Source organism: Dioscorea cayenensis, chromosome 16 (assembly GCF_009730915.1).
Source record: "Dioscorea cayenensis subsp. rotundata cultivar TDr96_F1 chromosome 16, TDr96_F1_v2_PseudoChromosome.rev07_lg8_w22 25.fasta, whole genome shotgun sequence".
Classification (NCBI taxonomy): Eukaryota; Viridiplantae; Streptophyta; class Magnoliopsida; order Dioscoreales; family Dioscoreaceae; genus Dioscorea; species Dioscorea cayenensis.
The window spans coordinates 18,910,512-18,971,871 of record NC_052486.1 but is presented as its reverse complement, the minus strand read 5'-3'; the positions used below and the strand labels follow the sequence as shown (position 1 = coordinate 18,971,871).

The 61,360-nt window shown below is 34.2% G+C and overlaps 3 protein-coding genes, 2 long non-coding RNA genes and 2 pseudogenes across 7 annotated transcripts; 5 read left to right on the top strand and 2 right to left on the bottom strand.

Annotated features, from left to right (window-relative positions):
* The first annotated feature begins 885 nt into the window (after nucleotides 1-885).
* LOC120279223 (receptor-like serine/threonine-protein kinase At2g45590) lies at nucleotides 886-4,982 on the top strand. The gene is given in 2 exon segments (XM_039286094.1): nucleotides 886-2,372; nucleotides 2,374-4,982. Coding segments are annotated over 2 exon segments (2,145 nt in total). The 5' UTR covers nucleotides 886-1,065; the 3' UTR covers nucleotides 3,212-4,982.
* Nucleotides 4,983-5,655: 673 nt separating this feature from the next.
* Nucleotides 5,656-7,127, bottom strand: LOC120279545 (PTI1-like tyrosine-protein kinase At3g15890). The gene is made up of 4 exons (XM_039286468.1): nucleotides 7,041-7,127; nucleotides 6,807-6,951; nucleotides 6,433-6,695; nucleotides 5,656-6,325 (listed from the first exon to the last, which is right to left on the bottom strand). Exons 1-4 carry the CDS (start codon nucleotides 7,097-7,099, stop codon nucleotides 5,689-5,691), a joined length of 1,104 nt encoding a protein of 367 aa, XP_039142402.1. The 5' UTR covers nucleotides 7,100-7,127; the 3' UTR covers nucleotides 5,656-5,688.
* Nucleotides 7,128-12,022: 4,895 nt separating this feature from the next.
* LOC120278857 lies at nucleotides 12,023-14,148 on the top strand (annotated as a pseudogene).
* An 8,338-nt stretch (nucleotides 14,149-22,486) lies between these two features.
* LOC120278797 lies at nucleotides 22,487-23,924 on the top strand. Its single transcript, XR_005541768.1, has 3 exons — nucleotides 22,487-22,561; nucleotides 22,969-23,041; nucleotides 23,692-23,924. It is a non-coding gene; the product is annotated as an uncharacterized LOC120278797 (long non-coding RNA).
* Nucleotides 23,925-32,561: 8,637 nt separating this feature from the next.
* Nucleotides 32,562-35,925, top strand: LOC120279373 (glyoxylate/hydroxypyruvate reductase HPR3-like). 2 transcript variants are annotated; one of them, XM_039286299.1, is made up of 2 exons: nucleotides 32,562-33,175; nucleotides 35,301-35,925. In XM_039286299.1, the coding sequence occupies exons 1-2, from the start codon at nucleotides 32,618-32,620 to the stop codon at nucleotides 35,820-35,822; spliced, it is 1,080 nt and encodes a 359-aa protein (XP_039142233.1). In that variant the 5' UTR covers nucleotides 32,562-32,617; the 3' UTR covers nucleotides 35,823-35,925. The 2 variants fall into 2 exon arrangements, 1 of the variants encoding a protein (XP_039142233.1); XR_005541886.1 differs by lacking the exon at nucleotides 32,562-33,175 and adding an exon at nucleotides 33,182-34,611 and having other exon boundaries at nucleotides 35,301-35,422.
* A 2,929-nt stretch (nucleotides 35,926-38,854) lies between these two features.
* LOC120279212 lies at nucleotides 38,855-44,205 on the top strand (annotated as a pseudogene).
* A 12,040-nt stretch (nucleotides 44,206-56,245) lies between these two features.
* On the bottom strand, nucleotides 56,246-61,212 carry LOC120278755. 2 transcript variants are annotated; one of them, XR_005541757.1, is made up of 4 exons: nucleotides 60,867-61,212; nucleotides 60,511-60,581; nucleotides 56,803-56,908; nucleotides 56,246-56,637 (listed from the first exon to the last, which is right to left on the bottom strand). It is a non-coding gene; the product is annotated as an uncharacterized LOC120278755 (long non-coding RNA). The 2 variants fall into 2 exon arrangements; XR_005541758.1 differs by lacking the exon at nucleotides 60,511-60,581 and having other exon boundaries at nucleotides 60,867-61,201.
* Between the last annotated feature and the right edge of the window lie 148 nt (nucleotides 61,213-61,360).

Below are 61,360 nucleotides of genomic sequence, written 5' to 3'. Positions count from 1 at the left end.
GCGTAAGTGTGGTGAGAATTTACAAATTCTTTTGATTTATAACTAAAATTTATTTTGTTGTTAAATACTAGTTTGAACTTCTGGGTTGTTTCATTGGTGAGTTAATAACATTCTCAGTCCAACATGCCCAATTTATTCCACTAATTTATTTTTATAAAATTTAATTATGTAAATAAATATATTTATAGAATAAAATCTTTATAAATATTAATATTAATAAATATCTACTATTAATTAGAAAGCAAAAAATACCATTTTAGTTAATATTGGCAAGGCAAAATATAATTCACATAAAAAAAAAAATTTCCTTCCAAAACCAATTAGCTTTTGGTTCATTGACAATGAGCCTTTACTTAAGATAATTTTTTATGAAAAAAATGAATTATAATATCAATTTATTGAGAGTACAAATATATTCAGATATTAGTTTTATAAATATACATATTTTTGACATATTTAATATAATTTATCTATTCTGTAAATTTTTTTTTTTTTATTTTTTTTTCAAACAGACAACTTTTAATTTTATTTTTTCAACTCGCAAGGCCACGTACGAAGCAGAGCAGTGAGTGTTGTTTTTACATTAAACATAGTAGTCTGTCGATTAGATCTCTATTAGAATTCAGATGCTAATGGTAACAAACCGGATCAAACCACGAATTCCAACAAATAATAATAATAATAATAATAATAATAATAATAATAAAAAAATCAGGTCGTTGGGATTCCATATGTAACAGCACAAACACACCAGCCTCCTACGGCCAAGTGTCCACTCTCCCGTGCTTCTCTCCCCAATAAAAACCAAGTCACACCCACACCATACCATACAATACCACACCACCACTGAACACTGATCCCACACTCCTCACGCACACTTCCTCAAACATTTATAACACATTAAAAGCACATTACCCTACTCATCTCTTCTTTTATCCGTTGTGTTGTGTGCACCTCAAACCCAACTCACTCTCTTTCTCTCTTTCTTTCTCAATCATCAGCTTTCTTGTTCTCACCATCTCTCATGAAAACCATTTTACAACCCTTTACCTTTCATACATAATAATGCCTTCCCGGCCACAGCCGCCGCCACAGCCGCCTCCGGCGGCGATCGTGCGGCACCGACTGATGCTCGGCCCATTGATGGCCTGCGCTGCTGTGGGTGTTGTCATCGCTGCCGCTACCGTGCTCATCTTCGTCCTCTGCCGCCGACGAGCGTCCCGCCGACGAACGAAGCCGGTGGAGCCGAAGGCTTCTCCGCCTCCAACTCTCCAGATGATGACGACGACGACCGCGCTGATGCGGTTTAGCTACTCGCAGCTGCGCCGAGCCACTGGGTCGTTCTCGCCGTCGCATCGGCTCGGGCAGGGAGGGTTTGGCCCGGTGTTTCGCGGCGAGCTCTCGTCTGGGCAGGAGGTTGCTGTGAAGGTCATGGACGCGGGGTCTCTTCAGGGTGAGCGTGAGTTCCAGAACGAGCTCTCTCTCGCTGAGAAGATGATGGCCATGTCTGATCGGTGCTGGATTGTTCCTCCTCTGGGTTACTGCTATTCCGAGGAAAAGCAGTCTCTATGGCGGCGATTCAAGAGAAAGGATGACAACGACGACGATGAAGAGCCGGCGCCGGTGCGCCGGATCCTTTTGGTCTACGATTTGATGCATAATGGCAGCCTCCAGGACGCGTTGCTTGACAGGCGGTGCCCGGAGCTTGCCGATTGGCACCGCCGTTTCTCCGTCGCCGTCGACATCGCTCGTGGCCTTCAGTTTCTTCACTCCATTTGTGACCCCCCTGTGATCCATGGAGACATCAAGCCCAGCAACATCCTCCTTGATTCCAACCTCTCTGCTCGGATCGCCGACTTCGGTCTCGCCCGATTCAAGAACTCCGTCACCGACGAGCCTGCTGCTGTTGCTCCGCAGCTTGATGAAGAGGACGTTGTTGAGATTGAGGTTGATGATGATGATGATGATGATGATGATGATGTTGATGATGAGGGGGAGATTGGATCCAAGGCGGAGAAGAGCAAGAGGATTGATGATGATACGTCGGTGATTACCATCACGACGATTAGCGTCGATAAGTCGCCGGAGGAGTCGCCGGTGGAGACGACGGGATTGGAAGCGGCGTCGACGTCGGAAGTAACGGGATTTGATCGGATGAGCGTCGATAGCGGAAGCCGGAGGAGTGGTCGGAAGAAGACCGGCAGCGTTCTCTCTGGCAAAGACTGGTGGTGGCGCCAGGACACCGGCGGCGCAAGTTCAGACGCCGGAAGCAGCAGCGTCAAGGACTATGTCATGGAGTGGATCCGTACAGAGATCAAGAAAGAACGCCCCAAAAGCGATTGGATAGCCGCCACGCCCACTGCCTCTTCAGAGGGCTCCAAAGCCGAAACCGCTGGAGAAGAAGAAGCATTCCAAGAGATTAGAATGGTGGGCTTCTCTCGACGAGGAGAGGATCAAGAAGAAGGAGAAGAACCGGCCTGCTAGGGAATGGTGGCGCGAGGAGTTCTGTGAGGAGCTCACTAACAAGCACAAGCGCAAGATGCTTGCCAAATCCTTCAGCAATGTGGAAGCTGGTGAGCACCAATGGTGGCAAAAGGATGAAGAAACTACAACTAGAAAGAAGAAGAAGAAGAAAAAGAATAAGAAGAAGAGCTGGAGCAGGTCAAGCATGGATGGTTGGATTGAAGGCAACAATGGTGAGGTGAGAATTGCCGGGAGACGGAGCAGCAGAGATTGGGCAAGTGTAGACATTCCTCGGAGCGGCACAATCAGTAGCACGCCAAGTATGCGTGGTACTGTCTGCTATGTTGCTCCGGAGTATGGTGGTGGCGGTCCTCTGTCCGAAAAATGCGACATTTATAGCTTTGGAGTTCTTTTACTTGTGCTCATCTCTGGCCGGAGGCCATTGCAAGTGACAGCCTCACCAATGTCGGAGTTTGAGAGAGCTAATCTTATATCATGGGCTCGACACCTTGCTCATTTAGGTAGACTTTTTGATCTAGTTGATCCATTGCTTAGAGCTGTTGACAGGGACCAGGTGCTCGTTTGCATTACCGTTGCACTTCTTTGCATTCAAAGGTCTCCTGTTCGCCGGCCTTCTAGCAAGGAGATTGTTGCCATGCTTTCCGGCCAATCAGAGCCTCCCAATCTTCCATTAGAGTTCTCACCATCACCGCCTGGTGGGTTTACTTTCAACTTGCGGAAGCAGTAAACCAAGTGAGTTTTTTTCTTTAACTGTTTTCATTTGTAGTCATTTTAATTAGTTCTTGTACATCAATTTTAACTTACATTGCTTTCTGAATGATTGATGTATAAAGTTTTTCAGTTATGTTCAATTCAGCAGTAGGAGTTTCATGAGTAATGAGAATTTAATTTAGTCACAGCAGGAAAGTTCATGTGTTTTTACTGGATTTTCTGCTGGGTAGAAAAAGGCACATTGCTTTTGTATGCTCATGTAGTAGACTTGCTCTCTCAACCTCATTCTGATAATTGAAACTTTTCTAACGCTAGTTTGATTATGGCCCCCATTTCTCCTATTACTTTTTGTGTGAATATATATATATATATATATATGTAATGTTGAAAATTAGAAAAGGCTCAGAGATCCTGGCACTTAACTCCTTTTGGGAACATTGGTGCCTTGTCCTGATTCCATGCAAGTGTTGCCACTGTCTTTTGGATGATATCTTTATGATCTCATAGCGTGGTGTTCAAACGAGAGATAATTGCTGGTTTTAGTCTAACTTTCATAAGGGCATGATCTTGTCCCTATTCTAGCTCAGCCTATTGAAAATATTATTTGTGTCATGGTCCTGATACCCTTTGTCACAGAATCTTTGTCAAGTGGTGGGACTTGACATTATTTGAAACATGTAAAGGTTGTGTACTGTACTCAATAACAAAAGTTAGTTTGTTTTATATTGTTCACATCCCGAGTCACTATTTGAATCTGTGCTTTATTAGTTTTAGTCATGTTATGTCAGTGATGTTTTTTCCTCAATCTATTGAACGAATTGAAGCCTGTTTCTGGCGAAATTTCTTCTGCTGACTTTGGTATGTAGAAGATATACTCTTCAGGGTTGATTTTACTTCTTGAGAACATATATAAGAACTCTGTTAGGTCTGTTTGGGCGATGTATTCTTGAGGACGACTTCAGATTGGAGGTAAGTTCAGGCATAATTTTGTCTTAACATCTCATATGATGATGATTTTACACAGCATGATTTACATTCTATTCTATATTTCTTTTCTTTCTTCGTTGAATCAATCTATATTCTGTTATTTGATATCTCAGTCAAAAGTTAAATTCAAATTCTAACATTCTTCTAATGGCAAATCTGGTCGGTGATTTTCGACTAAGACGTTGCTTTCCTGAGAAAGCATTCTTGTTGATGCCTCTCTTATCCTTCTTTCGGTGAGTCTTTTGTCGATTCATTTAGTTGAAGCATACCTTCTAGTTGGACCTCATTACATTCTCAAAGAAAGATCAGAAAGCTATGACAATTAAATGATTGTGTTTCGATGTTTCCTCAGTCTCTACAAATATTTCTTGGATTTGTCAGTGTTTTTCCTGCTTAGTTGTTTGACCATTGTGAACCCAACATCATTCTATTGGTTTATAATTCTTATATTAGTCAATGCTCATGAACATCTGACTGATAATTTTATTATGTTTCTTCAATTGAAAGTTAAAAACTTAAATTAGGAAATGTTAAATGTCTAGCAAGTTGCAGGTTCTTTTTTCTCCCACCAGCCAACCAACCATTCAAAAGGAATTAAGGAAAAGGGACAGGTGGCTAAATTAACTATCAAATTGGACTTTTTATGATCCTATGTCATTTTCCAATTTATAGGTTGTGAATGCAATTTACTTAAATAGTTGAAGAATAGTGAAATTGAAAGGAATTGGTTCTGGTTCTTTTGATTGAACATGTGAACAACCTAGCTTTTGTTTTGATTCACACAGAAGGAACTTTCATCTTTTTTATAATTTATACTAGTTATTCACATGCATTGTATCATGTGGGGTGCCTTTTCTTCTTTTACTCTGTGAACTACAGTGTTATTTTAGTTTTGGTTTTTAAACTCAATATATATTAATTTTTCTTGAATTTTTTTTTAAAACTACAGTGTCATATATATATATATATATTTAAAAATATGAGTTAAGCACTTATTTTTATAAGTGAATTTAAATGGCTCTAAGTTTTGCCTATATCTTTTGCTGATGAATTAAATAAATTGCAAAGTTAAATATGGCTTGATTGTGCAAAGGAAGAGTACATGACCTGGCTTGGTTTGAAACTTCATTATTTCTTATTGGGGATCCTTAGTTATTTCCAGTGAAAATGATCATGCTGTTACTAATCAAACACTATAAATTTTGTTATAATCAACTTAAATGTTTCTAATTGTAAAAAATAAAAAATAAAAATATTTTTTTAAGAAATTATTAACATAAATAGAAATCAATCATAACATAAATTTTCAAATTCATATAACTCCAAATAGATAACTCAAAATCTAGAATGTTTTCAATCTTTGAGCAAACACACCCAAAGTTTCAATCCAAAAATAAATTATACTCCAAACTTAAAATCTCTCCCATTCTCATAATTCACAATTAAAAAAAAAAAAATCTTTTATTTCCAAGTCAAAAAAATAAATAAAAGCAAAACTAAACCCAATTACCTCTTCTTCATTTCCATCTTAATAGGGGTAGAATCAGCTGAAGAGAGTCTAACCTTTTTCTTTTCTCCTACATTATTCTCCTGATCCTCTTCTCCATCACTGTCATTGTTCCATAAGATCTCTTTCAGCCTCTTCTCCTCCCACCCATACATAAGCACTTTTATTACTTGCTTCATTGTAGGCCTTTTCTCCCTGTTATTATTAATACATTCCATGGCCACATTCAATACAACCTTGAGTTGAGCAAATTCAAACTTACCACTAGCAATGTTATGGTCCACTAGATCTTCAATGTTGCCTTGCTCCAAAAATGGTGTCACCCACTGTACAATGTCCCTTTTCTTCCCATCTTCAAGCTTTTCTACTGGTTTCTTTCCTGTGATAAGCTCAAGAACAAGTATTCCGTAGCTATAAACATCGCAACTCTTCGAAACCTTCCCCCACATGGCATATTCGGGAGCCAAGTACCCCAGTGTTCCTTTAACTTTCGTCGTCATATGGCTCACATCCTCCGATATTAGCTTCGCAAAGCCAAAATCGGCCACTCGGGGATTGAACTTAGAGTCGAGAAGCACATTGCTCGCTTTGATGTCTCTATGGATTATATGTGGTTTTGCTACGTGATGCAAATAGCTTAAGAAAGATTACAGATACTACGTTAAATATTGTAACATAAGAATAATGGTTACCCTTTAATTTTCTCTTAAATTAACGAGGAGGAGGTGATGATTAATACTTACACAAGTCCCTCCGCGGCACCAATAGCAATTGTCATTCTCCGGGGCCAATCAAGCAACGCATAGGTTGCTAGATTGCCGTGGAGATGGCTTTCGATGCTGTGATTGGGCATGTAATCATAGACAATGAGTCTTTCATCTCCTCCGGCGTAGAATCCTCTAAGTCCTAGCAAATTTTTGTGCCGCACCCTACCTAGTATCTCTACCTCCACCGCGAAGTCCATCTCGGCCTTTGCTGTTGTACCTTTTAATTTTTTCACTGCAATCTACATATTCATTCACACACAATTAATATTTCTTTTGTGTTAAAAGAAAATGCTCTAATCATATATATCAGAAGAGTCAAAATGATATCATTATGGATATTAATTACATGCCTGTTTTCCTTTGTTGGTATGTCCCAAGTATACAGTCCCAAACCCTCCCTCACCAAGTTTATTTTTCTCACTGAAATGGTTGGTGGCATGAAGAAGTTCTTTCAATGAATAAGTCTCCCATGAACAATCTAGCTCTTTCACTGTCCTATAATTCAATCAAAGATCAATTAATCAAAACTACAACACAATCACTGCAATCAAAGAAAAATATCTATCAAAAAGAATCAAGTTTACTTTTGAGCAACCACGGCTCCCTTGTCTACCAGACAACACCCACTCATGCGCGGCGCCATTGTTAAGTTGTTGCTCTAGAGGTAGAGGTTGAAGATGATCTCTTGTGTTCATGAAGTTTTGAACTAAGGTATTATAGAGACTGAAGTGATGAATTTTTTATAAGCATGATTGATGACTAGTTATCACATTGTGAACATTGTAATTGAAGTGAGTCCATGCATGATTATAAACACTTTTGTCTTTAATTATATGGAACTAGTTCATAGGTCCATGCACAAAAAGATAGTTATGTATAGCCAGAATACATAGAAGAAAATATGGATGGAGTTATCCTTGTCAAGTTGTCATGCATTCTTTTAATCATGAGATGGATTTGACAAAGGCTTCATGCTTAGCCGGCTGTACTAGAGAACACCAATTGGAAAGAGATGCAAAGATTTAGTGGGAACTTTCCAATTTTTTATGATTTTAGTAAATATAAAACTTCTCACATAGAAGTATTTAATTTATTTTTCTCTAATTTAAAGAATTTCAAAAGGGTAATTCCAATAATGCCTTTTTGGCTGTCAATTTGTTTCCTAATAATGATTGGAATAAGATTATTTATTTATTTATTTATTATTTTTCATCTTCTAATATCTTTCTATATTGTTTCTAGCTTTTTATTAATATTTTATTTAAAAATACCAAAAACAAGAAAAAAAAAGTCAAACAAGAACATACAAATTTATATATAAAACCCACAATCAGAAAAATTAAACCTCGACAGGAAAGGAAAAAAATGATTTAACTGCTTCAGTTTGCCAAAATTATCAAAATAAAAATCTAAAAATTTGTTTAAATAGGTTTTAAGTTGATTACAAGTCTGGTTGACCTATATTCGTTTTGGGCTATAGTGTGGCTCTATTGCTTTTGAGATGTGATCTGATCACCAAAAATTCATCATAATTCAAAAAATCTCATGAGTTGTAATAGAAGTTTTCAGGTATGGTCAAACAACTATAAACTCTAATATTTTATAACAGGCTTCTTTGAAAACTATATAATTAAAATTTGATGAACCCAATCATATTAAGTACATGGGATCAACCTATTGATAATTTTTTAGTATAAGCAATATGTTATCTTTTAATCTATAACCAAAAAAAAATAAAAAATAAAATAAATACCCATAATTATTATGAAGTTGATAACACTAAATTCAAGTTAGTAATCTTTAATTTAGATATAAATTGATGTAATGAATATTTATAATATATTTTTTATTGCAAAAAATTTAAACTAAGCTAATAAGACTAATCTAAACTCAAGCTAATTGAGATTGTTTTGCCATGTAAAATTGACATGAGTTGCTTTTTATACTGATTAGATCAAATTCAATTTGATTCCTAAGAATGTTTAAACAAAATGATTGGTTTGTGAATAATTTAATTCAAATTTGACAAGCATTTTATTTCACTTTAAAATATTTGGTATACACAAGTGTTGGATGGAATATAATTGCTGTACTATAAAACCAAATTCTTAAGCTACCTTTTATGTTAATAATGCATGAAATATTAAGCTTTTACCATTAAAGAAAGGTCAAATCTGGGAAAAAAAATTCTGTAATCTTTTATATAATTATCAAATATTCACATAATATTAAAATATGTCAAATATATGTTTCATCAAGACATAAGAAAATATGTCAAAGGGTATTTTGAAATAAAAACATGTTTAAACTTTTCAATTAAATAGGAATGTGACATCACACAAAAATTAGTAAAAAACTAGTGGACCATCAATAGCGGATCCATATGGATTGAAGTGGGGTCCAAGGACCCATTTTTTTTTTAATATATAATATAATATAAAGAAACGGAACCATTCAACATAAAATAGTGATCCATTCTCTATGTATACATGGAAAATATTGACCTATGATGACTTTTAAATAAAGTGTGCCCTTTTTTTTAATCAATGTAGTAACTTGTTGACCAACTCAAACTTTTTTAATTAAATAAATAAACTAATGAGAAGTTTAAAATAACTACTATCTTTTTAGATTTCATTTTTGCTATAATTTTTCAAGCTTTTCCAAGGCAGCTCTGTTGCTCATCAGCTCTGTTGTTCAATTAAGAGTGCACTTATAATGTTAAATCGTAATAAAATTTGTTGGATGATTGAAAATGAGACTAATCTTTTAGTCTTGTATGCTTGTTATTTTGTTTAATCTTGATCATGTTCCCACGTCTATAGGACACATCATTTCTACCAATTATTTTTCATAGATGAACTATTTATCCAAGGCAGCTTGTTGATTCTTTCCTCTTTGTTGCAATCTTATATTCTTGATGTAAAAAGTTGGCTAAATACTCATCTTGTCAATTCTAACCATACCTCTTTTCTTTGAATAGGATGATTATAACTAGTAATGAGGGCATGAAACATTTTGCATGCATGAGTGGGTTAAAAAGCCATTTATGCAGGTTCATAATGAGAACTAATTTTCAAAGCTTAAGTTGGACAAGCATCATTCTAAACATGGCTTGGGATTTCATTTTTGGTTGACTAGTTTTGTGAGCAAGCCCAATTAAGATTGAGTTTATGTAATAGGCTAAGAAGATTTTGGACAAAATCTTACAATGATATAATAAGCATATAGACTACTTTTGTTTTCATATATCCCAGATATTATTGGTCTATTGTGATTTTAAATGATTTTAAATCTCGATTCATAATCTGAAGATCATGCGTTGTTCTTTGTCACAAATGCTTTACATCACATTCATATCATTTCTTTTTTCCAATACTTGTTATTTATGATTAAGTGTTATGTTTTTTGGTTTTTTAAGATTAAGTGTTTTATTTTTTTTCCCCATACTTGTTATTTATATCATTTCTCTCCAAGAAAGGAGAAGGACAAAGAGAGAAATAGTTAAGGCATTAATACTTCAACAAAGCACTCATTTATCTCTTGAGTTTTTGGGCAACTTTTTACATCAAGAAGATAAAATTCCATGTTTTTACTCTTGAGTGCACTTGGATAGAAATAAATAGCATTATTTAATTATCTTCTCTATGTAGGCTCCTTTTTTTTACCCGGTCTTTAATGAGGATTAGACTAGTTAAAAATAATGGATCACAAACCAAATTTTAATTTTTTATGACTTCAAGAGATTATAGGTTATGACTTCCATTAAGGGCAAGCTCCTAGTATAAATTACCCTAGACATTGTTGCAGGAACCGCCGATTAAGAAGTAAGTGTGAACAAGGAAAACAAGTTATGACAATCAATTTCATTCATTTCAATAAATATGAATTCATAGACTTCATTGAAAGTACTAGGAATTTAAATCATCTTGATGCCACTTAGGCTTATGGGCCTAAGTAAACAATGATTGTAACATATTATCTCCTGTCGATTATTTTGTCGAAAAAAACGTGCTTTGACTTTTGTTGACATTTGGTCTTTGTCAAATTTTGAGAATTTGAATCTTGGACATGATTAAAAAAAAAGTTATGAACTTGTGTCTGAACTTGTGTCTTGGATTTGATTTGCATCTTGAATTTGATTTGAATTTCAAGTTATGAATTCTCTATGTTGATGAATTATGAACTTGATTTTGACTTTCCGTAAGCTTCAGCTTTTATGCTCGTGGAGCTTTCTTCAAGTCTTGACTTGTGAAATTCTTTGGCTTTTTTTTTTGACTTCTGATGTCTTGAAATTGTTGAATTCAATTGTAGATTTGTATGAATTTTCAAATCTTGACTCTTTTCATATCTTGAAACTTGACTTGATTGCTTTGGCTTTGATTGTATGTCACTGTATGTGCTTCGTTATCACATTGCACGCCTTGTTTCCGTCTTGAGATATTTATCTTATTACTGCCTTAAAATTTGTGTATTTTCTAAAGCATATATAAGTAGCCAATTAAAGATTACATAAAGGTTAAGGCACCAAGATATTTTTGTAGCGTTCTCTTCGTTATCACTGTATGTGTCTTTAAGATTGACAATAAGACGAAAGGATATATAAGTAGAAAACATATAAAAATCGGGTCATGGGTTCTTTATTTGTTTGGCATAATCTGTGATAAGGATGTGCATGATGATTTCCTATGATAGAAGGCTTAAACAAATGACATCAATTCAAATTGATGGACAAAGATAATAATAATACAAATCCATAATAATGACAACAACTCAAAATAATGGAGTAAGATTATAAAAATTAAAATTATATGGCAAGAACCGTAAATCATATATTATACGCCTTCCATTTGTATGACAAAATGTGAAATAAAATACTATTCGGAATCAACTCTCCAATCAAGGTACGAGTTAGAAATACTATTCAGAATCAACTCTCCAATCAAAGTACGAGCTAGAAACACTATTCGGATTCAACTCTCCAATTAAAGGTATGAGTTGATTTTGGAATGTTTGTAAAAATGTTGTTATGGCTATTGTGAGTTTTAAAAAACCATTTGTATTATGTTATTAATTGTTGTATTGGTTGTTGTAGTTCTTAGAGCATATTAATAATATTGTTGTTATTATAGTAAAATATGCAATCTACTTGTAAGATGTTAATGTGATTTTTATTGTACTACTAATTAACAATATTGTTCCTCCATTGTAGAAAATATTAATTGAATATTTATTATCATAATGTATTAAACATAATAATACCCTCAATAATAACGACAATAATAAAAAGAAGAAGAAGAAGAACAACAATAATAATAATAATAACACATTTAATTACAATAATAACAATAGTGACAAATATTATTTATTTGTTAAGTGAGACATGTGAGTAATGTATCATAATTGAAGTATTATTATAATTCAGTAAAAGACATTTAATAATTTTTTACAATAAAAGTACTTTTAAAATAAACATCCAAACATTTTCACAATAACTGTAGAAGTGCTTCTGAATCTAATATATATAAAAAAAAAATTACATAATCACTTAACTTACTCTAAAAAAATATTTTTTCCAAAATACTTCTGCATCCTTTCAAAAAAAACAATTTAAAAAAAACTTCCAAACACCCCATGAGCTTTGCCATTGCCGGAGCTTCAAAGCTCTTCAATGGCGGCATCTCAAACCCTAGAAACCCCTGATCTCCATCCTCAGACCATCCTCATCCTCAACCCCGTCGCTCCGGCAGTCATCGCCGCCGTCTCTCACCGCTTCAACCTTCTCAAGCTCTGGGAATCCTCTCTCTCCAAACCCCAGTTCCTCGCCGCCCACGCTGACTCTACCCGCGCTCTTATCGTTAACGGAAGCACCCTTGTCGACGCCGAGATCCTTGACGCTCTTCCCAGGTTGCAACTCATCTTCAGCACCAGCGCGGGCCTTAATCACATCGATCTCCCTGAGTGCGCCCGCAGGGGTGTCTCCATTGCAAATGCCCCGGAGATTTTCTCGGCGGATGTTGCTGATTACGCTGTTGGCCTCTTGATTGATGTTCTCCGCCGCGTTTCCTCCTCCGATCGATATGTTCGCAAGGGTTTGTGGCCGGTTAATGGGGATTTCCCTCTTGGTTTCAAGGTCCTCTCTTCTCTTTTTCTTTGATTGATTGCTTGTACATTGGTGATGTTTTGTCTTGAATTAGTTGATAATTTTGTGATTATGAGACGAAATGGGACTGGAAACAGGACATTTTTTTCAAATTTTTCAGGAAAAAGATGATTTTTTTTTTCCTTGGTAAATAAATGGTGATGCTTGATTGAGAACTGAGAACTAGGGTTTTGATTTTTTCCATTATAATTTTCGTTTGGAATTCTCATGCAATTAGAGTACTAGTTGGTCTCAAAACAAACTGTTCATCATAAAAAAAGTTTTTTCTTGTTTGAATGTTTCATGACTTGTTTTCTTATCATTATTGCATTATATTTTCAATAACTTGTATAATTTGTGTTTGGTTTTGAGAGAAAGGGAAAATGCAAACTGTAGAAAACACTATATTATTGCAATAACTATGAAAGTTTTGAACTAGTAGGATACATATCTAATGGAAATGATTATCTTGTATTTTAATGGAATCACATTCATAAATACATTCCTGAATATTTGTATGTATGGCATGCTCGATTCTTGATTTCAACTTGGTGGCAAAAGAGTTGGAATAGCAGGAATTGGAAGTATTAGTGCAATAATAATGAATATTTCGAACTAGTAGAACACATATCTTACGGAAATGGTTATCTTATACTTTAACAAAATCACATCCCTAAATATATTTCCTAACATTTGTATGTATTTCATGTTCTGCTCTTGATTTTAGTTTCTGGCAAAAGAGTTGGGATAGTAGGGCTTCGAAGCATTATTGCAGTAATGATGAATATTCTACATATTTTATGGATATGATTATCTTATGGTTTAATGAAATCATGTTCCTAAATATATTTCTAAACATTTGTATGTATGTCATGTTCCGCTCTTGATTTCAGCTTGGTGGCAAAAGAGTTGGGATAATAGGACTTGGAAGTATCGGCTCTAAGATTGCGAAAAGGCTAGATGCTTTTGGTTGCATCATATCCTACAATTCAAGGACAAAGAAGCCTTCAGTCCCTTACACTTTTTAGTTTTTATGCAAATATAATCGATCTGGCCTCCGACAATGATGTGCTGGTTGTGTCCTGTGCGCTGACCTCTGAAACATATCACATTATCGACAAGGATGTAATGGAAGCGATAGGGAAGAAGGGAATAATTATCAATGTTGGTCGTGGACGGCAAGTGGATGAGAAAGAACTAGTCAGGAGACTGATGGAAGGGGAGATTGGAGGTGCTGGTTTAGATGTTTTTGAGAATGGAACTGAAGTACCTAAAGAGTTGTTTTTGATGGAAAATGTGGTTTTATCCCCACATAAAGCAGTACATACTACTGAATCCATAACAGACCTGAAGAACCTGGTCATTGGTAATTTGGAGGCCTTTTTTGCCAACAAACCTTTGATTTCTCCTGTCAGTCCAACTATGATGGGTTGTACTTTGAATGTAAGAAAATGTTGTGCATACATTTGTATATATATGCTCACTGTATACTGATTGCTGGTGTCAAACTCCATGGTTCTTTTCTTTTTCTAGTTCTTTCATTAATTTCACCTTCACCCTGAAGTGCCTTTTCCTTTTGTTTAATATATATACTAGCATGGATGATCATGCTTAGGCTTCATCTAACCATACGAATTGTTAAATTTTTTTAAAAAAAATCAAATACCCAGGAAAAATCTAACCAGATACTAATATTATTGGATAAATTTAATAAAGTAACAACTAATGATATAATATACAATAATATATATATATATATATATATATATATGGAAAACAATAAAGATAAACCAAATCAAATTAAAATTTTTAAAAAATGTTATTATTAATAAGTATATAATATAATATAATATAATATAATATAATATAATATATATTATATATTGATATCCACTCAATTAAAAAAAACACAATTAGAATCAAGCAAATGGGAGCCCAATTAAAATTAGTTAATCTACCAAAAATATAAAAAATATTAATAAATAAACTAACGTAAAAATAAAATAATTTGCATATACAATCGAAAACCAAATTAATTTGATACATAATAGCCCATAGTGTAAGCACGAGCCTTTACACTAGTACATACTAAATCAAATTAATAGTATTAATTCCATATAAAATAATGTATAGATCATGATGTAGTGTTGATTGAGTGTTGTTTGGGAAGATTACTCTTGTTCTATTAGATTTTTTTTTATTATTTTTTTATAGCCACAAATACCACACAAATGCATATATATATATATATATATATATAGAGAGAGAGAGAGAGAGAGAGAGACAGACAGATATGGTTGGTTTGGGTTCTTTTTCTCTGATCGTTGATATGGTTCTTCAAATGCCATTTTTTAAATAATAATTTTGTATTTTTAGTCAAAGATATCAATTATGTTTTTGTTGGGTCTTTATAAAAAAAAGATCAGTTTATATTTGTACATTTTTTAATAAATAAATAAATAAATATCTTGTTAATTGTTTATCAAATTGGGAAACTTTTTTTGTGGTCATTAGATGACTGTTATGAATGATAATGTGTAATGTAATGATAAGGGAGAAAATTGATAATGAGGGGAAAATTACCAAAAAAGAGGGAATAAAGTTTTTTTAAAATTATTAATTCCATGAACTTTGATTAATTATTTTGTTATATTTTTTATTTTTTAAATGCATCTTGTTAAATTATTGTACAACAATTGCGTGGTGATTTCATACCAACTATTAAAAAAATGTGGAGTATAAAGAATGTTATACAAAACAATAAGTTTGTATTAATTATATAAACTTTGATTAATTATTTTGGTGTACAAATAAGTCTGTTGCCACCTTAATGATTTAACATTGTCAACATTTGTTAATGTCACTCAAAATAATGTATAGATCATGATGTATATTATACTAAAAAAGAAGAAAAAGATTGCTTATGTCAATCATTGTTTTTTAGTGTGTGAGAAAACATGGTTTATTTTGAATTCGTATGTCTTTATGAAAAATAGTGAAGAAGACATTCCATATTAATTGATTTGTATTTACTTGTGGGTTTATGTGGATCTCAAAAAATTATTAAGTTTCAATAAGATAACCGAAGATCTTGTGTAATATAAGTCTTCATATGTAAAATTATTTTAAATAAATAATAATATATATATATATATATATAGAGGATGCATCCTCTACCAACATTCGTAGATTTTTAATCTACGAATGTTGCTATCAACCTTTGGATCGAAGCAACTGTTGGATTTCGATCCAATGGTTTCACACTATATCATGAAATAGTCTTACTGTGTTTATCAATAGTTGCACAGTAAAAAAATAGGATGTACAGTGATTTGATCTAAACCATTCAATCAATTTATGTACAATAACTGAACAAATATGAACCGTCAAACACTATTTCTACTAGATCTACAGCAAACATTCTAAAACCCAAAACTAAACTAATCAACCCAAACTAACTCATAATTAGCTCTCACTGTAGCTGCTTAATGATTATTGTGCTCGTCTGTGGCCATTCGTAGAACGTCCACATATGACGTTTTCTCATATATATATATATGGAAAACAATAGAGCAATATTAAAATTTTAAAAAGAAATATTAATTTATTAATTTTGTCACGCCCCGAACCCAGCTCTATAGACCCGGGACGCCGACAAACGGCCGCACACCTACAAAGCCGAAACCAAGTAGGCATACAAGGCCTCAAAACCTGAAAAAAAAATTAACAACGGGATTATGAGCTTGAGAGCCCAGTAAGCAACCACTAAAAATATCGGGATCACAAAAATATTCAATAATTTCAAAAAACATACAAAATGTAACAAAGCGGAATAAATAACAAAGTGAAATTTAGAAATCGGAAATAAATCATAACAGATTTACTTTACCAAAATAACAAGCATATATGTCTCCCAAACAACTAATGCCAAAACAAAATATCATAACTCATTTATTTAAACTCGGTGACCCGAGTCGGATTTCAGAACTCATAGGTTTACCCTCGGTGACCCGAGCCAGAATATCAGAAGCCGTTATTCTTCACCGACGGAACGGTGCGAAACTATAGTTTCTATGTCAGAAGTACGTGTCGACACGGTCAGTGTTTAACCCCCAGTGACAGGGTTATTGCACAGTTAATTGGGGACTACGAATTTCTATAACAAAATATGTTGAGTCCAAAATCATTGTCTACACAAAATACCGGTGATCCCGTTTTTCTTACAAAAATTAAACCAATTATATCAACAATAACACACTTAACAAAACAATAAATAAATAGCCAAAGTTAATATATATATATATATATATATTTATTTATTTATAGGTGGTTTACTTACCTGACTAGCTAACATCAAAACTATAAGCGCCACGAAATTAGGCTTCCACAAAATACCCTATAATTGAGAGCATATCCCAAAGGTATTAAGATGCTAAACATACTAAAAATACACAAGGATATACAGTAGATCAAATTCCTACACTAACTATCATAACACTTAAACATCCAACAACCCAATACCATACATGAATAGTTTCTAATAATTAGAAAAAAAAACAAAATTAATGACATTATCATCATTAAAATTCATCAGCATCTGAACTCTACTAACTAATAAAATAATAATTACAAAAATTACAAAACTATGCTTCAATATAATAAAAAGAATATATATATTATCAATATATAAAGATCTGGACAACTCTACACAGATCATGAAGCCATTATAACCTATCAATTTAATATATATATATATATATATTATGTGTGTGTGCTTAGTGAGGCCAGCACACTAATTGCAAATCCACATTCAAATGAAAAACAAAATTTGAAAAAAATTCTGATTTTTCCCCAAAAATAATAATAATAATGTTTTTTTAAAACATAAAGTATTTGTGCATGAATGAAGGCAACAAGAAGCACTCAAATCAATGTAGAAAAACCACTGTGTAATGGCCGGTTTTATCCTACAATAATCAAACCACTTAACATATATCTTAACCCTAAACAAGAATATGTAGTAATGCCACGACAAGATCTAGGAGATAAAAAGAATTTCACCACTTAATCCCTAAATAAACATTAACATACCACAACAAGATCTAGGAGATAAATTACACCACTTAACCCTAGATCTAGGAAGCCCTAGATCTAGGAAGAGCACGCTTACCTCCCAACGATAACCACACAACCTTGACGAAGAGGTCTATCTCCGTCCTCGCCGCCGGCACCACACACCAAAAAGAAAAAGAGAAAGGAAAGAGGCAAGATCTCTCCCTCTTTCTTGGTTCAAACGAGAGACTATATCGGAAGAAACAAAGGGTGGCGGCTAGGGTTTGAAAACCTAATAAGATATAAAAATTAATATAAAAATTAATAAAAAAAGAAAGTTTCTTTTCCTCTTCCGTAACAGGCTTACATGAGAAACAATTAAATGAAACAAATTAAAAAAAAACGTGTGGGGCCCACAACTCCTCCTTCCTAAAAAAAAGTTTAGTCCTCTAAACTTAACTTAACCATCAAAGCAGACTTCCAGTAAAATTCAGACCATTAAAAAGTTCGAGCGTCATCGAATTAGATGATAAGATTCAAAGACCAATGGATTCAAACAAAACTTAATTGATGATACTTCTAAGGACAATGGTCACAACAAAAACAATAAACCAACCTTTGATTTGTTTTAAACTCATATCAAACATAATATAGAATTCAATGCTTTTGAACATCCTTGATTAAACATCAATATGAGCATATATTATCATGTGTTTGTTGTCATCCGACTTCAAAAGAATTTAAAACCGCAAAAACATTACCATCATTGCAATCTATCAAACCACGATTAAAATCCCCAATTCATGTATCATCCCATGGATATGTTAACTAAATCAAACAAGTTTAGAAAAACTAAAATGCCATTAATTTCTTTCTCATCCACTCGGAATCAATGTTTCCTACTAAAAATCACCTAACATGATTCTCATAGATCAAACTTGGCAACCATCAAACATCAAAAACTTCAAAAATTATACATATACTCTAGTCCACAACAATATTTGAACACTCTAAAAATTTTTCTCATTGATTGAAAAAAACATAAGCAAATTAAAAACCAATCGAGAACCGCCAATTATCTACCAAGCTTTAAACTTTGTTTTGAATCATCCTCAAACAAATATTTGGAGTATAATCATCAAAAATTTCTTAAATCTTCCTAAACACTAAGGTATGATCCTTTATATCTTTTTTTGCTGGTAGAATTACAACAATGGAACTTATTTCACCTTCAAGTACATAATGATTCTCTAGATTGACCATTAATTCAAGAAAAAGCAATACAACTCGAACATAAGAATCATATATATCATTTAGAGCCTCTTCTTAGTTTCAAGAAAATCAAAGAAAAGTATTGAATTATAAGAATTTTGCTCCTCAAAAAATTTCAACCATTATCTTGCCACTCAAAGCACCAAAAACTACACAACAAACAAACAAAGTCGGGGAACATGATCGACACATTAACCTCCAGAAAATTTTCCTAATTATAGCAATATTTAACTTGCCAACATCATGATTTCTCTTCAAAATAAATTTACTCACCAAGCTAAAAATGTGATAAAGTTCCATAATATTCTTAGCGCTCCTCAAATTATAGCATCATCATGAAATTCATTTTTGCATATTAAAAATTTCAGCCTGGTTTTTACAAAAATCATGAATATCATCCAACATATACATCTAATTATAGAGATATTTTACAAGCACATAGCTAAAATCATAACAAACGTTCTTTGTATTATGCACTTTGGCCAATTCAACCTCATAAATCATAAAAAGTACAATTCCTTCCTCATGCCCTGCACAATAACAACAACTGAGAAGGGTCTACTTAAGCAAACATATCTCATTGGTTACAAATCCAATAACTTCAAAATTTTGCAGGTGATTAGTTATGGAAAAGTGCTATAATTTTCTAGTTGTATCCTTCTCCAAATAATATTTACCAAGGCTCTGAATTTGGGATGCAATTTCAACCAGCACAAAGTCAAAATATGGAAATTCACAACATGCACAATAATTATATATATAAACAACCACAAATTCAATTCTAATAATTTTCCAAATCATCACATAAATAATTTCAAGATTCCTCTTTTCTTTTCTTATATAGATATTCATGTCTGTCAAAGAAAATCATATACATAGCAATCTACAAAATAAAAAAAAAATGAACATCAAACAAATCAAGGCTTTCCTACAACTCAAGCTATCACACAAAGACTCATGCTCCAGTATGCAACTTCCAAAAAAAATTAAAGTGAAGTGCCATCTAGGCAGATGCCACAACCTCCACAACCTACTTATCTTGGGGTTTTCTCACTCTTATTCGAATTTAACGGATCTATCTAATACACGAAGGCAAAAACAATTTCTCTTCTAACCATCTCTCTGATACCACTAAATTTGTCACGCCTCGAACCCAGCTCTATAGACCCGGGACGCCGACAAACGGCCGCACACCTACAAAGCCGAAACCAAGTAGGCATACAAGGCCTCAAAACCTGAAAAAAAATTAACAACAGGATTATGAGTTTGAGAGCCCAGTAAGCAACCACTAAAAATATCGGGATCACAAAAATGTTCAATAATTTCAAAAAACATACAAAATGTAACAAAGTGGAATAAATAACAAAGTGAAATTTAGAAATCGGAAATAAATCATACAGATTTACTTTACCAAAATAACAAGCATATATGTCCCCCAAACAACTAATGCTAAAAACAAAAATATCATAACTCATTTATTTAAACTCGATGACCCGAGTCGGATTTCGAACTCATAGGTTTACCCTCGCTGACCGAGCTGTAATATCGAAGCCGTTATTCTTCACCGACGGAACGGTGCGAAACTATAGTTTCTATGTCGAGCACGTGTTGACACGGTCGGTGTTTAACCCCCAAAGTGATGTGGGTTATTGCACAGTTAATTGGGGACTACGAATTTCTATAACAAAAATATGTTGAATCCAAAAATCATTGTCCACACAAAATACCGGTGATCCCGTTTTTCTTACAAAAATTAAACCAATTATATCAACAATAACACACTTAACAAAACAATAAATAAATAGCCAAAGTTAATATATATATATATATATATTTATAGGTGGTTTACTTACCTGACTAGCTAACATCAAAACTATAAGCGCCACGAAATTAGGCTTCCACAAAATACCCTATAATTGAGAGCATATCCCAAAGGTATTAAGATGCTAAACATACTAAAAATACACAAGGATATACAGTAGATCAAATTCCTACACTAACTATCATAACACTTAAACATCCAACAACCCAATACCATACATGAATAGTTTCTAATAATTAGAAAAAAAAAACAAAATTAATGACATTATCATCATTAAAATTCATGAGCATCTGAACTCTAATAACTAATAAAATAATAATTACAAAAATTACAAAACTATGCTTCATTATAATAAAAAGAATATATATATTATCAATATATAAAGATTTGGACAACTGTACACAGATCATGAAGCCATTATAACCTATCAATTTAATTTATATATATATATATATATATATTATGTGTGTGTGCTTAGTGAGGCCAGCACACTAATTGCAAATCCACATTCAAATGAAAAACAAAATTTGAAAAAAATTCTGATTTTTCCCCAAAAATAATAATAATAATGTTTTTTTAAAACATAAAGAATTTGTGCATGAATGAAGGCAACAAGAAGCACTCAAATCAATGTAGAAAAACCACTGTGTAATGGCCGGTTTTATCTTACAATAATCAAACCACTAAACATATATCATAACCCTAAACAAGAATATGTAGTAATGCCACGACAAGATCTAGGAGATAAAAAGAATTTCACCACTTAATCCCTAAATAAACATTAACATACCACAACAAGATCTAGGAGATAAATTACACCACTTAACCCTAGATCTAGGAAGCCCTAGATCTAGGAAGAGCACGCTTACCTCCCAACGATAACCACACAACCTTGACGAAGAGGTCTATCTCCGTCTTCGACGCCGGCACCACACACCAAAAAGAAAAAGAGAAAAGGAAAGAGGCAATATCTCTCCCTCTTTCTTGGTTCAAACGAGAGACTATATCGGAAGAAACAAAGGGTGGCGGCTAGGGTTTGAAAACCTAATAAGATATAAAAATTAATAAAAAAATTAATAAAAAAAAGAAAGTTTCTTTTCCTTTTCCGTAACAGCCTTACATGCGAAACAATTAAATGAAACAAATTAAAAAAAAAAACGTGTGGGGCCCACAAATTTATTAAATTTTTAAAAAGTAATAAAAAGAAATAACAAAAACCAAATTAAAATACACAAATATAACGTTTGTTTTTTCATAATTATAAATGTGATGGTAAGGATTTCCGCTCATTGCTGTTTTCTATTTTGGGTGGTAGCAATGTATTTTGACTCATATGAGAAATTCTTAGTTGTAAAATGGTCCTTTGAACTATTCTTGGGCACTTGGGAGGCATACAGGTACTCACACGGCTGTATGTAAGCCATGTGACATTCCTAGGAACCACATGCGAATTTACACAGCCGTGTGGATGCCTTTATGCCTTTCTAGTGGTTGTTGTACTGTAGCAGTAGTATCACTGTAGTAAATCATCCAGAAATGCATTGTAGTAGTAATACTGCAACAATGATACTATAGCAATTTGGCAAAAGGCGCATAGGGTGTTATAAGGCCGTGTGGATGTTTCATACAACTGTGTGAGGCTTTTTCTAGGACATTGGGGCAAGGGTAAAATGGTTTTTTCCTCATTTTTCTTCCTTTTTAACCATCCTTTCCCATTTCTTTTCATTTCTTCTTGGATGAGAGGCCTCCCCAACCCTCTCTACCATGATTGTGGATTGAAGGATTATCCTTCCCTTCTTTTTCTTGAAATCATCAAGGTATGGTTTCTTCTTCTCTTTACTCCGTGTTCTTCATCCTTGATAGAATGGATCTAGGACTTTGTTGGATTATGATCATTAGGCTTTCATTCTTACAATGTCTTCTTGTATGATGTGAAGAATGTTGTTGAGATTTACCTTTTTTGTCTTCTCCCCAATTTTTTTTTGTGGCCCACTGTAGCATTATTGTAGCAACCAAAAATTTGACTTAATTCTTCTAGATTTTAGGTGGAATTGTTAGCATTGTTGTTAGAAACCCATTGGTTCTTGTTTTGGTTCAATTGAATGTCTTATGATTCCAATCGAGCTACTTGCGTGTGTGAGGATACTAACGCATGCATTAGGAGGTTTATTTTGTTGTGTTGTGAATAAATTTTCCCCTTGATTTCCTTTCATGTATTTGATAGGTGATAAATTGTCTGAGAAAGGGAACAAAGTGGTGGGAGTGTAAACCTCACCAAGAGGATTTTGCGTTGTACGGTGAGTGGTGATTTTGTTAAATGGATAGCTTTATATGAGTGCTAGAGTATTCTATAACATAGTATGGATTATATATTATCTCTCTTTCTCTCAAAAGAACTAAATGGTTTTCTTATGGAACTTGAAACTCGTATTATGTTCGTGTATGTGTTAAGTTTCAAGTATGTTTGTTAGGACCATGCCCATAATTTTCAGGCTAATGCTCAAAGTATGTTTGTTTGGACTAAAACTTAGAAATGAAAAGTGATCCTTTATCCATAAAATAGTTTCATGAGCTTATTGGGTTTTGATGGTGATAGCGGACTATAGCTAGTAAGCATTAGCCTGAAAATTATGGACATGGTCCAGCATTGTAGCGCTTGATGGGTGTGATCTTGAGTGACCCAGAATCACCGCCCGGGAACCTTAACGACTAATGCTAAGGGGTTTTTTCTTATGTTGTTTTCAAATCCTTTGCGGTCCAAGGACCAGTTAAGGCCACAACTAAACTAGGAGAGTTTTTATGGCCAACCAAAAACCTATTTGTACTTCTAGTATCTATTGATTTACATATAAATGTTTTTAAAATGTTTTACTTAATGTTGAGAAAACTACTATTATTTTTGTTTTTATATATGGGAAATGCTTTAGGACTCTATTTATCTATGCAGACACCCCTCACTGAGTAACTATGTTACTCACCCTTTCTCTTATCCATCTTGGCACAAGTCATGGTGTGGTCGATCGTCGTGATGTGCGGGTCTAGTGTCGAGTTCAGCATCTTTTTTGCCTAGGTTTGTCTGCATTATAGGGTTTAGACCAATCTATTGGTCGTGTTGTATATTTTATCTTTGGTTGTGTATACTTGATCTGCTTGTATTATAGGGACACTAGGTATTAGGGGAATATTATTTATACCTAAATCAACTGTTGTGAGTCTGTGATATGTAGATCTGTTTATTTATTTCATTGTTGTTAGATCTCACAACACCTTGCCTTAACTTGCGACTGCGGTATGACTCATCCCATCTCAAGTTACCACGGCAGTTGTCATGAGCTTGTCTTGTGAGATGGGGTGTGGCAATAAATACTTTTTTATTCAGGATTATAAATAAAAATAAGAATTGACCTATATAAATTTTTATTTGGATTAATATCCATAGTATGAAATACAAACAACATACATATCTATAGCATGAAAGATAAGAAAATGGTTATGCTCAAAGTGTGAAAGAATAAAAGTTAGATACAATCATCACGTGTAGAATTTAATATTTGGATTCAAATCGATAGCTATTTTCCTTTGAATGTCTATATCATCTATTTTTTAAGGCTATATCGGTATATGATTTCAGCAAGAATAGGGTTACTGACAGAGATGCATTCATTATTCTTATGGGCCTCACCTTTGGCAGGAACTTGACTTTCTTGGTTTCAATATTAGTAAAAAAATTTCATTGCTGATTATTAATGTCATAAGACTGATAAAGTTTTTTTTTTTTTCTTTTTTTTTTGTCTTTGAGTGGTTTGTTGTTCCTATTTTCCTTAAATAAACAAAGTATATTATAAACATAATTTATATAGTATATGGTTATATAGGTTTTTGTTTTAGTGGATTTTAAATTTCAAGGATCTATTTATGAAGTTGAAAAAAAGGAATACGAGGTGTTGGTGACGAAGATGGATGTTGATGGAGTTTATATATAATTGGTTAATAGCTTAGATCACTTCTAGTGTCCAAGTAACACCATCTCCATACTCTTCACTAGGGATGGCAATTATATATTAAATTTCATAAAATTTTGGCTACATTTTAGCTGTTAAAAAAGAAACAATTTTTACCAACATAAAAGTTTTTCATATATGATTAGGAGCAAACATTTGATTATTTTGTTTTTCTAAGATTTTATTACTATTTGAATTGAGATCAAACAAAAAATAGAAGTTGTGAGAAATGTTTAAGTTCTCCATATGTGTGAAAATAACTTTGTAATATTGGTTAATGTCTCTAACATCAATCAGAGTTCATGAATTTATACATAAGTTTTTTTCCATACATTTTAAAAGACTAGAAATATCTATATATATATATAGCATTTTAAATATTTATTGATGTAAATGTAGAAATTCCTAAATATTTTTTTTTATGTGAGTTGGAAAATCAAGAATGTATTTATTGCATATTGACCTTTATTATTAGTAAATTACATTTTTTAAAATAAACTTTAATCTATATAGTAAAATTTATTTATTATAATGACTCGTAGCTTATTAACTATGAGCAAAATTGATAAAATTTTCAGGGGATATATATATATATATACAAAGCGTTAATGATCTCTAGTGTAATGAGAATCCCATCATCATCCTTACAAGCATGCAACAGAATATAAAATGCATTGGTTGTGTATGCGTGTATGCAAATTAGCCGAAGACATATCATATATGTTCTGATGTGCACAGTATGCAATCATCAAAGATTCTTCATGTTTTTTTTCAAAAACTTTTACCATTCGTATTAAAAATAGGACCTATGATTTGTCTCTAGCTTTTAAAGAAAAATTATATACAATAATTACATTTTAAAAATAAATAGGCAATAGATTTCGAAGAAAACATGTTTGCTATTATTATCTTATAATTTTTAATTTCAAATTAAAGTATTACGTTAAGAAGAAAAAGAAAATAGTAAAGGCAAGCTAGTAATTAAATATTGTTTGACAAATTTTTAATCAATACAATAGAAAAGTCAAAAAAAAATAAAAAAAAACAAATAATAGCGTGTGTATATATATATATATTATACAAACAAACACTAGGATTGGACATGGGCTGGACTGGACCGGGTTTGGATTGGGCTAGACACAACAAGCAGCCCATATATTGAGGATGGGTCGGACTAGATCATAATTAGGCCAAAATTATTTTAGCTTAAGCCACACCCCATTTGAATTTAATTAGGCCCAGCCCAACCTATCCCAACCTAAAAATAAATAAAATCTTATTTTATTATTTTTACAAAATGATATAAATAGATAAATAAAATTACTTTGTACAACATTAATATTTTGTCACATAAATAAATAACTAAATACAACCAAAGTAAAAACCAAAGTAAAAAAAGAAGGCATAACTCCTTATATCTTATACGCGCGCCGACACATACATATATATATATATATATATATATTCATATTGATATTTATATATATAATTCATTTATTTAGTTATTCGGGTCGGGCTGGGTTAGACTGTGTTAAGATTTGCATGACCCAAACCTAGCCCAAAATTCAATCTGGCCTATGAATTTGAGCTAAGCCCGGCTCTTTGGGCTAGTGTCCTAAGCCCAAATTCTATATTTTTTTTAAGCTAGGTTCGGGCTAGCCCATGGGTCACCAAACACATGGTGAGTCCTAACAAACACTCCAATATATATGATTTCTAAAAATTGAAACTATCTTAGAAATAAAAAACATAAAAAAAAAACATAAAAAAAAAAACAAAAGAATAAAGCAAGCAATAAAAAATTAAAATAAAATATACAAAATTATTTTTGTTCCTATACATGTATGAACAACAATCAGAATTATTAAAACTGAATCAAAACAAATAATAAAAATGAGGGAAAAAACAAAAAAAATAGAAAGAAAATATAATATAATAGTTTACAAATGAATAATAATATTAAAAAAAATTCTAGAATGGACTCCCAAACTCAAACTTGGTTTCCTTCACTATTTTCCAAAATTTTCAATACCTTTAAAATTAAAAAAAACCCAAGCATAAAAAAAGAAGAAACTAATTAAAATAAATAAATCTGTACTCTTGTCCTCCCAAAAGGCAGCATACCGTAGAAATTCCGATCCTGATTGAGATTGACGGTAACCATATTCCAATCAGTGTCCTCGGGATCAACATCCCCCTTGCACTTGATGGTTATCTCTTCTAAGAGACTGGCATGAGGTGCATCAGCGGAAAGCCCGCCGTTGTTGCCAAGGACATTGTTGTGGTGCTAGGGGTGGACATGGGCCAGGCTGGGTCGGGTCTGGGCTGGGCTAGACTCAAATATACAACCCATATATTCGGGCTGGGCTGGGCCGGGCCATGTTCGGGCCAAATTGTTTTGATCCAAACCCGACCCATTTGATTGTCATTAGGCCCAGACCCAGCCCAACCAGACCCAAAAAATAAATAATTTTTTTATGAAATAATTGAAATAACTAAATTAGATGAAAAGCTTGCCATGCACAAATCCCAATATATTTTATATATTAAAAAATCTAAAATCAAAGGCTAAAAAGCTGCCTAATGTTTACTCTTTTCAAGCCTATTACTATTATATATATATATATATATATATAATTATATATATTATAAATAATATATGATATATATATTATTTATTTATTCGGGTCGGGCCGGGTCGGGTCGGGTCAAAATTCATCTGACCCAAACCCAACCCGAAATTCAATCGGGCCAAAACATTTGAGCTCAACCCAGTTTTTTGGGCCAACTTTATAAACCCAGGCCCTGTATTTTTTGGGCTAGGTTCGGGCCAGCCCATGGGTCGTCCGGCCCATGTCCACCCCTATGTGGTGCCGAAGACCATAAAGCTTGTATCGTTGGTGGGGTGGTTACCGGTGGTTGACGTCCAAAATAAATATAAATAAATGAAAAAATACAAATAAAATAACTGATTTAATTATAACTCTGCAACTCATAACAAATAAAATTTAGTAATTTCAATTCAAAAATAAATAGAAAATTTTAAAAATAAAAAAGTTTACGAATGAATAGCAAGTTTAAAAAATTCCTGGACTCCCAAGCTTGGTTTCCATTACAAATTTCTAAAATTTCAATACCTTTTTAAAACTTTTTTTTTTTTAAAAAAAAAGCATCTCGCATGGCCTCACGAACAGCCCCCGTGAGCCGCATGAGATGCATGTTGCAAGTGTTTCCCTCATACTACACAGAGGACATTCCCACCTGGGGCTTCTTCATGTCCTCATTCGATAAACCTACACCATAGAGGACGGTTTGCTATCCGTCTTGCGATTTCAGTTCTATGATGTGGGAGCTGTAGGGATTGAGCTTGAGAGGTGACGTCACCGGCAATGGCAATGACTTGACCTTTGGTGTGGAGACTGAGACACGAATGGAGGAAGCATGGTGGAGAAAAACAGTGGAGCTCAAGGTTGGAATGTGAGGCGGCTAGTGTTAAAAGCCAAAGAAGTAAGGCTAATCAATTAATCATTCATTTAATTTACCCTTTTTTAAAAAAAATGGAAATTAAAAAAACACCATAGATGACGGTTTTGCTATCCGTCTTGCGATTTCGGTTCTATGATGCGGGAGTCAGAGGGATTGAGCTTGAGAGGTGATGTCACCGGCAATGGCAATGACTTGACCTTTGGTGTGGAGACTGAGACACGAATGGAGGAAGCATGGTGGAGAAAAAGCAGTGGAGCTCAAGGTTGGAATGTGAGGCGGCTAGTGTTAAAGCCAAAGAAGTAAGGCTAATCAATTAATCATTCATTTAATTTACCCTTTTTTAAAAAAAATGGAAATTAAAAAAAAACACCATAGATGACGGTTTGCTATCCGTCTTGCGATTTCAGTTCTATGATGCGGGAGCTGTAGGGATTGAGCTTGAGAGGTGACGTCACCGGCAATGGCAATGACTTGACCTTTGGTGTGGAGACTGAGACACGAATGGAGGAAGCATGGTGGAGAAAACAGTGGAGCTCAAGGTTGGAATGTGAGGCGGCTAGTGTTAAAGCCAAAGAAGTAAGGCTAATCAATTAATCATTCATTTAATTTACCCTTTTTTTAAAAAAATGGAAATTAAAAAAAAAAACACCCAATCAATGAAGGACAAAATTTGATTATGATCCCAAAAACTTAGAATGAACCAATAGACATGTGACATTTGTTATAGTTATAAAGATATATACTTTGAATATATTTGTTTCTGTGAGCTATGTATGACGCGTTTCTTAGTTATTATATAAATTAAAATTAAGATTTAAAAATAATCAAATGATTAAAAAGAAATATATTGGGAATGGCACACCTGCTCCATTTTTATATTTTTATAATCCAACTCCTTTAACCATTTGCTTATTCTATATTTTGGTAAATTTCACTATTGATGAATAGGTTATAAGAAATAGAGTTAGGTTCACATCCCTTCAATTATGGTTCACCAATCATTTTCAATGCAATGCATCATTTAAAAAAAAAACAACCAATTGCCATGAAGCAAATGTCGGGTGGAGGAGGTTTGAGGAACTATTAACCAAAAATAATAGTATGTGTGTATATATATATATGTAAAAGTGCATGGTTTACATGAAGGCAACCAGGACATGGAATCAAGTGAAACACCCTTCTCTGAAAAGATCACTGTCTTTTCTAAACTAATGGGTTGGTATTTTGTCTATAAATAGGGTTAAGGTATTGCTTAATAAATAAGAGTTTGCTTGAGTTGGTTATACAAGGGGCATAAACCCAACTCAACAAGCTATTAAGTTTAACCTGCTAGTGGGCCGACAGTAGTGTGCTTTGCTTTGTAGTCCTAGTGGCCTTTTTGCCATTGTGTGTGTGTGTGTGTGTTGGGGGTGGTTCCTAGGAGAAAAAAGGATTGGACAAGGGAGATGAGAGGACATAGTTTGGCTTGGGTAATCGGTGGTAACCTACAAAACCCTCAAACCTCGCTGATGGTTCAAGGTGAACTGTTAGACAGTCTAAAATCCACTATGAAGGAAATGATTCAAATTGATGATGAGACCCTAGAGATGAAGCAAGAGAGGAGCTTTAAAATGCCTTTTTATGGTAAATCCTTGGATAAGGCTTCTTGGGTTGAACTAATCAGGTCTGTCCTAATGGAAACGTGAAAATTGTGGTAGAATGGATCTTAGATCTCCCAATGGATATTTTTTTCATTTACTTTGAAACCTCTGAAGTCATGGAAAACATCCTATTTGAAGGCCTGTGGCCAGTGAATGGAATGGTTCCCCAAATGTCTCTTTGGCAAGATAATTTCTAGCATGTGTATGCTAAGCTTAACTTGGCTGCATTTTGGCTTCAATTTCACTACCTTCCCATGGATTTCTTGAAAGTGAATATTTTGGAAATCACTACTAGTAAAATTGGGAGACTTTAAAGATTGATAAATTAATGTTCCAACGGTCTAGAACCCGGTTTGCCCTTGTTTTTGTAGAGATAAACCTATCCCAGCTCTTGAGAAATGTTTGTCGGTTGATAAGCAAGGAAAGGAAATATTCGTTGCAATTCTCTATGAAAGGCTTCCCATCTTAAGTTGCTCATGTGGAATGATCGCAAATGGTATTGAAAACTGTAGCCATCTACAACAAGTTTCGTCCTATGTTGCTTCTCTTTCTTGATGCACTAATAATAGTAGCTAGCAAAAGGAGAATAGTGGTGCTGAAAAGGATGTCTTTATAGCTAAGTAGGCTCTGGTTGCAGGTCCATAGTCATATCAAATATTGGGGCAGAGGCTTGCTGAAAGGGAAATGCTAGGTGGCCCTTTCCTTCTCATATCAAAGACTATGAACGAGGGGTTTCAACTTCCTCTTTGATTGCAAATCAACTCATTAAAGTACCTATGGCCTCGGTTGGAAATGAGGATGCAAGAGACTCTTATATGGAGGAACTGTCAGGCGATGGCCCCTTTGATAAAGACCTTGGAGATCCTCCTAACCTTATGTTTTTAGATCAATCACCTCTCAACAATCGTAAAGGTGCTTTAGCCTAATGTAGCATTGGATCATCAGAACTTTTTCCTAAAAAGGGGATATTAGCTCTGACTGATATTAAGGAGCTTATGTCTGTCCATCAGGCTTCAGTTGTTCTAAGACTTTTTGTTCTCTTCTCTACTCTTTTTTGCTTATGGTTTTTTTTCTTATTTCTTGCTATATGACTTCTAAAATCATGTGCTAGAATTACATAGGAATATTAAATCGGGCACACCTAATACTTTGAAGGAGCTCATTAAGGTTCACTCATGATATTTCATTTGTTTAGTGGAAACTAAGGCCAATGTAGAGAGGATTCAGATGTTTTGCTCTCAGTTTTAGGTGTAATAGGATTGGGCAGCAATCCCTACTAGTGGTCTTTCTAGAGAGATCATTTCCCTATCCAACTATTCGATGGGTTTTGTTACCACCATTGCCTTGAACAGGAGAGCTCTACATCTAATCATCTCTTCAAAAGTCTCTAAGAAAGAGTTTCAACCAAAAAAGTTTCATGGTTGTTGTAAGGTGGTGAAACCGAAATTCTTTCTAGTTCATTGATTGGTTGTACGGATGAAGTCATCTCCCATATCATATTTTGTGGAATATTGTCATCTCTGTTGATTTCATATTGAGAAAAACTACCAGTGGAAGTTGCAACACCAAGCTCAACATATAATTCTATAACTTGAATATCGTGAAATGTTTGGTGGAAGTCGAACATCATCTCAACATTTCGGTTATTACTTAATTTAAATACCTGATAACAAATCTCATCATGGCCTAAAGAAATAGGTAGGCGGTATTTGATATGTGAACCTCTTACACCTTCTATCATTTTTCTATTTTCTTCAAAAATGCTTTATAAATTTTCAAAACTGATATCATTTTCTATATTAAAAAAAGATTGATAGTCTAAAAAAAAATATAGTAGTATCCTCATTTGAATGATTACAGTAAGCAAAAATAAGTGATTTTTTTGCCATTATTGAGAATAAAGTATTTGAAATTAGAGAAACCAAATTTAAAGAGAGTAAATTGGGTGAGATACTAGAGAGAAAAATATTAGGGTTGGGGGGCTTGTGTAAGAGAAAAGTAGAGTACTACATCTATTTATAACAATAACAACAATAACAATATAAAATAATTCTCACTTTAATAATGCTGAATTTACTATTATTATTATTAATTTGAAATAATTTACTCTTTAATAATTCTACATTTATTATTAATAATAATTTGTTTCAATATTACAATAATAATTTGCAATAATTCTCTCTTCAAAATGCAATAAATAAATAAATAAAATACAATAAAATAAAAGTTAAAACTTTATTGTGCAGGATAAAAATTGAAGTAAAGGAATATTTGGGAATTGAGGGACTGAAAATGAAAGATTAGTTAGTTTTATTTTAAAATATCAATCGAGCCCCACATTATGTATTTTTTTTTTTTTTCAAAATATTTTAAAAATAATTGGGCCCGCTTTGTTTTAAAATAGCAACTAGACAACAAGGTGCATTCCACTAAATAACAAAATATTTGTGATATTAAAAAGAAAAAAAAGCCTTTTCCTCTATGCCTGACAAAAAAAAAATTCATGGAATAAAACATTATTACATCCTTGGCGACTATACAACAGTACCATATCATAAATATTAACATTTAATAAAAAAAAAACATTTTTCTTTCCAACTTTGGATTTGATCCCCCAATCAATGTCCCTTGACCTACACTGTCATTATTTTATTCTCCAAATGGAAAACACCAAAAATAAAAAAATAAAAAAATAAAGGTAAAATACCAAGAATGACCTCATCTCGACAACGACCGCTCCACCACGATGCGTCATCACCAACCATTCCTCTCCAACGTACCACTACTTCCCAGCTCTCTCATTCTCCGTCCTTCTCCAAACCCTAGATCTCCTCCTCGCCGGATCACCCTCGCCCGCGCATCAATGGACGGCAATAGCGAGCTCCCTCTCGTGCTCCTTGTGCGCCCTCTCTTCCCTGCCTTCGAGAACTCGCTCCGCCAGCACTTTCGCTTCCTTCAGCCCTGGGAATCCCCTCTCCCTACCCATGAATTCCTCTCCGCCAACGCTAGCTCCATCCGTGCTCTGCTTTGCTCCGGCCCTGCCCCGGTCGATGACGCCACTCTTGCTTGCCTCCCAGGGCTACAATGCGTCGTGGCTACTAGCGCTGGCGTGGATCATATTGATATGGATGAGTGCCGGCGGAGGGGGATCCAGGTCACTAATGCTGGGGATGTGTTTTCTGATGATGCTGCGGATTATGCTGTTGGGTTCTTGATCGATGTGCTCAGGAGAATCTCGGCTTCTGATCGATTTGTTCGGAGTGGACTCTGGCCAATCAGGGGAGATTATCCTCTTGGCTTCAAGGTCACATCTTGCTTCTTTCTCTCTGTTCATCTCCTTTTTTTTTTCTGATAACTACTTTGAGATTACTATTGTTTTCAGTCTATCAACTGAATGCCAATGCTTGTCTTTGTTGTGGTTATTGGTTTAAATTCATGTCTTGTAGCTGAATCAATTCAAGATCATCTGCCTGTAGATTTTTAATTCTTTTATTTTTAAGTGGAAACCTTGAAATCTTGAAATTTTATTTAAAGATGCAATTAATATGTGTTCATAGGTGTCTTGGTAAAATATTTTTAGTCGATTGCTGTAGATTATACAGAACATGTAGAGGTGAGTGGATATATAGGGAAAAAAATTCCTAGCATAAATCGTTGGGTTATAACCTTGAAACTTTGGGTTCATGCCATGGAGTTTTCTTAGGTGTTGGTCTTAGTAAAGATGTTTGTCAGACAAGTCAACTTTGATAAATATTGGTTGTACATTATTTCTTGTTTAATGCTGTGAACGTTGTCTGTATGATGCACTTGCATGCTGCCACCTCCTCTCACCTTCAAGAAGAATGCCTTCCAGATTTGTTTTAAATGCACTACAGTATGATTGGTTGGTACACCCAGAAAATGGCAATATTTCCAGCTTTACATTGGATCATGTCTTCTGAGGAATCAAAATCAAACCACTTGGCTGATATTATAACCATGAACTGCCAATATCATATTCTCTTACCTCAAATGGAGGACATCTACTCATTTAGTAAGCACGATGAGGAAACAAAATCAAGACACATGAGATCATTTTTGGTTGACTACATCTCACCTTTTTCTAAGTCTATTTTTTAATTTAATTGCAAGCAACTCTATGCTCCTGTTCATAATTAATAGCAGTTTTTTCCTTGTTGATTTACTATTATTTTTTGAGTATGTGAGACAAACTTGATTGCTATAGAGCTCAAGTGTCATAACAGAAGAAGCGGTAGCTTTTAATTAAATTTAGAATATAAGTTTAGTGTGAGATATTGCTAATTATGCCAGATGTCAATAACAGAGTGGGAGAAGGTAGCCATTGGTTGGCCAAATCTCTGCTTATAGAAGAATCTCACCAATGAGTTGTTTATTAGTAAAGATATTATTAACCATTGAAATTGCAATCATTTCCATGATTTTGCTTTGGGGTTTGTAATTATTTCCTGGTATATATTGTTGATTAGGATGCTTGTTCCCCTTTTAAATAATTTTATTTGCACAAGTTGTAGTTGGGATAGTTATTGTTTATACTTGCTAGATGTTGGTTTGCACCTGTAATGTGTGGCTATGCAGTTTTTGCCCTAGATGCCAGTCTTTGATGATTACTCAAAACGTTTTGGAAATGAAGCCAAATGCTGTCTGGGATGAAAACATTGGTATTATGAAGGATGACACTTATCTGACAAGGCAGATGATGTGGTATATCTAGTTTACAATGTAAGCTAGTTTGCAACTATGCCACTCCATCTCTGTGTTGTGTATCAAAAAATTTTATTTTTGGTTTTTATTATTTTGCCGGTATGACTTCATCAGCATTTGCTACATGCAATGTGACAGTGTCTTCAATTTCTTTTCTACATGTTATTTTTGGTTTTTATTATTTTGCCAGTATGACTTCATCAGCATTTGCTACATGCTATGTGACAGTGTCTTCAATTTCTTTTCTACCTGTTATCTTCCTTTTCTCTTTGGCTTTTGTCCCATTTCATTTTACTAGCCATACTATTGATTCTGTTGAATGTTGCGCCAAATCCTTGGTTTCTATTGATGGTATCTTATTACAATTAAGGATACCGATTTGGCTTTCTATTTGCTAAAAAAAGTGGCTTTTGTCATTCCATGCATTGTTTGTTGGTCCTTATGGCTTTCTTTCCTTGTAAAAAATATTTCTACTGCTATATGCCACAAGCACACTGAGAACAATACATGAAGGGTACAATTTCAATATTGATAGACAAGGAAGTTAGTAATTGGACTCAGCACACATTGTCATCATTTTTTTTGAAAAAAGACAAGAACAATACGGCTCTTACCCTTTCTGTAATGAGCTTTCATTTAGCATGAGAATAACATGCATTCTTTTCTTTCAGTTATCTTAAAGTTCTCCCAAATTCTTATGTTTGCAGCTGGGTGGCAAACGGGTCGGGATAATTGGATTGGGCAGCATTGGTTCTAGAGTTGCAAAGCGACTCGAAGCCTTTGGCTGCACAATCTTGTACCATTCTAGAACAACAAGGCCATCACTCGCATATAAATATTTCTCTAACGTCTGCGATTTGGCTGCAGAGAGTGATGTTTTGATTGTTACATGTGCATTGACAAGGGAGACACATCATCTAATTAACAAAGATGTTCTATTAGCATTGGGAAAGGATGGAGTTGTGGTCAATATAGGACGCGGAGCCTTAATTGATGAGAAAGAACTAGTGAAGTGCTTGAGGGAAGGTGTGATCGGCGGCGCAGGACTTGATGTTTTTGAGAATGAACCTAATGTTCCCAAGGAGCTTTTTGCCATGGATAATGTTGTGTTATCACACCATAGAGCAATTTTCACACCAGAATCATTTTCCGGTCTGCTTCAGCTGGTCATTGACAATCTGAAGGCTTTTTTTGATGGCAGGCCATTATTATCTCCAGTTTCAGCATGAAATGTATGATTTTGATTTAAATGTTTTTAATTGATTATGGATAGCTATTAATTTTAGTGGTACTGTTCAATTAATGGAACTTCCATTTTGTTATTTTTTTCTTTGGTGAAGTTCACTCATAAAACTTTAGTTAAGACAAAACCATTATTACATCATGTAATATTTATATGATATTTTTAAATATATTTAATAATGAATATATAAAATCAATCCATTAACTAATATAAGAATGCAATGGGGTGAGGATTCATCGGGGGATGTATTTCCCGATCTCCATTTGCCAAACCCAAACTCATTTTTCACCCACCCCCGAATTTAGGGAAAACTTTGTTCACGTCCCGTCCCCGAGGTGATTATTTGGATTTGGGAATTCCCCGATCTGATTTTTTGCCATCTCTTAAATACATTAAATATATTATCTTTTAATAATATATATTTTTATTTAATATAAATAATTTTTTAATATTATATATATAATATTAAAATTATATATTCAGGGACAGAGTAAGGCGGGAAGCCATTACCAGCCCGTCCTCGACCGAGATTTACGTTCCGCTCCGGCTTGATCTCGTTCCTGAATTTTAGCCCAGGCCTTGGTTTTTTCAAAGATTTAATGGCAACACAATTATCTCTATCTAGTGTTTCCTCTCCTAGATCTCAATCTATACTCCGGGCTTCTCAAACCTTTTCAACTAATCAACCTCATCAATTGGTGACAATCAATGCACCTGCACAATTGCCATTAAATTGAATTCCTCAAACTTTCCATGTTACTGTGCACAGTTCAATTCACTCCTTATTGGGTACAAGCTGTTTTGATACGTAGATGGTTCATGCCCTTGTCCATTAGAAACAAACTCACAACCAGATTCGGTCTCTAATCCATATAATATGATAATCGATCCAGCATATGAACATTGGATTAGGCAAGTTCAACTATTGTTAAATGGTATTATATCCTCCACATTAGAAGCTGTTGTCTCATTCATTGCATTAGTAACTAATTCAAAGCAAGCGCGGGACAAAATTTGCAATATATGTGCAAACAAGAGAAGATCCAGAATGATGAATTTGAAGGAGAAGCTCACTAAGCCTAAAGGAGGTAAGTCATTCTCTGAATACTTTCAGACTTTAAGAAGTATCTCATTTGAGTTTGCGAAGATCAATTGTCCTGTGAGTGATGATGATCTTGTGATTTATGCCCTAAATGACATTGGACATGAGTATAAGGAAATTGCAACTGCCATTTGTGCAAGAGAAACTTATGTCAGTTTTGAAGAATTGCTTGAGAAGTTCACTGACTATGAAGAAGCCTTAAAGAATCAAGAAACAAATTCTGATATCTCAATTCCATTTGCATATTTTGCTGAGTCTCAAACTCAACATAATGGCTCAAAACAATCAGCAATGCTTAATTCTCAGTTGTATCAGAATCATGTTCCTTCAAGACATGCATCCAATACAAGAAGATTTTCATTCAACAACCAAAATTCCAATAAAGTGATATGCCAATACTGTAATAAGGCAGGGCATATTGCTAAGAATTGCTTCAAGATTAAGCTCAGAAGCAACAAGCCAACAACACATCATGTCTCTCACTACACCGATTTTTATTTTTAGAGGCACATTGACAGAAAGGTTTTTAAAAAAGTGCCTCTATAACTATGTATTTAATTTTCTTTATAAATCTATAGAGGGGTTTAGAAAACCCCCTCTAACTTTTAATTAATAAAAACATAGTCACTTGCAAACTTAACTCTCTATTCATGGTAATTAGTAATTTTTTAGACTAACTAATGTCTGATCTTTACTCTTACACAAATGTCTTCTCATTTCTCACCAAAACTCAAATCCAACAAACCAAAATTCCCCAAAAACCCACCAGAACCAAACCCATGCTTCTTCTCTGCTTCTCTCCTCGATCCATCCTCACATCTCTCCGGCGCCGCCTCCTCTCCTCCTCCGGCCACCGCCCCCCATCCCCCTCCGATGAAGATGAAGATGATCCCCACCCTCCTCCCGTCACCGTCGATCCCTCCTATCCAATGCTGACCAAATCTTCTCCATCCTCCAATAAGACGGTCTCGGCTTCGAATCCCAGACCGCCCTCAACGATCTCCGGCCAAATCTCACCGCCACCCTCATCCATGTCGTCCTCCGCCTCATCCACTCCTCCATGACCACCACCAACAAATCCTGATCCGCCAAACTGGCCTTCAAATTCTTCGCCTGGGCTTCCGATCAACCCCACTACTCCTACCCCACCCACATTTACAATCTCACCATGAAGATCTTCGCCGACGCATCTTCTCCAATAAAGTGTAACGTAATGAGTGTGTGTGTGTGTGTGAGAGAGAGAAAGAGAGAGAGAGAGAGATTGTATTTTCAAACATCACCATCATCACCATAATCATCTACGGTTTCTCCAGTGTCTCTAGCTTCTTAGAAGATGGCGTCCAAAATGCTCTCAGATTCCGCCATTGATGAAATGCAGCAGCGCAAATGAGAACATCGAGGTCTTTGCTTCACTGCTGACGCCATCTTCATGTCGGTGTCCGCTTCAAGGATCATTGAGGTCTCTGCCAAGCGTGTCACCATCGACGCCACCTTCATCTCCATCTCGGCTTCGAGATCATTGAGGTCTCTGCCAGGAACGTCAATGTTCATCTCAAGTTAATCGACTCTTACTACCAGGTTCAACGAAAATCGATGATGGTTTCGATTTAGGGTTCTAATTTCAATCGATTTGTGATGATTTTCTTCTTTGTGTTGTAGTTATTGAAGGTCTTATACTACAATGTGTCAGTGTTGTTCTCAAAGGCTCTTACCAACATCAGGCCACAAATTTGTTCGGAATCCAGCTAAAACCATGCCGGTTCATCCTAGAAAGACCATCCAGGTTCATCTCTTTCTCTAGTTTTTTTATTTTGTCCCTAATTTTAGTGTGGTTTTGATTTTGTTGTTGAATGTGGTTTAAATTTTTTTTTTTTGTTAATCTTCTTGTTCTTAGGTTTTATGCTTTTTTGACTGTTTTTATTTAGATTTTTATTTGCTGGAGATGCAGAGGTCTATTAGATTTTGATTTCTGTTAGTTTTTATGCTAACAAGGTAATGTTTCATTTGTTGATAGTTTCACATCCTTCTCAGCTCTTATTTGTTTAAATCTTAGAACTTATAACTTCTTGTTGGAACATTCAGAAGATGTGCTTGCCATTTCTAATGCTCATAGACTAATTTTTTTTTTTTATATTTTGTTATTGAATATATTGGATGTTTTATTTGTTGATTGTTTCACATTCTTCGCAACTTGTTTAACTCCTACTTGGGTCGTATCATGCATGATATCAAAAAATAGCTGTGCCCCAATGCCTCTTTCAGTGGTTGTTCTATTAGTCCTTATATCAAATTGTGTTCTTTAACCACTTGGTACCAAGTTTCATTCCTTAACAATTAGGAGTAGCAAATAATAAATATGATTATCACTTGGGCTAGTTGATTGTATTGCGAGTAGTAAACATACTATTTCAAATCGATGTTAAGAGTTCTGTGGTGCTTAGGGCTTTCATTGCATGCTTGTATACAAGTCATGCTTTTTTGAGGTTACTTTTTTTTTTTTCTTTTTTTATTATCCCTTGTATAAAGGTCTTCATTGCTTGTAGGCTTGGTAGCTATATGCTTGGCTCTTAAAACTTTTTTTCCCAAAATTTATTTAGTTTAACACATCAACAAATGCTGGAAAATTGCTCATACTATGAGAAGAATACGTTTTATTCATTAGAAATTTTTTTAATTAAAAATTATAAGAAAAGGACTTAACCAACTAAGACTTGTTTTACATTTTAGATTACATAAAATGAAAGAAAAGAACTGCTTTGAGTTAAGTTACCTATGTGCACGATATGTTAGACACAAGTTGCACAACTTGTTTCTCCATCACTTTGGTCAATGTTTTCAAAATAATGAAAATCGATCAGTAAAAATGAACTTTAGAGAAGGTTAGCTTAACCTAAACCTTATGCCTTATGCCTTATGCCTTGCTAGGTTTTAAGATGTGCCATCATCCTGAGAGTAATATTTTCTAATTTTCCTCGTTGAGTTGCAACATCAATTTATTGATTTATGGGTTTTTTTTAATACATGACTGCAAATGGATTGTGGCACCCATCAAATATATCTCTTTTGTAGGGGGAATCATGAAACTAGGCAATTAACACAGGTACGTTGTTATCCTAAAGTACAACTATGTGAAACATTTATTCTCCATGTTGCATTTGTAATGTTTGTCAGGTTACCATATTTATCTTACCATTGACATCATGTGTATAAGGAACCAAAAGATTTAACATTATTCTTTTATTACACTTTTTACTCACTTGTTTTGAAAAGACGAACCATTTAAGTGCAGCTCATGATCACAGTTAAAATTATTTAATCCTGTTCTAGAGCTTATAAAATAGTTGATTGCCCCCTTTTCAGCCTTCTTAGCTAACCATCTTGTAATTGCTGTGTGCTTTGAAAAATGTTAATTGCCTTTCCCAATCATGTAGTGAATATTTGTTTAGTTCATCTGTCATCCATCTTACCCTTTGTAATTTGTGGGAAAGCTTGTTAATTCATGAGGATTTGTTGCTGATATCACATTTAAGAAACAAATTCCTTACACATTATTTATTATTATTATTTATTTTTGCATTATTTACATAGAGAAGAAAGCTTTTGTGTGTTGCCTTGAATAAAATATTTTGCACTTTGTAGTTTTGATAAGCAATAAGGATGAAGGGGAGGCCTGGAAAAACTATATATTTGTTTCAAATATGATTCAGAGTTCCAGAATTGCTTTACTTATAATGAATTTTGAATTTAAATCAATTATGGTATTTACAGTGCCCTTGGTTTAAGTTATAAACCCCTTACACCAGTCTAGAAAAGAATAGGCCTCTTGTGTTTATTTTGCCATTTCTTTTATAATTTACCTTTCTATAGTTTCCCGCGGCAGTGATTATGCACCTCAAAGTTCTCATACCTTTTTTGCCTGCATATTTAGTCAGCTGTTGTAAGCTGCAGAAGTTTCTCTATGATATGTATACCTTAAGTGTTTGTCATCTTTTATAGGTGTATGGTATTTAATGGAAATACGGAAATGCTAACGCATGGCGATATTGTACAGATGTTTTTGACTACCTTACATTGTCAGCAATCATAGATGGAACTGTAAGACAACATTTTTTTAAACATTCTGATGAACTATTTTTTTGGTTGCAGTTTCCTTTCCCTCTTGGTTGCTATTTTATTTACTCTTATTCTTATTCTCAGTATTGATTTTTGCTTGGATTTGCAGGTTCTCTGTGTTCATGGTGGTCTTTCTCCTGATATTCAATCAATTGATCAAGTTCACTGCTTTTTATGATTTTATTCTCCGTAATCAACATTTGAACCTTTAAATCTCCATATGCTAACTGGAATCATATTTTACAATTCATTGATTTCACATGTTGATGGTAGTGCTTCTCCATAAAATGATTATCAGTTGCTAGACTCTATCAGTGGTATAACCATGTCATAATATAAGAATGACGTTGTGCTACATCTCCTACTTTTTTTAAGATTTATGGCAATGTATTGGAAATGGTGGTTATGTGACAGGGAGAACCAAAGTCTGCAATTCAATGTTGGAAAACCTCCTTTCTGTTTTTTTTGCATTCCAGTATTCTTTCTCTTTGCCATCTAGAAATCCTGCTAATTCTCCACAAACACTATTTTCTGAGTTTAATATTGACCTAATAGAAGTAGCTTCTGGTATATAGATGTGTAACCATTTCTACTAAGTGTTTGCCATTTGATGTCCATCGCTTTTGTTTGAAATTAATTCCTTTTCTTTCCTTCTTCATAGATGAGAGTTATCGATTGGAACTGTGAAATTCCTCATAAGGGCCCCTTCTGTGATCTAATGTGGAGTGATCTTGAAGAGATTGAAACTTGGGTAGTTAGCCCTCATGGTGCAGGATGTCTTTTCGGGTCAAGGGTGACCTCAGAGGTTTGTGTACATGTTCTTTGCTGTCTCCTGCTTTCCTTTATGATCTGTTGCTCCTAATACAAAAGTTTACTGTATTCTCATTCTGCAGTTCAACCATATAAACAAGCTCGACCTCATCTGCCGAGCACACCAGCTCGTCCAGGAGGGTCTAAAGTATGTGTTTCAAGACAAAGGCCTCGTCACTGTGAGTTATTATAAATTACCATCCCAACTTTATGCTCAAGAATCCCAACCAACTAATCTTGTGATTGCTTTAATATAATTTCAAGTCTTAAAATTACTATATTTCTTGCGATTGCAGGTGTGGTCTGCACCCAATTATTGTTACAGATGTGGAAACGTTGCTTCTATTCTAAGCTTTAATGAGAATATGGTATCATTGGTATGCTACTACATTACTACGATTCCCGCTATTTCAGTAATTGTTGCTGTCTTATTTATACTCATGCACTTAAACATTTAAAATGAACTTGTAAACCTTACAATGCGCATGATTGAAATGGACTAATTAAAATATGATCATAAACTTATAAAGTTTACCCTCTTAATAATGATAGGAAAGATAGGTCAAATTCTTCACCGAAACACAGGAAAACAACCAAATGAGAGGACCAAGAATAGGAGTACCATATTTTTTATGAAGTCAAGGAAGCTTCATCTTCCACTTTTGGTAACTGCATGCAAGGATCCAATCTTTACATCATGCAGTAAACTTGTAGATTCCTCTGTATTGTTGTTAGACCAATGAAAATATCATCCTATCTGATGATTTATGAATGGGAATTGGAATTCTGTTTTTTACCCTCCCTTTTTTCTTTGTTCTTCTTTAATCCTGATGTCTCGTTGATTTTAATATTTCTTGGTAAGAGATAAGAAAACCATCTTTAAAAAGCTATTGGAAAGGAAATAAAAAATTATTAACTATATAGGCGGTTATAACCGTCTCTAAACTGTTAGTGAGAGATAAAAATTTTTAGCTATAGAGGCAGTTATAACTATCTCTATAGCTATTGGAAAGGAAATGAGAAATTATTAACTATAGAAGCGGTTATAACCGTCTCTAAGCTATTGGTGAGAGATAAAAAAATTTTAGCTATAGAGGCCGTTCTAACTATCTCTATAGCTATTGGAAAGGAAATAAGAAATTATTAACTATAGAAGCGGTTATAACCGCCTCTAAGCTATTAGTAAGGTATAAAAAATTTTAGCTATAGAGTCGGTTATAACCACCTCTATAGTTATTGGAAAGGAAATAAGAAATTATTAACTATGGAAGCAGTTATAACCGCCTCTAAGCTATTGGTAAGGTATAAGAAATTATCAGCTATAGAGATGGTTATAACCGCCTCCAATGTTATTAGTAAGGGATAAGAATATATTAGCTATATAGAGGCGGTTATAACCGAATGTTATTAGTAAGGGATAAGAAAATATTAGTTATAGAGGCGGTTATAACCGCCTCTATGTTTTTGTTATTAAAACTGCTTCCGTGTATAAAACTTACCCCAACGATTGGTTCAAACCGGCTCTAAAGTGTAGAGCCGGCTTAATACGAGGCGGTTTAGAGGTGGGTGAAAAAACCGACACTATGGCTATAGAGATGGTTAAAACCGCCTCTATAGGGCTTGAAAACCACCTCAAAAGCTCTTTTTTGGTGTAGTGTCTACTGCAAATTCAAGTCAGAATTAGTTAATGGACACTGGATCATCTCACCATGTTACACTAGATGTTCAAAAGCTGAATTTGCAATATGAGTTTGAAGGACCTGAGGCCTTGATCATTGGAGATGATTCAATAGTTTCGATCACCCATACTGGTTCCACTTTATTTCCTTCTCAAACTTTTCAATTGAATGAAATTTTGTATCTTCCTCAAGCTAGTAAAAGCCTTGTGCCAGTTTCTAAATTCTGTGACACTAACAAAGTTTATGTTGAATTCTTCCCATTCTTTCTGTCTTGTGAAGGATTTGCACATAAGGAGACCCCTAGTTCAAGGCTTGAATAAAGATGGTGTATATTAATTTCCTTCTTCAGAACTACTAATAAAGCCACCATCTCTTGCATCAGTTGGCATCAAGGCATCTTCTTCCATTTGGCATAACAAACACAACAAGTATTAAAATAAGCCTCTTTGCCTTGTTCTTCATCAATAAACATTAGGTTATGTAATTCTTGTTACTGTAATAAACGTTATAGATTTCCTTTTTCCATTTCTAGTTTGCAAAGTAGAAAACTACTTGATCTTATTTACATGGATGCTTGGGGACCCTCTAGAATAACTTCTATTGATGGGTACAAGTATCATGTTGCGTTTGTGGATCACTTTACTAGATACATGTGGCTTTATCCTATTAAGTTCAAATATGATGTTTCCATTATGTTTCCTAAATTCAAATCTATTGTTGAGAAATATTTTAATACTCCTATTGTGTCGATTTATTCAGATTGTGGGGTGAGTTTGAAACTCTAACCCATTTTTTTGCTCTTCATAGCGTTCAACATTTCAAGACACCTCCTTATACACCACAACACAATGGCATTGTTGAGAGAAGGCATATATAGATCTATTGTAGAAACACTAGTTTTAAATAGAAAATGTCAATTTGAGCTTCTTTTTAAGTAAAAGCCAAATTACTATAAGTTGAAAACATTTGGCTGCGTATATTATCCTTGGTTAAGACCTTATGGACATCATAAATTAGGGGGCATTCATTTCATCATAAGTGGGGGGAAGTTAGGAAGTGTCACTTCCATGAAGTGCTCAGTTTCCCACTTCTAGTGTTCATTTTGGTGTAAGTGGTGTTATTTCTGCAATGACTTCCATAACATGTTCATTTCAACGAAAGTGGCGGAAGTTCCAAAAAAATAAAAAGATTCTAATAAAATCATAATTAATATGGATTAAAACTCTATATTTTTACAATCTCAAATATTTTGAATTGAAATAATTTTTTTATTTTTTATATTATATTTTAATTTTTGAACCCACAAGTTTAAATAAGTATACACGTTGAAATATTTTAATGTTAAACAAAATTTCTTAACTTTTAATATATTTTCCCTCTTTTTAAATATTTTAATTTTATTTGCTTTTAATATGAATTCATATATTTTAATTTTAAATAAAACCTTATTTATATTTTACACCTTAAGATTTAATTTTTGATGTTTATATTTTTTAAATTTTATTGAATTGTTGGGCATCAACTTTGTTAAGGTGAAATAAATGCCCGTTATAAATCAGCAATGATCTCTCATTTGAACACGATGTTATGAGATAATAAAGATATCATCCAAAAGCAAGTGGCAACAATTGCATGGAATCTGGACAAGGCATCAATGTTCCCATAAGAAGTTGAGTGCCAAGATCTTTGAGCCTTTTTCTAACATTCAAAATGGTATTTTTCCCACAAAAAGTGATGGTTTCGGTGGGGGTGTGATGTGCTAAAGTCACTCAAAAACTCACTCAAGATTTGAACACATACACACACACACACAATCAAACATGAGTAAGGAGACAAGCAAATTGGTAACCCAGTTCGGCACAACCTTGTCTACATCTGGGGGGCCAAGCCCTGAGAAATAATCCACTAAAAGAGGTATAAGAACAAGGAGTACAACACTATCTCACTCTCTCAATACAAAGAATATGCTCTCTAGATTGCCCGATGGCCACTCACTCAACTCTCACCGAAGAGTCTCTCACCGGTTGGCTCATCGTAAATCTTCAAGCAGGATCTCTTATATAGACTCACCGATGTCTAATAAAGTTACCTCTTTTAGAATTCTCCGCGGCTTCCTAACTTGGACACTTTCCAAAGTTAGATGTTGTAACACCCATTTGCAACATGACCCACCTTACTGAACATGACTGAGTTCTAGCCAGATACACCAAAATCTGCAACCTTCAAACTTCCGGTTCCTTCAGTCCACCTCGTAGTAGTTGACTCGATCCGATCCCCTCCTGCCTGTAGCTGCTTCTTTCCTCTAGTCACTTTAGAAGGTCTTCCTCTCCTGAGGGACGTGCCCACCAAAGCACACGCGACCATCTCACCAAAGATAGCCACCGAAGATCTCCCGATCTTCTTTCCAAACTTGGCCCAAGTTCGATCTTCCCAAATGATCTTCGTTTGACTCATGGAAATATTATTACTAAACTTGATCTCATCTTCATCCAAGTTTAGCCTTCAATATATTCAAGCATGATCTTCAATCATCCATGCTTGGATCTTCAAATCTCTAATCATATCTCTTGTAATCTTTAATCAATCTCCACATATGATAAGTCTCCTAGAATAGCTCCGCCCATAGATAGCTCTTGGATCTTCCTTTAATTTGTATTGCTAAATATGGTCTTGATCTCTTCTTACTTTATTTAGTTTGTGTCTTTAGATGCCTTCACACCAAACTAAATATATTCTTGCCTTCTTTAATTAGTGTCTTCAAATAGCTCTTACCAAACAAAGTTCCACATAATCTTCATGATCTTCTTGTTAGGATACTCCTCTCCCTTTTTAAAATAGATCTTTATAAAAAGAAGCTCTATCAAAAATATGATTTATCATCTCGGATCTTACCAAGGATAGATAAACATACTTTAAATAAAACTTGCCTTTCTTGAAGAGATCTTTTAGTCTTGATGCACTTTCCAAAAATAGTGATTGTATTGAGAGGAATATCTACTAAACACAATCTTCATCCTTGATCTTCTTCACATGTCATGACATCATCATTTTGCCACATCATCATCCTAGTCTTTACTTTCTTTGGTGAGTCATCATAGCCACGTCACCTTCCTCTTGCCATGTCATTACTCGACTTGCCATATAATGCCAATCCATGTCATCAGACTTAACAAAAAGCAATAGGGGAATGGGGCCATAATCAAACTAGTTTTAAAAAAGTTTCAATTATCTAGATGAGGATGAGACAGTATGCTTAGAAAACAAGTCTACTCTACAAACATACAAAAGCAATGTGCCTTTTCTAACCAGTAGAAACCTATAAAAAACACATGAACTTTCCTGCTGTGACTTGATAGAAGAGTATTAAATAGTATATGTTAACCATAACATTACTCCACAAAAAGCCAAAATTTTATTAATAAATAAAATAAAAATTGCCACAGTGGAGGTTCACACGAACCTAAATTCACCGTATTAAGCTTCAAAATCTCTCCTTTTTTTTCCTTTAGAAACAATCTAACAAAACCAAGTTTATCACAAGACCCTTTACATAGCTCTCAAACCTTACTAAAGTAAAGAATAGCATACTAAACTAAAGAAAAAGACATACTAAAGTAAAGCACACCCAACATTCAAAATCAAAATCCCCGATAAAAGGAATAATAAACAACAAGTGAAACTTTAATTGTCCAAACAATTCAATTCAACCACATCAAGTTGCCTTTATGTCATGCTAAAAAAGAAATTCATTGTCTCACAAACTCCCAAACTCAAAGATAACTCACAAATTGAGAGAATGCCATTGACTCATATCAACCTATCACATTGCAAACTCATAAATTAATAATTTCCGGCAATTAAAAGAAATTCGACAAAGTTTATTAGTTCATGTCCAAATATGTTTAAAGCACATGCATAAGAAATAAAAGATTCATACAAACTTCTACTTGACATGATCATAAACTAGGTGAATAACAATTTCTTCTAGATGCACTATGGCGCAACTATGGATCCACTACAAATTAAAGACAACACAGCTATAACCTGAACATCAACCCATTAGAGCATGTAATCATTTTTAAAAATAACATCAAAATAAATACATAAAAACATACAAAACTTCAATAGAAAAAAGCATGTACCTCGAATGCCGGAGTCCTCCAACATGACATCTGCAACTCCATGTTAAAAACATGAGAAATTAGTAATGATGCAAATGCAAACAAAATAGTAGGACACTTGAAGTTAATAAAGGTAAAGCGAATATAATCTTATCTTTATAGCATTCTTATATCCGAGAATCTCTCATGGAGGCAATAAAATTATCAAGCCACAATTTGTGCAAGGATGGCTTCCTCAAGTAAAAGGCCTCGGCAAGATCTTTGTTGACACGCAATTTTTAAAAGACCATATTTATATCTGCATCACTATAGCCTTCCATGCTCCATAAAGCATATGGTAATTTCTCTTTCCATGTTCTTGTTCTCTTTAATTGATGCCACCAACTCACCAAGCTTATTAGCAAGGTTGTCAAATGCAATATTTTCATTACTAGACCTTGATATGCTGCTAGTCCTAGCAGTACTCCTAAATGCAAATGATCTTGCCCCTTCTTGTCTGTGGACATTTGTCTCTAAAGGTTCATGTTCTATCGGTACATCAGGAGTAGGTGGATTTTCATCTTTTTCATTTGTACCACCAAATTGTTGGTAGATGGAACATGCTTGATCACCTTGGCATGATCATCCCCAGCAACCAATCGAAGCTCCTCAAAGAAAGATATATGTTTATTTAGATATTCTTTAGCTTTTGGTTGTCCCTGCATTTGATTGCAACATGAAATACTTATTAAATGTAAAAAACTTACATATTTCATTAAATAAATAGTAAATAAATGTAAGTATTATGCCTCTACATAAGTTTCGGTATGGTTCATCTTCAAGAACTAGCATTTTCTTTGTGTCATTCCAACCCACACCACTAAGGTTCATAAGGTTCATGATTTCTTGGTATTTTTTCTTAATGGTGCGCATGTGATTCTCGACATTATCTGCATCCATAGAGGTAGTAGGGAATCTTCCACTGACAAGGTTAGTTGCATCAACAAATGGCTGTCTTTTGAAGGGCATGTCAACTTTCATGCCGCTTCTTGCCATATTTGCAAGAAATGGTATTAAAATATTATCCATCTCTTTTGCCCACCTTTTGTTTGGTGTCCCTTTTCGCTTCTCACTTGGTTCTCCATCGACATTGATACGTGATGAAGCCATATTACTTGTCACATTAACAATCCCAAAAATAACAAAAAGAATTGCCCTTTAATAAACAATGCAATTGCCTTAATGATTAAATAGTAAAAAGGAAAATTTTCATTAGTAAAGAAATGAAACATAAAATGGCAAACTACATCCATACTAATGCAAAATTACAAAAGTTGAAATTGAAAAGCAAAACATTTACATTTTTGTTGCAAGTCTTCTAAATTGGCCGTCGAAAAACATAATGGCACATATCATTCATGATTTTTTCACGAATTTCTCTCCAATGCATCAGTGTCTCATGGTGTTGACCTAGAGTGATAGGTCTCTCATTTTTAGGCTCTTCTTCATTAGAAGCACCCTTCTGGGATATTATATCAGCTGGGTCTATTTCGCATACTAAATTGTGCAATACACAACATGCAAGAATGAGATCAACTTGTGTCGTAAATGGATAAAATGTTCTTGAGTCTAAAATCCTGAACTAATTTTTTAAAACTTCAAATGCTCTCTCAACTCATGATCTTAGTTACGAATAACGAAAATTGAATAACTCCTTCGCATTTTGGGGTGTATGCCCTACTTGTTCTCGTAGATGGTACCTAACTTTTTGATAAGGAGATATAAATCCAAGAGTTGTTATGTAACCAACATCAACAAGATAGTATTTCCCTGAAATAAATAGACATGAGTTTTTGACCTTTTTTTTTTTATAAAATTTGTATCGTTAATGAAAAATTTAGTATGGGCACTTTGTTACTAAACCTTGAGGAATATGAAGACAATAAGGAGGTGGTCTTGACAATGCATCCTTTAGGACTAGATAGTCATTTGCTGACCCTTCCCAACCAGCGAGAACATACGTAAAATTCAAGTTAAAATCACATGCAACAAGTACGTTTTGTGTAATGCCTTTCGTCCCTGAAATTTACTACTTAGATCTGTACTAACCCTTGCATCTATATGGGTCCCATTAACAAACTCAATACAATCCTGTCAACCAAAAATCAATTAGTTTGCCCTTCTAATACATGGGCATCCCTAATGAAAATGCCAATAAGTGCGTCATACCTTAAAGAATGGATAGTTATTTGGATTGTATTCTATATTAGGATGTAGTGATCTGATTGGTTGTTTGACAAACAAATCCCAGATATTGCAAATAGCTTCAAGAACATCATTAAAATACTTGCTAACTGTCGCATTTGATCTAATAAAATCAATTTTCATTGCATGGTGGTCAACTATATGTAGGAATAACGCCACTTGTTCCTCTACATCAATGTGAATGGTATCCCTCAGATGACCACGTTCTCTTAATTTAATGCAGTGTCTAAGAAAAGTGTCCTTTGTCATCCGTATGTATTTGGCACAATTATGTACTCCTCCATCTAATATTCGAGTCATGTGTGCCTTCCGATGAATATTCCTAATCAATGAGGGCTCTCGAGGTAAGATTTTTCGTTGTCGTCGATTACTCAAAATAAGTAAAATCACTACGATGGTTACATATACTATTGTTTCAATGTAAATGAAACTGTCTAAGTTGTTATTAGCCATTGGAGACATACATGATTGGAATAGAAAATTTCAATTGTATATTAATTTCAATTGAGTACTTCATTCAAAATGAGCACAAATAAATGAAACACAGCATTATGCATCCATACACTTGGAAAAAAAGGCCATTAATTAGAACACTCATGATCACTATTATCACTAAGGATGATAAAAACCTATGAATTTCCACTTCAAAACTATGGACTAGACAGTTTTGAGCTCATTATAGTTGAACTCATGTAGATAAGATTAATGCTTTTAACCACATACTCAATAAAAAAAAGTGCAAATAAGTTAAGATTGATGCTTTTAACCATCACAAAACAATGCCAGCTTAAAGGATATACAATTTGAAGCAATATAGAGACATAGCATTGAGAACCAAACAAAAAACCATGTCAATGAAGCTGAACAAGTACTTAAATCAATACAAAAAACAGGACAACATTTAATTTATGAATAATAGTGATAAGTGTCTAAATGTGTTTATTTTTTTATATGTATTTTATACACTTAGCACATATTTTTGTTAGAATTAATGCCCGTTTTGTGCTTAATCACGTGTTATTTTCTTTGTAGGGCATAAAGAAGCCATGAAGAACACGAGGACACGATTAGGGTGTAAAAAGGAGAAAGCCCAAGGGTGCAGTACTGTAACACCTAGAGATTTTTTGAGACAGAAACTTTGGCCTAAGTCATGCGGCCTCCATATGGGTCCTTATCAGACCTGTATGCCCCCAAGTATAGACCCCGGTATACGGTGGGATTTTATCATTCTAGCTTCATACAGTCTTTAGATGGCCTCTATACTGCCCGTTTGGCTCGGGGGTATTTAAAAAGTCTTCTAGGGCTGAAAGAGTAGTTCTTGGCTACCATTAGAAGGAAGAAAACCTAGAAAATGACAGCAATCTTTCAAGACGATTTAAAGAGCTCTTAAGGTTCCAAAGCACCACACTTCAAAGGGAAGATCCACCACCTTGGGAAGAAAGGGATTCTTAGGATTGGGAAGCTGCCTTCCGCTAGGGGAAGTGCCATTCGGCGATTCTTGGAAGAGGGAAGCATCATTTATTTGTAGCAATTTACCCCTTCTTCATCATTATTTCATCTAGGGAGTGTCAATTATGAACTTTTCTTGTGTTTTGGTTTACATTGTTGTTTATACTTGTTTGATGGCACACTAGACCCCTACACACCCCCAAGGGCACCAGATGTCGGTGAACCTTGGGGGGTTCATCATGTATTTTGGACGATTAGTATTTAATTCTATTGAATTGGTTTGATTTGTGATTTAATCCATTGTGCTTTCATGCTAGAATTTCATGTGGAGAGATCTGTAGTTCTTTTATGAATTGTTCATGTTGATATAACTTGCTCACGTGCACTATATCTTGCATGTATTACAAGGGGTTACTTGTACCGACACACCGAGAGATCGGGTGCCAGTAGCCCTCCAATCTTTAAGAGTAAACCTTGGTTGTGTTTATTCTTATTTTGGGATTTCCTCATTGTTAATGTAATCGTAGGAGGATTGGTCCGGAAGAGATTCCGACCAACACTCGTATAGGATTAGGGTTTAATCACCAAGAGATTAGGATACACCTAATTTAGAAATCCCTTGGTCCAAACCACCTTTGCACTTTTATTTTTCATCCTTATTCATGATGACCGACTAAGGGGATCCATATCCATGGTCTTTTGCTCATCATTGTTGTGTTTGTAGACTCTTGCTTTAGCTTTCACTTCGTAGTGGCCTTTTATTTGCTTTTTTCCATAACTAGTTAAGTAGAAACCCTTCATTTAAGAGTTAGGTTAGAAAATAAGCGCCGAAGGAGTAATAGTAGATCCTTAACCCTCGAGGAATATGATCCTTGTATTTTACATGAGGTATTACTTGGCGACCCTGTACTCTTGCAGGATACACCACCAAATAGCCGTCCATTTTTAATCCTATTAGAACCATTCAAGTACTTCAAATAGAAACCATGTCATTAAAATGAGAATGAAAAGAAAATATAGTGGGAATGTATAAAATTGTGGTTAGCGGAGATGTAACCAAGGAGAACTGGAAATAAGAGTGTGGACTAGAGAATGACATGCTCATGAGTTTTCAATTATTGAGGCATTATTTACCAAAAAGTAAGAAAAATAAATCTTAATGCTCTTCTCTATTTGATAGACAAAATCAAGCAAACAAAAAAAAGGGGAAAAACCCATAAATAACTTCAATGAAGCTTCAACAATGGTGAATAAAACAAAGAGCTTGAAATGCGATGAAGCTAAACACCGAGAAACTCAAATTCCTAATAAAAAGCTATGAAAATAGCTATTTATAGGCTGAAATTTGTCAAAAAAGAGATGGATCTATGAAGAAACTCTAGATCCATTCCTCAAAAACATAAAACCAAAAATAAAAAAAAAAACCCTAAAACTAAAGTTTTCGACAAACCATGAATTAAAACAAGCAAGATAGAGCCCCAAATTGAGCAACTCCAATCACCACGAATAGAAATGCACCTTCTGAATCAATCAAACAAAGAGTAAAAGCATATCAAATTCTAAAAGAGGAACGAGAATGAAACAAAGGATGAGCAAAGAGGGACAAGTACCACTCCGATGAGGGGGATTGAGGGCAGTGGAGATAAAATGGTAGCAGCGGCCAGAATAAGCTGTGCACAGCAGTGGCAGTAGTGCCTGAGAGAGTGAAGAGATATGTCAATTTTTTTTGTTAAATATTGATACCTTTGATGGTGATAGAGACAATGGTCTTGAAAGCTTTGGCAGCTACGAAGGTCTAGGGAGTTTGAGGGCAAGATCCAATTCTTCCTAGGAGTTATGGAAGTGGTGGAAGTGAGCCTTTTATATGAGGCTTACTTCCCTCACTTCAGTGGAAATGAACATTGGAAGTGGGGGGAAGTGAACCCATTTCCCCCCACTTTCCCCCACTTCCCCCCACTTACACCAAAATGAATGCCCCCTTAGCTTCTAAATCTAAACCGTATGTCTTCACAGGTTACTCTAATGCTCAAAATGCCCTACTTATGTTTAGATACTTGCAGCAATAAAATATACATATTTAGAGATGTCCTATTTGATGAAAACGTCTTTCCATGTTCTATTCCTCATCACTCCTCTCATGTCACACCACAAGTGCATTCCCAATGGAACTCCACAATTGACACAAGTATCTCTTCATCTCCACCAATTGCTCCTATCTCTTCTCCATTACCTAGTTCAACAAGTTTTGCTTCTCCATAAGAAATTCTTACATCCTCATCTTTTGGCCTTGATCAAGGAGACTTCTCGTCACTTCTTGTACAAGATTCACAACTCTTTATTGTACCTCCAGTAATCTCTCATAACTTTCTTTCTATAAATATTGAAACTTCATCTATTCGAACTCATCCTATGACTACAAGGTCATAGAACAACATCTTCAAACCTAAGCAGATGTTTTCAGTTACTAAATATCTGATCCCTAACATTGTTGAGCCTTTATGTGCTTCTCATGCTATCAAATACACATACTGGAAAGCAGTAATGAAGGACGAACTTGCTGCACTTTATAAAAATTCCACTTGGATCTTAGTTCCTCCTCCACATAACAGAACTATCATAGGATACAAATGGGTGTTTCGAGTAAAACAAAATCCAGATGGAACCATCTCTATATACAAGGCTATATTAGTTCCTAAATGTTTTGATCAAAGACCTAGTTTGGATTATTCACAAACTTTAAATCCAGTGGTAAAACCTGTGACAATTAGACTTGTCTTAAGCTTGGCAATTTCAAGAGGGTGGTCGCTTCATCAAATTGATGTAAATAATGGGTTTCTTCAAGGTGACTTGGCATAAGAGGAATATATATGCAACAACCACCTCTCTTTGTTAACAAAGTCAAAATCGTCATTTGTTTGCAAGGTAAATAAGGCAATTGATGGTCTAAAGAAGCTCTAAGGACTTGGTACAAGGCACTTAGCCATTTTTTGCTTTCCTATGGTTTCATCAGCTCTCTTTCTAGCACTTCCTTATTTATTTATGCTAAGGATGAAGTTTGTTGTCTATATGTTGGTCTATATTGATGACATCATCATCATAGGAAACAATACCAAGTTTCTTTCCACATTCAAGTCTAGCTTAGCCGATACATTTTCTCTTAAGGATATTGGCAATCTCAATTTTTTTCTTGGACTTGAAGTCATATCTACAAAGGAAGGCTTGTTCTTATCTCAACATAAGTACATACTTGATATCCTTGATTTAACAATGATGATAGGTGCAAAAGAATCAGCTACTGCCCTCTCTACATCAATTTCACTTCATCTATTTGATGTTTCAAATGTTGCAAATGTGGAACAATTTCGGAAAATTATTGGTGCATTGCAATATTTATGTCTTACACAACCTAACATTAACTTTGTAGTTAATAAGCTATCTCAGTTCATGCACAAACCCACTTCTATTCACTTTCAATGTCTCAAAGGGTTCTATGCTATCTCAAGGGCAGTATATTTCATGGTTTGCTCCTTAAGCAATCTTCTAGCCTTTATCTACAAGTGTTCTTCGATTTTGATTGGGCTAGAAACCATGATGATCGGACTTTCACTTCAGCCTATCTTATTTATCTTGGTGGTAACTTGATCTGATGAAGATCTAAAAAACAAAAAACAGTGGCTAGATCCTCACTGAATCTAAATTTCATGCTATAGCCACTACTCTCCCTGAAGTCACTTGGGTTCAATCTCTACTTCATGAGCTGCGAAGCTCCTCTCCTACTCCACTAATAGTATATTGTGACAACCTTAGTGTCACATGCACTTGTCAAAATCCTATTTTTTTCATTCCAAATTGAAGCACTTGGCATTGGATTACTTCTTTATAAGGGAGAAGGTTTCTAAAGGACAGCTCTATGTTTATCACATTCCAACACAATATCAACCTGTTGATGCTCTCACTAAACCTCTTTCCAAAGACCGATTTCTTTATTTTCAATCCAAGATTGGTGTCCTTGATGGATTCATCATCTTATGGTATGATATTGAAAGGAAATCTGAGTTTGATTCTGTAGCTCCGGATTTATGAGCTTGAAAGATTTTGTTTGTTAAACCAATCCTCATCTTCTCCTTATATTTTTAGCATGTATTTTAAATTCAAACTAGAGCCTATATCATGTACTAATATATATATATAACAAAGTGAATGAAAATAGAGAAGATATCCTTCACTACAACAAAAAATGCAATTTGCAACACATTTTTGCGACACAAAAGATCAAAAATGTGTCGCAAATTGCAATTTGCAACATAATCTGCGACATAATAAAATGTGTCACATTTTAGATGTCGCAAATATTTGCGACACTTTTGAAGACTGTGTCACAAAATTTACGACACAAAATAAAAAAACGTTGCAAATTTAACCACAATTTATGGATCTTCTGAAACAATATTTGACATTCAATTTGCAACGATATGCGACAATTTATTGCGATACAATTTCTGTGTCGCAATAAATGTTGCAACTATTTGAGACTTTTTGCAATATTCTTTTCGACTTATTTTGATTGTCGCAAAACTTTACACGTCGCAAATTGTGTTGCAAATATTGAGTCTTTTTGCAATAAATTTTGTGACCTATTTTGTTTGTCACAAAACTTTTAGTGTCGCAAATTGTGTTGCAAATGTGTGCGATGTTTTGCAACAAAATTTGAGACACATTTCGATTAATGCAAATTGTGTCGCAAATTGTGTTGCATCTTGGTGAGATATTCTGCGACACAATTTTATTGTCGCAAATTATGTCACAAAGTAATTATTCATAACCATGATTATTTATAATAATTTTTTAACTATTTTCACAAACCTGTTTTAAAGCCTAATTTACAATCCTGAATAATAACTTTTATAATATTTTTCAAAATAAACATTCTGATAGATAAATATCTAGAATAACAATGCAATACAAAATATAATAGTTCAAACATCTAATATAACAAACAAATACAAAATGTAATAGTCCAAGTATCTAATGTAATAATCCAAAACACCACATTCATTTTGTTGCAATATCATCGACAGGCTGAGGCTGTTCAACATCCTTTGAAGTGTGAGGGGTATGAGATCGAAGCAGACTCTCCAGTCCTAGCAGGAGCATGAGAAATACGAGGAGTTGTCTCAAAGTTTACCTGGATACCTCGAGATTCTAATAGAGAAAGGATGTACTGATTCTGCTGCTTCTGCTCCTCGTATGCTTTCTCTAAAAATTCCAGCTTACTCATAACCTCTGGAGGCATAGAAGGAATAGATTGTTAAAATAAAACTACAAAGATGAGCAAAAGAAAGCCGGCATGAATTTTTTTTCCTCTTTTACCTTTTAATAAATATTTTTTTCCTGAAATATTTGCACATATCATATATATATATATATATATAAATATATGTCCATTACCCTTCCTCTTCTCCCTTGTGTTTGACTCAACGGTACTGAGCTTGAATTTTTTTCCCGGTTCTCTTCCCACCACAGCTTGGCGCGAACTTCGCCAAATTTTTCACGGCTGCATGCACCACCATATAAATATATTTCAATACTATTTGTTTTATGAAGTTTACATACCACTATTCAATTTATCAAAAAAATATATATATACCACTATGCAAATATAAAAACAATTAGACAACATCAAGAAATTTTCTGAATAATTAACAACAAACTTAAGCTTATATTAAAAGTTGTAAGTTGAGTTTTTCTATAAATGAATAAATAAACATTTGCTGTAAGCTTATGCCACCAATCCATTGCACAATATTCATAGATCAAGATAGTTTCATGTTTTGTATTCTAATATTTGAAGACTCAAGAATTTCAATGTAACTACCCTTCTGGCCTTCTCTTTTCTAAGCCTGCAAATAGATCACTTGGATACCCAATCATATGTTAATAACCAGATGATGGTCTTACACAAAATTCGAACTATTAATAAAGTAAAAATCCTTCAATTTCCTCTCCTCTATAGTCAATGGCTGAAACTTTTTCCTTGTATACATTTCAAAACTATATCTCCACTAGGTTTAAAATCAAGCTCATTATCAGCCATACAACCATGCTTTTAGTTGGTTAACTAATTTTTTATTTTCACTTTTGAACACTGTTAAGAGATGAAAAGTAATTCATGACAAGTGAGATTTGAAAGTTTTTATGGGAAGCTTTCCTTTGATCTCAAACTCAGAAAACGGTCCCAAAAGCTTATACTTCTCATAAAAACAACTTCCATTAAAAATTTATACTTAATGAAGGTTATCTCAAGGTAAAACATGCTTCCACATTTTACTGCATCAGCTTATATGCATGAACTCGAAGAAAACTAGGGAATTATTCTTTATGCCTTGAAAAAAGTTTGAAACCGTCTCATCAATAGAACACAAACACCCTACATAAATTTAGTGTCAATAGATTAAGAAGTCGTTGCCTCGTTGGTAATTTAAACTAATATTTATTAATATAAATATCGATTTATGTAATCTTTAGATTTTAGATAAGGTGATGAATGACAATTGGGGTCGTTTGATGTTGGTATTTATTTTTGGACCTTGCTTAAATTCTCCTATTTGGAACATAGGTGCCATTGTCTCAAATTCAGCTAATAATTAATTGGGTTTGGTACCCAGCTTCAAACATTAATAAGATCACTTCTACAATTTACAGGTTTTTGAATTGCAAAAATATAGAAACCTTTTATTGGCAAGGATGGAATAGACTCTGGAAACTTCATAATATAATTAATTAAAGAAAAACATGATGCAAATGCATAAGAATGTGATAAATCCGAGAAGGCAAAAAACATGCATATTTAACAAGATCAATTAAAGAAAATACAACATCACCATCATTTCATCTTCAACACTGACTATATAATTAAAATATGTTCACAATCAGTGTAAACTTGAAAATCACATAGAGATGCAATTATCAATTATATTTTCAAACAATATAGTGGTAACAAATGAAGTCCAATATTACTTATCATTTTTATAAGTCCATGGAAATCATAAAGCATCCATCTACAAAGACATGGCAGTAAAATAATATCTCGTTCATCATAGTCCAAACAATGAATATCAACCAAAACTAAAACACAGAAAAAGGATACAATTACTTTCATATAACCCACATTGATTACTAACCAAAATGGCAGTACAACATCTGCTCTAAACGAATTCATTTCAAAAAGTTATATTCAACAGATCTTTTCAAACTATTGAGGATTACAACTAGTGGAACAAATTTCCAGCTAACGTTTGTAAAAATTAAAAATGCTGCATTGATTTCTGATTTGCAAAAACTAAACCTGACCTTTTGAACCTTCATACCAAACCAAACCGTGTCTAAGACTTTAAACTTGGTCAAACAAACAGTTAACCAAAATTGGACCTAAGATTTGCACAAGAAGCAACAGATTGGATCAGCAATTTCAAATAGCTTTTCTTTTCTTTTCATGCAATCCCTTCTTCATCCTTTCAAGAATGAAGTAATTAAAAATCCAATTCATCCATAATCACCACCACCACCATCGCCTATCTGTACATTCTCAACCTCTTATTAAATAAAAAACTCTCTTTCTTCCCACTATCTTTGATTCTTTCACTCACCAAAAATTTAAAAAAAAAAAAAGAAAAAAATCTCTCTTGAGAAACATGTACAGGAATGATTCATTTCATACTATGGTTGAGCATCAAAATTCAGCCCCACATCCACCAGCAAATGAGCAACCATGTTGAAGTGGTTGCCAATTCTTTTAATCCCAAAATTTGGAATCATTGATGAATTCCTTATATATATATATATATATATATATAACATTTATGTATATCTCTTCTGTGACTCACTCATCTTCCATGAAGATTCCCAAAATTAAAAATTTTGACTTGCATAGAAAGTCAAACAATTCAATACACAAAAGTTTCCTCTTAAGATGCCTTTCTTAAATCCTACTCTCATGCCATTCTTTTGATTAATTGAGGGCATACAAAAAGAAATGTCTACGAAACCTACTCAGATTTATTTCAGGGTCAACTCAATTGATTTCTTCTAAGGGTCTTAAATCATTGGTACTTTGCTGTTTATGCACAGTGGCAATCAATGAACGTTTCTCACGGAACAAGCTTTGAATAGAAATCCTTGGTTTAACTGCCACATAAACCGAGAAATGATTGTGAGCACTGGAAAACAGCAAGCTGAAGTTAAAAATAACAGTTAGACCATTCCGAGAATCATTGCTATTAAGCGTGACTTAGTGTTCATCATCAACTATAATGAGAATGAGTAGGTTCACAGTACCAACTTGCTTCTAAAAGGATTTATATGAGCCAGTAATGCTTATAGTGTTCCAAGGCATATTTTGTTTAGTACCTGAAGAGAATACAATATCTTATGGTGCATATCATTTATTAGAGGGCTTCAAAGACGGATGTAACTGTAGGTTGAAAACATGAGGTATAAAATAATGAAAATTAGAGAATTATGCAGAGAAATAGAATATTGAAGTGAGCCCAAGATATTAAAGTTTGTTAAGATAATATGGATCAAATTTAGAAATTGACAAAAGTTTTTAAAACATGACTTGAAAATTAAGATGGCATCGTTAGCATAAATGAGTTTATCTCAAAAAGACAAGAACGATATATACAAGGAATTGAAAATATATCATGTGGGATATTCGTTTTGGCCTGCTATAACGAAAAGAAAGGAACAAACAATACACAAATCAACAGCAATTTCATGCTTTCAAGAAGAATTTCTAAAAAGAATCTTCTTTGTTTGAACAGGTAAAGAAATTGGCTTCAGATGTAAAAAGAGTTGCAAAAGCTTCAGCAAGTATATGACAAGAAGAACAAGCTCTCATGTTATAAGATGGAACAAAAACTCCATGTTTGCAGTGGTCTGCAGTGTGTACTAAGATGTCTAGTGTATTATCTTCTACTCCTCAAATCTCTCCCAAGTCTGTCTTGGCAAGTTTCAAAATGAATAGTCAACAGACTGACAACAAAAACAAGCCGGTCCTATGTTTCTTGCCATAATTCAGAAGCAAAAACATTGTTTGATTGTGATCAATATGCTACTAAAGAATGAATAAAGTTTCAACAAAGACAAAGAACTCACCAATCCAGCGAACTACATTCTCCGCAAAGAAGTGATAAATCTAGTTTAAAAGATACAATGCTCTATAAGCCCTACAAGTTATAAAACAAAATAGTCCGTAAGCAACATAAATTAAACACAAAAAATCACAAAACAAGGTCATAGCTTCAAACAACATTCATATATATACAACAATATTGAAAGTCAATGGAAAGACAGAAAACACTCAAGATCGTCATCAAATGAAGGAATTTAAAACAAGATAAACCTTGGAGAAATTGAACCCTAATTAATACATCCTTGAATTGAACCCTAATTACATCTCATTCTCAGAAAAATCAGAGAAAAAAACAAACAAATAAATAAAAAAAACTGACCCTAAAATCCAGATGACGGCACGGATGAGCGAATGAAAGTAGAAGAGCACTCCCCAGTCCCTAGTGCCCTTCGTTCTCTTCCTCAACGACACGATCCGCACCGACGAGCGATGGACATGAGCATGACCCACCACCAGTACCACCTCCCAGACTTTACCCACCTCCCGGACCCATCTCCAACGTGCAAACTCACTTCTCGGGAGCACCGCTGGACGTTGTGCTGCTCTTTTTTCAGCCACTGGCTCAAAGTCTCTCGTGGTGCTGTGTTTCGATGTAGAAGCTGAAGAAAAAGTAGAAGAATGGTGAGGAGAAGAAGGTTTTTGATTTGATTTAATGATATATAGATATTTATTTTAATTATTTATTTTTATAAAGAAATGTTTGGGAAAATGAGAGTGATCTTGGATCTGTGTATATTCATTTATGGATTGGTGAATAAATGGAGGGTAGGGATGTGGACAAGTGGGCACACCGACTTGCGGGTGTGATCGACA

Coding starts and splice junctions, on each gene's coding strand:
- LOC120279545 (XM_039286468.1), bottom strand. CDS start 7,099: ATGGCGCCGCGCATGAGTGGGTGTTGTCTGGTAGACAAGGGAGCCGTG. Junction 6,696..6,806: donor ATACCAACAAAGGAAAACAG/GCATGTAATTAA, acceptor ATGAATATGTAG/ATTGCAGTGAAAAAATTAAA. Junction 6,326..6,432: donor GGTGCCGCGGAGGGACTTGT/GTAAGTATTAAT, acceptor ATCTTTCTTAAG/CTATTTGCATCACGTAGCAA.
- LOC120279373 (XM_039286299.1), top strand. CDS start 32,618: ATGCGTCATCACCAACCATTCCTCTCCAACGTACCACTACTTCCCAGC. Junction 33,176..35,300: donor ATTATCCTCTTGGCTTCAAG/GTCACATCTTGC, acceptor TTATGTTTGCAG/CTGGGTGGCAAACGGGTCGG.